A 71,601-nucleotide genomic window follows, 5' to 3' on the forward strand; every position below is an offset into this window, starting at 1 on the left:
GGGGCTCCTCCTCGTCGTCCTCGTCGCCGCCCCCCTCGTCCTCTCCCTCCCCGACCACATCGATGTCTGCCTCTTCGGCCAAGGCGGAGGAGGCGGCGGCGGCGGACATCTCCGCGCTCAGAGTCATCGCTTGGCGCAGCCGGACATGGGCGCAGCGGGCGGGAGGCGGCGGGCAACTGCCCGCGGGAAGCGTCGGTCCCGGTCAGGGACCCCCTCCCCCCCGGACGGCCGCGCGCGGGTTCGGGCCCCGCGCTCCTCCACCAGCCGGAGTTGGCTTGCCGGGCTGCTGGGCTGACTTCTCCGGCGGATGGGCGGGCCGGGAGCTTGCTCCCTTCCGTCGTTCCCCTCAGTCAGGAATGAACCCTGCGGGGGGGAAGCCGCCGCGACCCTTCTCGGGGAGGCTGGCAAAAGCAGCGGAGCCCGCGGAGGCGCTCGGCCAGGCTGAGGCCGTGCCCAAAGGGGATGGCCTTTTCTCCTCCCGCGGGCGGGGCGGGGAGCGGAGCGGAGAGTCACATGGCGCCAAACGTCAGCGCCACAACCGGGAAAAGATTCCTGAAAAAGAGCGGAGGGATGGGGGTTGGGGGCGGGGAGCGCGATCCGAGCCAGAAAGAAGAGACCGGGGGGGATGGCAAAACCGGAGCCTCATTCCGGGCATAAAAAGCCCCGCTGGGCACCTTGGGGTGGAGGGGGGGTCGGGTGCCCTCAGGAACCCCACTTCCTCTGCCCGCCCCCGCCAACCGGACTGTCCGGGCTGCTTCCCCGCTTCAGACTCTCCTTCGCCTTCCCCCTCCCCCTTGGACTGGGGGGGGGAGAATTATTTTTCCCCCCCTCCCTTCTTAAACCGGAGGGCGCGAGAGAAAGCGCTTGGTGAATAAAAGCAGAGATCCGAACTTCAGCGTTGCCGCCGGCAGGTCCCCAAGTGGGAGAAAAGTCTGCAAGCGCTGCACGGAATCGAGCCAAAGAGGAACGGAGAGGGGGAGGGTCGCGCCATTGCGGGGCGGGGTGGGGGGGGGGAAACACACGGGGGGGACCCGAAGGAATTCCCGCCAATCTTTTAGGCGCTGGGAAGCAGAGCGATGAAAGCGGCTCGGGGTTTCGCCCGGCAAGGTCTGCAGAAGGCGGGTTGGTTGGGTAAACCTACCCAGCCGAGATTTAGTGAACTGTAATCCCGAAGTTTGTCAACCGGGAGCCGGTCCCCTTGTGCTCCGCGGGGCCTGCTTCGGTCGGGGACGTAGTAGGGTCTCTTTAAGGCAGCGTTTCCCAACCTTAGGAACTTGAAGATGCGTGGACTTCAACTCCCAGAATTCCCCAGCCAGCTATGCTGGCTGGGGAATTCTGGGAGTTGAAGTCCACGCATCTTCAAGTTCCTAAGGTTGGGAAACGCTGCTTTAAGGTTTACTTTTGCTCTCCAGCCTGGACCTTTTCCCAGGACTATCTCAGCTCAGACCACCCGAGGACACGATCCCTCGTGGGGACAAGCGGGCTGTCCTCGAAGCCCGGCTCCGTCGTTGGCAGCGCAGTAAATACGCCGAGCCTTTCCCGCTTCGTCCAGATTAAAACAGGGAACTTTTTCATTGAAAGGCGAAGTGATTGAAAAACAGAACATGCCTGAAGCCGGTGGAGGTTTTTTGTTTTGTTTTTCTTTTTTTAAAAAAAATGATCGGGTAATGATCATTTAAATAGAGATGAGCCAACTTCTAAACTGTCCCGACCTTTGTTTCTGCTTTATTCCTCCCTTTTCCCCGCCCCAAACCTTCCGTTGGGAACAAATTAATTGGATAAAAGGAGGAAAGGGCTGCGCATTTCCAATCCTAAACAGCCCAGCGCGCTTACTCTCCTCAGAAGTGAGGTTTTATCCCCAGGTAAGAGAGCCCGAATCCTTCGGCAGTTTGACGCTCCGCGGCTGAAGACGGTCGCCGGGATGTCTGAAAGGCGAGGAGAAGGCCGGGGCTTCTGTGTTGCTGTCGCCAAGGCGCCGCCAGGCGGAGCGACCTACTTGCCGATCTCCACTGTCTCTTCGCTGACCCGTATTGTGTTAACGCCCTTTCGCTGGGACTGGGGGCCGGGAGGCTGCTTTGCTTCTTGCTCTCTCAGTGAATGGGTAGTTTATCAAATGGACATACTTAAAAAGCGCCCGGATTATTTAGGCGGTGAATTAAAAATGTGTGGAACGTGTAGAACTCTCTCTCTCTCTCCCTCTGTGTGTGTGTGTGTGTGTGTGTGAGAGAGAGAGAGAGAGAGAGAGAGAGACCTAATAAAGGCCAAAGGAGGCCAAAACATTTTTCTTTTTGTTCGTTATTATAGCGTGTGTGTTTGTGTGTGTGTGTATGGGTGGATGGGTGTAGAGCCTGTCTGTGTGTAATTAATGACACTCAACCAGGTCCAGAGCAAATTTATTTGGAAATTATTTCATGCTTTACAACTTCTCTTTCCCATTTCTCCTGTATATGTACTCACACATCTATGAAATCATTTACATGCAGCTCATTAAATAAAAATCAGCAGCATTTAAGACTGGGTGACTGGAGAAATCACTCTGCCATTTTAAAAAGAAAAATAAATCCCATTTTCTCTAATAGTTTTCTAAATAAGAATTTCCCTGATGAAATTACACCAATAAGATCCCTTCCAGTATAATTGCCCTGCTTCTTACAGTATAGACAAGGGTTTCGAAATTAAGAAACATGCAACTCTTATGCTTTGATCTTAAATATATTAGAAAGAAAATTCTAATTCTAATAATATATTTTAATTATATATTTAATACTTTATTTAACTCAATTTAGTCCAATTGGCAAATAAAAATCAATCTGATTCATAGACATAATAATTATATTAATTAACTATATCCATTAATATGCCTAAAATAAGGCAACTTGCACATTAATAATGCTTCTTTATCCCATCTGTTTGGAAGTCAAATTTATTTTCTTGGGATTTACTGCCAAATAGATGTATAAAAAATTGCAGCCTAAAGGTAATTCCATTTAGTTCAATATATTTCTAAATTGCTCTAGTAAACTATACTACCATGAATTTATTTTTTTATCTAGCCAAGCCTTAAAGATTAACAAAAAGCAAGTGATCTTGTTAAAAACCAGTGGGCACACAAATTCCCTCCATAGTTTCTCCATAGATAGCAAGTTCTATCACTTAACTTTTGAACAAGGAACCTATCCTCCCAGGAACCACAGTTACGACCAAAAATGAATAAGGATTTGAAAAAAATTGTTAGAAATCAGAAAACTACTTTGATTTAGTGCTTATTTAAATTTTTGAAGTTTTTGATAATGCCAGATGCATGTGCACTGTTTTAATTATATTTATTTCAATTTTCTTCTATTTCAGAAAATTTCAGCTGGCATATTTTCCCAGAAATAAGACTTAATTTCTAAGGAATTGCATATATCTTTTTCCCCCCTGAAGAATATGCCTAAATGGGGGAAATTTCCAGAGGGATAAGGTATTTAGTTGGCTTTGGGAAAGAGAGAGGGGGCAGATATAGAAAGGATACAACATTTATTAAATCTACGTGGCTCAGGTGGATCACTTCCATCAGATGCACAGCGGACTGGAGGTGTCAGACCTGTTAATTCTGACTGGGAAGCGCTGTTCCTAGGTTGAGGTCACCCAGAAAGGACCAGAAATGTAACTAATCACCGCTTGTATTCGCTAACGAGAGAAACGGAGATCCTGTGAGACGCCGGAAGAATGGATTCGTTAAGAGTTTATATATAGCCGTCCAACATTCCCGTTTCAGTCCGTTTCCATTCCGCTCTTCGACGGTTTGGGGTGGGGAGTTAATGCCTGAGTGTTCTGGTCACAAAAGAAGACTTTATTTAAGTGGAACCCGTGGAAAAGGAAGAAGCGGGAGAAGCGATCGACTCTGAATGAATGTATTGGAGTGACTCGCGTGTTAGAAAGCCAGATAATCTTCTGACCCGGACGCCGGCTTTCTCCCAGGCTGCGGCAGTAAAAGAGAAGAAGCGCCTCAGGAGAGCCACGACTGAAAAGTTCCCCGGCCGTCGTCGGTCCAACCGTGGGAGACAGAAGGGACTGCTTAGGTCAGACACGAAACAGTTGCCCAAGTCGGCTATCTGCAGATCTAGGAAGGTTAACTGCCCCTTCCTCCGGACAGCTGTGAATCGCCCTGCGGGACGAACAGAAGCTCCCAAGCTGCGTCCCCCCCCCCCGGCAATGGAGAGGAAGGATCCCTTCTCTCTCCCCAGTGAACGACGGCCGCATTCTTCAGACTCTCACCGCGGAAAAGCGGGGCACTCTTAGTCCCGTAGTCTGGCGAGGGAAAGGTAGCAGTGGAGCAATATGTTCTGGTGTCGTGCACGCCTCCGCTCGTCTTCGGGCAGCAAACATCTTCAACCAGGCCGGTCGAATGACTGTGCTCACTGGGCATTGTGCGGGCTGCAATCTAGCTTTCTGGAGGGCGCCAGGTTGCAGAAGGCCGTCGAGGTGGCTGCCTCCTAGGCAGCTTCTTCCTCCTCAGTCCCGGAGAGTCGCCGGAGTGACTTCGTAGAGGAATGACGCCACCTAGCGGCCACCCGATCAGAAGCTTGTAGCGCTTCAGAGACTATTTTAAGCTGGCTGGATGTGTTGTTCTTCGCGCCGACGGAATGCCGTTGCCCCCCCCCGCGCCCCTAGCTTGATTGATTGATTTATATACTGCCCTTCTCCCGAGGGACTCAGGGGGGTGTACAGGGCAATTAAAATATAACATACAAAAGTTAAAAATAGATTAAATTAAATTTAGCCCCAAACAAAATAAATTAAATTATGAAATTTAAAACCCCAATCCCTCAGTCCAGGCTGGCAAGCTCGAATAACCAGGTTTTCAGGTCACGGCGAAAAGAGCGAAGGTCGGGAGCCATCCGGAGCTCTGGGGTTGCAAAGACTGCTTCTTCTTCAAGGTAAACTAGGCTTTCCCCAATCACCTGCCCCATCGAGTTGGAGAAAAGTTTGCAGACTCATTGTGCTCCGGCTTTGGATCCCAACTCTTGTCATTCCCATCGTTCAGCACGATCAGGATCGTCCTACTAGGTGCATTTTTAAAACGGACAAACTCAGAGGAAGCAAGTTTCAGAAAAGTAGAGAGTTACGACTCGTGAGACGGTTGGGAGGATCGTTTCAACCATAGGCTGGGTTTTAGTAATGTATTTTGTTCTTCTGCTGGAGATAGTGGTATTATTCAAAGGTTGAAATAGCTTGACCAAGCCTTCGTTGCTGGGCACTTATGAAAGAGGTTCCCCAAGCAACTCAAGATTAATTGTAGCTGTCTTTTTTTGCAATGAGCTATAATATGTTGGGCCATCTTACTAGGGCTGTTCTTCATTGCTGTTGAAGCACTATCTACAGGAGACGCTACATTGGGATCCTGGCAAAGGATCTGTATACATATACTGCAGACAGGTGCTACTTGCATGTCCCCAAAACATTTTGGACATTAACTTTAAAGCCCAACACAGCTGTATGGTCTGCCCATCTACAAAACTTTATAAGCCTGAAATGTTCTCCTTAGTGCTACTCTCCATTTTCCTCTGTTTCAGGTCATTATAGTCACCTGACCTCCCTTCATAAACATCTGATAGGTGTTTGGGTTTTTTTACATCATGAAGTTGCTTTGGATACACTGGAATAAGGAGGAGAGTACTTGTGTTAATTCTGGAATACAAAGGAAATTCAGTCTGTCTCACTCATGTCTGGAGACAAGATTATGGCAAGTTCATCAGAACACAGCAGGAGAAAAAGGCTGCTTACGCTGATATTTTCAGTTTTAGAGAAAGTCTTTGACAATTTGAATTGGATTTGTTTGTTTACAGTTCTGAAATATATAAACCTTGGCTATAAATTTATTAAATGGGCAAGTTCAATTTATATTTCTCAGGAAAAACAAATAATTGTTAATGGAGAACTAACCAATCCTTGTATGATTTCAAAAGGGACAAGACAAGGATGTCCTGTATTTCCACTTTTGCTTATTTTAGTTCTTGAAGTACTAAATAGAGACATAAGATGAAAGAGTTATGGGAGTTAAGTTTTAAAAAAAACTTATAAGAGCATTTGTGGATGTTAATTCTGAAAGATCCATTAGAGGGAGTAGAAACATAAATGGGAAAATTAAAGGACTTTGGTTTTAAGATTTATAATCAGAAAACAAGGATGATAACAAAAATATGAAAATAGAAAACCAAATAGATTGATGAGGCAAAGTGATTTTAAGATTGAGGAAAAAAGTAAAATGCGTGGGTATTACTATGACAAATATGAATTGGATGTTATTTCAAAATATATTAAGATATGAAATAAAATTAAGAAATACATGTTGAGATGGGAAGAATTAAAATTATTGGTGTTGGCGGGGATCTTTGTCATAAAAATGAATGTTTTGCCAAAAATGGTGTTTTTGTTTCAGACAGTGCCTGTTCTGACAACTGATGTTCCATTCAAACAATGGCAAAAAGATATATCTCAATTTATAAGGCAAGGAAAAAAACATGAGTTAAATATAAAGTGTAAAAAGATTCAAAGGAAAGAGAAGAACTGAGTTTACTGGATTTGAAATTGTATTTTGCTGCTTGTTGTTTGGTTTGGATGAACGACTGAATGTTGCTGAGAAGCAAGAGATTTTTTTACAGTTAGAACACCACGAGTGGCATGTATATTTATGGTACAATAAGGTTAAAATTAATGTGGACTTTAAAATCATTTTTACATGTGCCGTGTTGAGAATATGGAGTAGATATAAACCTGACTCATGCTCAAAAAATGGTTTACGGATCTCAGTTCAAGTAGTTTTTCACAGAAGATAAACAGACAAGGACAAATGGTTGGAGTACTGGGAATTATTGGAAAACCACGAAGGGGAATTTAAAATCAAAAGAGCAATTAACAGCAGAAGAATATAGTTTTCATTGGTTTTCCCATGTAGTTATCAGATTGATTCAAAATGGACAGAATGACCCATGGCATGGAGCAACATAAGACAGAATGTGAAGTACAGTTGTATACTGATAATGAACGTGCAATTGCTAAAATGTATACACTTTTGCTGAAATTTGAAACAGAGGAAAAACAGATTAAAGAATGTATGATAAAGTGGGCTAAGGATTTTGGTTATAATATATAGATGGATCAATGTGAAAATCTGTGATTAAAAGGGTTGAAAGTTACGTGTTATGATCCCAAACAGAATTTTTATAAAATAATGTATTGTTGATACATGATGCCAGAGAAGTTATTTAAAGTGTATAAAAACACTTTAAATGTATGTTAGAAACATGAACAAGAAGAAGGGACAATTCATCATGTTTGGTGGACATGTAAAAAAAGATTTAAAAATTGGTTTCAAAAATATAGTTTGATGCAGACGATTTTAAAGATTCAATTGAAGTGAAAGTTTTCCCTTTTAGAACTACAGTAAACAGTTAGAAAAATGCCATTGTGATTTAGGGCTTGGATGATTAGACAGGACAAATTATAGAACAAATAGTATTATGAAGGGACTTTAGAGAGAGAGAGACATTAAAATAATTGTGAATTATTAATATTGATATCGCACAGTCAGCCAGATGTTCAGACTGGGTTTGGCATTTTTGTCTACTTATCGCACCTGGGATAGGCAGTTGTGGATGTTTGATGGTGTTACAGATATCATGGCGATATGGAAGCTTTTCCCAGTAAAGCCGCTTTTCGCAATTGACTGATGGTGAATTTCTCAATGCCAATGGTGTTCAAGTGGTGCTCAAGTTGTTTTGGGATTGCACTCAAGGTGCCTGTTACTATTGGTACAACCTTTGCTTATTTTTGCCACAGTTTTTCAATTCCTATTTATAGGTCTTTGTATTTTGCTATCTTCTTGAGTTCTTTCTCTTCTCTTCTGCTAACTCCAGGCACTGCCACATCCACTATCCAGACTTGTCTTTCTTATTGACAATTGTTAACATTAAGAAAACCAAGATCATGGCATCCGGCCTCTCAATTCCTGGCAAATAGATGGGGAAGAAATGGAGGTAGTGACAGATTTTATTTTCCTGGGCTCCAACATCACTGCAGATGGGGACTGTAGCCAAGAAATTAAAAGACGCTTGCTCCTGGGGAGGAAAGCAATGGCAAATCTAGACAGCAGACTAAAAAGCAGAGATATCACCCTGTCAACAAAAGTGCATATAGTCAAGGCTATGGTCTTCCCAGTTGCAATGTATGGCAGTGAAAGTTGGACCATATGAAAGGCTGAGCGCCAAAGAATTGAGGCCTTTGAACTCTGGTGCTGGAGAAGACTCCTGCGAGTCCCTTGGACTGCAAGGCGATCAAACCGGTCAGTCCTAGAGGAGATCAACCCTGACTGCTCTTTAGAAGGCCAGATCCTGAAGTTCAAACTCAAATACTTTGGCCACCTAATGAGAAGGAAGGACTCACTGGAGAAGAGCCTAATGCTGGGAAAGATTGAGGGCAATAGAAGAAGGGGACGACAGAGAATGAGGTGGCTGGATGGAGTTACTGAAGCAGTAGGCGTGAACTTAAATGGACTCCAGAAGATGGTAGAGGACAGGAAGGCCTGGAGGAACATTGTCCATGGGGTCGCGATGGGTCGGACATGACTTCACAGCTAACAACAACAACAGGTGCCTGTCTGTTTGAATTCTAAAGTCTCAGAGCAATTTAATGTCTTCATTTTCTATTACTTTCTCTATTTTTATTATTGTTATTAACGTAAGGCATTACATTGGCCAGGAGACTACAATGCAATTGCATGGTAGTAGTTTGGATGCCTGTTTACCAGCTCTGTCAGGTACACCCTTGTGCACTTCCCATGGTGCACCACAACAAGACAAGTTGGTTTCACACCAGAAAGAAAAACAAGTGGCTCTTCCTGCAGCATCATCCAAGGCCCCTCCCTTCCTGGAGCTGTCTCGCAAACAGCCGTCACAACCAGGAAGGTTCAGAGGACAGGAATCTGACTACTGGCACAGAACACCAGCTTGCCTCCTCATTAAATGGTACCTATTCATCTACTTGCATAGATCATGCTTTCGAACTGTTAGGTGGACAGAAGTGAGTGATGGGAGCTGCTAGGACCTGAACCCCTGGAGCAGAAACCATCTCCAGTATCCTACTTTTTCTTACTTTTCTGTTGTTTTGAAAACTTTTTTTCCTTCCCTTTCTTGCTTTCTGTTTGCTGTTTCTTTTTCTTTTCCCTCTCTTAACTTTATATTAGTTTGTATTAGCTTTTATCTTCTTTTTTTAAAGGCTTCAATAAAAATCATGTTTAAAAAAGGAATTGTAATGATGACTGATGCTAATGTTTATGATGATCATGTGAAAATATTCTCCAAGATATTTGCAAAAGTTATCTTTAAATGTGAAATCTAGGCAGCTCTTTGCAGATAAGATTACCTTTAGGATTCTAGTAGTTTACCATAAGCGTAAACCATAGCTTTACTGCCTATGATGGGGTCCAGAAATACACTGACCTGAAATAAATATTCTGCCTCAATCTCAATTTTGAAGGGGTTCTTGAGACAGATTTCTCTGCCTTAGCTGTACGAAATCAAAAACCTGTCCAAAGTGAAAATGGGAAGCTATTTACTGTGTTGCAATAATTTTTTCCCCAAATCCCAATTTAAAGCAATAAAGCCAAACAGTGAAACAACAATGCTTTGAAGTTTTATTGGTTTGTGACCGTGTGTTCTTAAGAAGACAAAATTTATATGCAAATAAGCATTTTTATTAAACTATTTACATACATCACCTTTCTGCTTACCTTATTAGGAACCACACATAATTATTTCTGCGTGTTTGCTTCTATCTCTAAAAACACTTATTTTAAAAATCAAGAGATTTGTTTTTAATGTGTATATAGCCTGTGCTTCATATCACTTATTTTCTTTCCCACAAGTACCTTTTCTGCTTAACAATTGCTACTAGCTTATTCAGTGGAGCACCTTAAATATGGCTTTGGTTATGGTTGCTAATGTTTTCCGATACAGGGTTCTGCAACATTCATTCCCATTGAAATTATCCTCCTTCCATCCTCTGGATTTTACCTTTCTTCTTGTGCAGAAATGGATGGGTGTGTGTGTCTATTTCAGAAGGTCTACTCCTTATTACTTGCTCTTATGCATCAAGACTTCCTTGAAACAGTGGGTGGGCAAATCATTTATTAAAAGTATTTTTTAAGTTAGGGTCACTTTTGTATCATTGAAGCTTACAACTCACTCTATTTCTATATTGTCCCAATCTCACCCTGCCTGTGGAAATCCACTTTGTTAATTCACCTGGCTGTCAGCAGCTTGTGGCATTTTGGTGCTAGCCATATATATGTTTAAATTAATTTTGACTCTTGCTAGATTCTTGTGCATTCACTGTGCTCACCTGAAATGTGATTCTGATTTTACAGTAACTGATGTTTATGCTACTGATGGTTGCAAACTTCTTCAGTTGGGTTGTTCGGACAATAATATCACCATTACTGGATTGTTGGATGAGCAGGCACAAAAACAGCCAGGGAAATGATTGAAACCTGGGAAACAGGCCCCTTGTCAGTCAGCAGGAGTGCTGATTTACCACCAGCCTATCAAGGCAAGGATTGGGCAGCACAAGCAAATGACAACTAATGACTTAAAAGCCAGCCATCAACACACCCCAATCAACATCTAAAAAGCCACTTACAACAGGCATTATAAATAGCACACACAGAACAGCACACACTCTGCTAGAGATGAATTCACTGAAGATAGGCTCCAGCATGAGTCCAAAAGCTCAGAAAACAAAACCTCTGGTTCCAGTGACCGATCCAGCAACAGTATCCTGGGACACCTATATTCACTTCATTCATGAATAATATCACAATCACCACCAAACCAATAACATACCCATTTTCAGCAGCCAGCATGGCCATTTATAAAAGCCTCATTTCCATCTTAGTCGGCAACAGAGCAAAAGAATTCTCAGTCCTCAGTTCTCCAGCCATCACTCCTCTTCTGGAAAAATTGAAAAGAAAACCAGGGAGTTACACTTGACTTAACTTCCTTATTTACTGGACCATCTGGATTCAGAATTTATACTTGTGTTAAGACAGCTACTGTGATTTATTCAGCAAATCAAGGTTCAAGCAGATCATGACTTAACATAATGCATTTGCTCAATCAGTCATGTTTGTTATCTTTCTGTTTGTCCCTCACACACAAATACATTGTACCCCCAGTATGGGCACACAGAGTTCCAGAATGTATTAATTGCTCCTCTCTTAGTACATCAGATCAAAAACGTTCTTTCTATTTGCCACTTCAGTTTAGCTTTAAGTACTCATCCCTATTTAAATTGCATTCCTTCCATTTCAATTGGTATTTCAATAGGATTGGAAAAGAAAGGCTGATGCAAGCAAGGCTGCGATGCCACATCATTTAAGTGCTGGACAGACAATGTGCTTAGTGCAGGTCAGCTGGAAGGAATGACAGTGATTTAGCCTTTGGGCATCCATTTCAGAATGGAGGAAATTGAAATCCTACTGGTGGAAAATATTTGACAGTGGTCATACCAGGGGAGGATTTCTAGGCATAGTCATAGTACTGACTGGATAACTGCATTGCTAGAGCTGTAATATCTGGATTGTAAAAATCCAAACACCCCACTAGACTAGATGCTAGCAAAGAAAGATGGAAAATTCTAATATTTTGCTGCCATCTTGTGGCTCTTTAGAGTTTTGCAGCTTAGACATAGGATGGGCCAGAAAGAATACTGTAGCTCAGGGGTGTCAAACTCAATTTCATTGAGGGCCGCATCAGCATTGCGGTTGCCCTCAAGGGGCCGGGTGGGTATGGCCAGGGTGGGCGTGGCTAGAGTGGGTATGGCCACTGGGTGGGCGTGGCCAGCTCTACATCCTTCGCATCAAGGGTGCCTATGGGGGCCTGGGCAGGAGTGGGACAGATCTGAGGGTCTCTGGCAGAAGGAGGGTCTCTGGGCCAGGGCCAAGGCAGTGGGGGCCGTTCCCTCACTGTTTCCAGGATGGCTTCGCGGGCCACATGAAACCACTTCGCAGGCCGGATCCGGCCCCCGGGCCTTGTGTTTGACATGTCTGCGTAGCTTGAAGCTGTCACAATGGAGTCTAAAAATGCAGCTTTCCCCCTCTATCTTTCAGTCTCAAATTGCAGTTTCTTGGTTTTCTTTCACACAGATTGAAATCGCACTCCATGCTGAGAGGCAAGAATTCAGTTGCCTTCTCATTGGTTTTCTTATTCAGAATATTCCCTAATGATCTTGAATAAATGGTCCTTGGGGTTGCAAATAACTTAAAAGGGTTATTCTGCAATAACCCAATTAAGCTTGCAAAAGGGGAGCACTGTCAAAATTTGCTCAGGACTTTGTACCTCAGCTTGCTTCCATAAGTCCATGGTGGGCAACTGAAACCTAAGAAATTTGTGATACACAAATTAGATTTTTCAAAATAAGTATAGCAAATGGCATGCTGAACCAGTGAAATTATTGTTTCTATGTCGGAAGCTGGTAGATGGAAGTATAGGCATTTGTAACTATAGTGATGCCAAACATGATTAGTGGCATCAAGATGCAAAGTCTGCCCTGCCATACTTGTATTACTGATGTCACAATTATATATGGAAGGAACAGACTGTGTATTGCAACGTATATTCTGTCACTTTCTCCCCATGTAGATACCTTTTGGGGGATCATACGTTGTTGTATTTTTATTTTTTAAAAATTACTTTTCTTTTTACTTTTTTTTGTTTACTTTTGATTTTTGCCCTATCTTTATTTACTTTTCTGTTTGGGTTATTTCTTAGTGATAGCTTTTCCCCCCAAATTCTCACTGAAGTTTCTCCAAAGTAGAATACATCTGCAGATGTAGGCAGTTGCCCTGTGATGTACTGAAAAATGCTTATCATTCACTTACCTGTTGGTCTGGGGCCCCAATGGGGGAACAGCACAGTGGAGGTGGTGATCCAATAACAACAGATCCCACCTGCCTTCCTTTCCACCCCCCCACCCCAGTTGTTTTTAGATTTTAATCTTTGGTTTTAATTTGTTTTAATGCAGACATATTTTTAATCACTGTAAGCCTCCCAGTTACCTTATGGTAAGATGGGTAGTCAGTACATTTTATAAATAATAATAAATGTTTTATTGGTTTTAGTGGGACTTTGACATAATTTAATTCTTTTTTAATATTTGTACTTATTTGTATTTTATTGTTGTTAGCCGCCCTGAGTCCTTAGGGAGATAGGGCGGCATACAAGTCTCATAATTAATATATATATATATCATCTGATAGGTTTTTTGGCTCAGATGTAGAACTTGACTGGCCTAAAGTATTATATACCTAAAGTCACCAAGTTGGAAAAACACTGGTGTATAGTGAACAAAGGGGGACGCGGTGGCTCAGTGGGTTAGGACGCTGAGCTTGTCGATCGGAAGGTCGGCAGTTTGGCAGGTCGAATCCCGAGTGCCGCGTAACAGAGTGAGCGCCTGTTACTCGCCCCAGCTTCTGCCAACCTAGCAGTTCGAAAGCATGTCAAAATGCAAGTAGAAAGATAGGGACCACTACGGTGGGAAGGTAACAGCGTTCCGTGCGCCTTTGGCGTCTAGTCATGCCGGCCACATGACCACGGAGACGTCCTTGGACAAGCGCTGGCTCTTCGGCTTTGAAACGGAGATGAGTATCGGCCCCTAGAGCCGGAAACGACTAGCACGCATGTGCGGGGGAACCTTTACCTTTACCTATAGTGAACAAAAGGGACTCCACCTGTTATTCCAGTCAGACATTAGATCAGCATGTAGATTCAGAACAATGTTGGAAAAAACAACTTGTTAACTTTAAGATGTGTGAACCTGTCCTGGCTGAAGGAAAGTGATTGCTGGATTTCACTTGAAACAGGCAGAATTAACTCCACAGATGAATCATAAAAATTACTTTATTCAACAGGCATTCTCAAGTCAATAACTTACAGTTATAGCAGAGGTTCTTCTGGAATGCAGATTGTAATTGGGAGCCATCACGTAGGTAAAAGGATAATAGATTTCTCCATTATAAGTGAGCTCCCAAGAAGACTGGGCACCTAAACAGGATATCCCATAATAAAAATACAAGTCCCTCCCAGTGGCTAGTTAAGACACAGATCTGACCAACAACTAAACTACATTTCCCAAAAGGCCATCTCTTAAGGAGACAACTTTTTAACCCATAAAATACTACTTGCTCTAACAGCACAGAACCCATGCTGGCTGGGGAATTCTGGGAGTTGAAAAAACACTGGTGTACAGTGACTGCGATAGCTGATTGTGCTCAATCTCACTCCACACAAAGCTTTATTATGTTTCAGCAAGTGCAGGATCTGCTTTTTTTTCGGATCAACCAAATCTCTAAGGAAGGACTAGTCTCTTGGTTCCTAGCTCGGTGCCTTAACCACTAAACCAGGGGTAGGCAACCTCGGCTCTTTTATGACTCATGGACTTCAACTCCCAGAATTCCTGAGCCAGCATAGCTGGCTCAGGAATTCTGGGAGTTGAAGTCCATGAGTCATAAAAGAGCCGAGGTTGCCTACCCCTGCACTAAACCAAACTGGCTCTTACCCTGCACAATGCTTACACCTCGGATCAAAACGAGACCCCTCTAAGAGGATCAGCAACTGGAATTATCCTTCCACCTGCAAGCACGCTACAACTCCCAGCCAGCGGCGGAAGCGTAATGGCATAGAAGACTGGGCCGCAGTCTCCACACGCGCCAGAATCCAGCGGTGAAATGGAATGGGAGCTGCAAAGGTAGGGGCTTAGTACGCATGCGCAGAGTCCGGGTTGTGTTTCTGTCGCTGCCGCTGCCTGTTTTCTTTTCCGGCCGCCATCTTGGTCTCCTCCGCGTGCGGCTCCCGGGGTCGGCGCTTCCCTCCTGCGGCTTTTCCTGCTCGCCTGTCGGGATCCGGCCGTTTCGTCCCGCAAAGGTACGGCAAGACCCCAGGGGAAAAGCGGGAGGGGGGGGCCAAAAGCCGCCGGTGGCAGTCGAGATCCGTTTCGGGGACACCTTCCCCCCCCCCCGCTTTGGGCCTCTTCAGTCGGGAAGCCGCCTCCGGTCTGAGCGCCGAGTGAATCCCGGTGCAGCCTCCCGGAAGTGGCCGCCTGATTTGCTGCAGTTTCTCGTGGGCCGAGCCGAGCCGAGCCGAGCGGGGCCGGGCTGGTTTGAGCGTCCTCTTTAATCCCGCCAGCACCGAAGCGGTGCGGCTCTCTCTGCCCGTCTAATCCTCCCCTTTGCCTTTTTCCTCCCCTTAGATGAAAGAAACGATCATGAATCAAGAAAAATTAGCTAAACTCCAGGCCCAAGTGCGCATCGGCGGGAAGGTAAGGCAAAGGCGGGCTACTTCTTCCTATTCCTCGCCCCTCTCTTAACCTCGCGTGGAACTGCCGGCCTTGGGTAGCCATGTTGTGGGCTTGCCGTGCCGGCTTGGCCCGTAAAGGCCTCTTCTGGCTTTCATCTTGCTCTCACGATTTAAATCTTTTCCATTAATTGTTCGTATAAGTCAGGGGTCGGCAACCTCGGCTCTTTTATGACTCGTGGACTTCAACTCCCAGAATTCCTGAGCCAGCGTAGCTGGCTCAGGAATTCTGGGAGTTGAAGTCCACGAGTCATAAAAGAGCCGAGGTTGCCGACCCCTGGTATAAGTCATGGCTTTGTAACTGGTCTGGAGGGGTGAGTTGCAAGTTGGAATATTATGTGGGTCAACCTATTTGCAGGAGGTGCTTTAGATAAGCCTGATTTTTATGTGATTAAATTGTTATATAGGTGAACGAATCATGGGAGATGAGAAGGGAGTGTTCAAACTGACAGTGAGACCATACGTGAATTTTAGAAAGCTAAGTGAGATTAAATCTGGTTAATACTTGAGTGTTAAGACTACCAGAAAACAGCAGAGTTGAAGGCTGGGCTATAAAGTTGAAAAAATATGCCAGCCCACCATTTTCACATTGTTGTACTAAAACTCTAATTATAAAGAGTCATATTTGAGTTGAGGAACCACGTTTGAGGGCTGTTCTTTTAACTTGCATAGCCATTAAATTCATTGGATAATAAAAAGGGAAAGGAACTAAGGGCCCTTTCTGTTTTGGAGAAAAGCTATGTACAGTTGGAAACAATGGAATGTGCTTATATCTTCATTGATTTAACAAATAATCAGATTTGCTAATTGTTCTGTTCTAAAAATTGTTACATTCTCCATACTGTATTTAAACTTTGCATGTTTTAAACTATGCATGCGGATAAAAAGGGATGGTTGGCCAGAGAATGCTGCCCTTTTTCTTTCATGTTTGAAAACATAACCACAATAATTAGTATCTGATAAGTATGCTTTTAGGGACGCGGTGGCTCAGTGGGTTAGGACGCTGAGCTTGTCGATCAGAAGGTCAGCAGTTTGGCGGGTCGAATCCCAAGTGCCGCGTAACAGAGTGAGCGCCTGTTATTCATCCCAGCTTCTGCCAACCTAGCAGTTCGAAAGCACGTAAAAATGCAAGTAGAAAAATAGGGACCACTCCGGTGGGAAGGTAACAGCATTCCGTGCGCCTTTGGCGTCTAGTCATGCTGGCCACATGACCACGGAGACGTCCTGGGACAAGCGCTGGCTCTTTGGCTTTGAAACGGGGATGAGCACTGGCCCCTAGAGTCGGAAACGACTAGCACGCGTGTGCGGGGGAACCTTTACCTTTACCTAAGTATGCTTTTATTCTAGCAATTTATGAAAATAACATGATAAAGATAATTTGCTAACAATAAATCATGCTAAACATATATATTGAAAGTTGATAAATTAAGCAGACTTAGACTTAAGCGGAAGTTCCAGTGGAAGTTCCCTGACATACTAGGGCTGTAGGATGAAAAGTATAGAAACATCTTGGAAGAAGGCAGTAATGCACCACATACAATTACCAAGAAAATATTTTGGATATTTTTTGAGGACATCAAGAGTTGGATTTTAGTTAACAGAGGCTTGACCTTTTTATGCTACATGTTCCTAAATTAAAGATTCAACAAATTCATTAGGACTTAACTTTTCCATTAGGCTGATTGCTATAATGGAATGTAGTCCTGTGGCCACTTATTTATAAGAAAGCCTTTAAATTATATAGTACTCTTGCATATGGGATTCTGTCAAAGATTAAACATGGCCTGTTTAATGTATATTTAAGGTATATTGTACCTTTCTGATATGGACAGTATTAGATTCAGTTTGCATAAGAAATGTATCCTTAATTAAGGGTGGAGTCTGGAATTTCAGGTCCCAGCTTGTTTACAGCTGGAACATATAATTTTCATCATATACGCTAAATAGTTATTAAGTAGCATAAAGCAGTATAGGTTTTAGACTGAAAATAATGACTAAGATGTCTTAGCCTGTGAATTTAGTTGATTTAATTAACTTTTTCATACATTTTCAGAATATGATATGGAACTTAAGGTGTTGGGTTCATACTGTTAGCCATGAAAGTTAATTGAGTAGCGTTCCAGTCATTATCTTTCAGTCCAGTTTATCCCTCATGGTCATTACTGTGCATAAAATTAGAGGATAAATTGCTACATTTGTCACTTTATCCTGGTTGATTAATGGGTGCCCCCATTTGTTCAGCACTTCAGAATTGCTTAGCTACAATTATCTTTACTGCATATACAAGCAGTTATGCACAAACAAATATGTGGAAATCCATTTCCATGAAGAAAAACTAGTATGATTCAAAAAGAGGACTGTCTTAAAACATAGAGTCATTATTTTACAGTCATTTAGACCCACTGACTTAAAATACAGTTCTAATAAGTTTTATATTTTTTCTCATTTTTGTTCATTCCTCATTACTTGTGGCTCTTACCATGATTTCTGGAACATCTTGAACTCACCACATTTCGCTCACAATTCTCTCTTCCAAAGAAAGAGAACTGTGCAAATGGGCTTTTTTTTGTTTGCTTTATTGTAATATTAAATAAGTCACACCTGCTAGTAATAAAAGACTGATGGGTGCTTTCATATCTGCTTTCATTTTCTTCACAGATGCTTTGTATGTTTGTCCATGAAAATTGAATTACTTAGATTTAAGAAAACAGGGTATAAAGCCCCAAAAAGTATTGTAACAATGTTTCAAATCTACCAGAAGTTATTGGGCTCTTTAGGTAAATATATATGTGCTGCTAATGTTTGCGTTAATTCTCTGAAAAATATATTTTCAGCATTTGAAATAGCTTATTTGGCTAATATATATGTCTGTTTTAGCTAATTTTTGTTGAACTTGCTTCATTCCTGTTTATCAGTGGAGTTGCTTAGCTTTTGCAGAAAGAAAATTGTGCTTAATGCATCCAGAGAGAGAATTAGGCTGCCTGACCTGCATAAGTGTTTAAAGACAACATTTTGAAGAGATTTTAAAATGTACTCTTTCTCTGTAGGGTACTGCTCGTAGAAAGAAGAAGGTAGTTCACAGAACAGCTACAGCAGATGACAAGAAACTTCAGTTTTCCTTAAAGAAATTGGGTGTAAATAACATATCTGGGATTGAAGAGGTAACATCTTTTTCTTTCAGTGTTTGACAAAATGCTGCTTTTAAGAAAATGGGAGTTAGTAGGAAATGGGTGAAATAGAGCTCACTCATATAAAAAAATTATTAGTATATTTAATAGAATTTTTTCTTGTATTGTAGGTCAACATGTTCACCAACCAAGGCACTGTAATTCACTTCAACAACCCTAAAGTTCAAGCTTCACTAGCTGCTAACACTTTTACAATCACAGGCCATGCTGAGACAAAGCAGCTGACTGAAATGTTGCCTAGTATCCTAAATCAGCTTGGCGCTGATAGTCTGACAAGTTTAAGGAGACTGGCAGAAGCTCTACCAAAACAATGTAAGTAAAAGCCCACTAATATTTAAGAATGAAAATTCTGGGAAGGGTTTTAAAGCGTTTCTATTAAGTATCTAGATAGGCTTGCAGTCTTTCTGAAAAAGCTGCTAAATTTGGGATTCCATTGGAATGCATTCTTAATTAGAACTTAATATATTGTTCATGATTTTCACTTAATGTCCACATAGAACAGGGTGGTGTGATAAATAGAAATTCTTTTTGACAAATGTATAAAAGATCTGTGTTAAAACTATATTCCGGATTATGAGTTGTGGAGAGAAGACTTGAGACCAGTTTTTTTATATAATTATAATAGATCAGGCTGGGGCCACAAAGACGTCACAATAGGTGTAGAGTTAGTGCTGCAGGAATTATGGTAGCATAAGAACTGATAAAAATCAGGTTTTTGTTTGGAGGAATTGGGCTTTTAAAAATAAAAGATGCATCAATTCTAGTAGATAATAGGATTATTATTTTTCTTATTCCACTAAAAGAAAACCTTATTGTGTGATATAAATCAAAGCAAGAGGGTACAAATAAGCTGGAGGTTCATATTCCCCACAAGTGTAAACTGCATCTTCATGCTTGTAATAGGCAAAAATTGTTTTGTGGTGGCTTAGTAATTAGGCCTGGAGGAACGTTGTCCATGGGGTCGCGATGGGTCGGACATGACTTCGCAGCAAACAACAACAACAAAGTAATTAGAAAAATGATTCAGTGTGTCATGCAAAAATATTGCTGGAATTTAGGTAATTCAGATGTTTTTCATGTCCTCTTCCAAAGGGTGGAATCAGGAAGAGGGCTGATAGCTCTGTTCCTCTATTGCAGACATGTCAAAATCTGTGATGTCACGTGACGTCGCACAACATATTGGAGCTTTTTCCCCCATTGCCGGCAGTTTCCTAGTGACACATCTGGCCTGTGGGCCGGCAGTTTGACACCCCTGCTCTATTGATAAGATTTTTTTTTAATGAATTGAGAAAAGTGCAAGTACATTTTTTCTTAGTTCCTGAACAAAAGAGAGGAACCTAACATGTTCCCTTGACTTAATTAGTATGAATAGCCAGATTTTTCGGCATACAAAGAAACTGGTTAAATAAGTATATCTGGTCTACCTTTCCAAGTCTGGAAGAACAAGATAGAAATTGATTGAATAATATTACAAGTTACTCTCTCAAATACAACATTGAATTCAGAAGTGCTTTTGTATTTTACCTTGAGAGCAGTCTGAATATTTTTTTTTCTAGTTTGAAATAAATGTTGGACTGATTCTTATTTTATTACATGCAATTTTGGGCTCATTCTTGCCTAAAAGCAAACTATATACGTGTGAAATCTGACTATTTTGGACAATAGCAGACAATAAAATTCTAGATATACTTTGCGTGGACTATTCCTGTATTAAATATATTACATTCACAAATTCTATGTATCTGGAAGTGCCATTGAGTTCAGTAGGACTTATTCCAAAGTAAGTGAATAAGAGACATTGTGATGGCAGGTTAAAATATTAGACAAGGGATGCTTCATCCATGTCTTAATATGTGATTTCAGCTGTGGATGGAAAAGCACCTCTTGCTACTGGAGAAGATGATGATGATGAAGTTCCAGGTAAGAGTTGTTAGCCTCATTTCTTATTTTTAAGGACAGGATTTGAACAAATTTGAAAATGTTGTGTTCTTGCCGTTTTAGACGGCAGTATTTTTTTTGGCCCATTTTTTATTATGTCCAGAAAAGGGGAATATGGATTAGACCTCTGGTGTATACAGATAACCCTCATCTTACAACAGAAGTTGAGACCACAATTTTCACTGCCAAATGATGCAGTTGCAAAGTGCAAAGTCCCCTGTCTTGTGATTCTTAGGCACAACAGTTCTAGCATTTCTGGTTGCTGCTGTTAAGGGTATCGTCATGGCTTGTCAAGCAAGGACATCACACTTCCTGTCAGCTTTCCCATTGACTTCGCTTGTTGGAAACTGGCAAAGGAAGTCACAGATGGCAACCACATGATCATGGAACTCTGTGACACAATGGTGAACAAGCAGTGAATGCTTGGTTGAAGTTGCATGATTGTGGAGACATTGCAACAGCTGAAACTTAAGGACAGGCCCCTTGTTCAGTGCCGTTAAAACTTTGAACGGTCACCGAATGAATGGACTGAAGGACTGTAATTGGTTAAAAATTGTTGCATTACAATGCATTGCTTTTCTAAGATTGAGTAAATATATGAGGTATAGTTGTATAGTTATGCATGAAGCTTTAATACTTAATGCCCCTTGACAGATATACAATTCTAAAATGTTTTAGATGTTAGCATAAGCATTGAAAATAACACTGGACTTTTTTTCCACTGAAAAAAAAACTTATTCCATTTTTTTTTCTTTGCAGATCTCGTGGAGAACTTTGATGAGGCTTCCAAAAATGAAGCAAATTGAATTGTCATGTTCAGTAAAACTTGAAAATTATATGGAGCTGCTATTTTATACTGTGACTTTTATTTGTAATATTTTGTACTGATCTTAGTCTTAAGATCTGTAATATTTGGAAACTTGGTTCAATGCAGCTCTCTTCAGTTATTGTTAATGCACAGTGCAAATGGGCTGGAAGTACACAAAATGGAAAAGTACTAAGTCCAAAAGCTAATAAAGACTAAACCTTTAGGCAAATACTTTATTGGTATTTTTTGTATATAATTAAGAAGTTACTTGTGATAATGGTGGGAAATGAAGGTTCTTGGCTTTAAATCTTACTTTGATAAGATCTTCCAGAGCTACTTTTTTTTGCATTACCTATTATAATGATTTATGCCAACTAGTACCATTAGAAGCTGTTCTGGTTTCCACTTTGCTTTTACTTTTAAGACAGCAGTTTGTTAACAAAGCACCAAATGAGTATATGTTGTCTTGAATAATTAGATCATTAGCAGCAGAATTGTGTTATTTCCGTCTTGATGCAAAGAATACTGAATTTGAAACAATTATTTAGACATTACTATCTCACTAAAAGTACAGTAGACATAAACACAATGTTCATACGTGAACAGTTCAGGACTGGAAGTTGTCTCTTGGTTGAATGAATCTTGATTTTTAGATAAAATAACAGTTGTAATTCATCAGCTGTACTGGTGCTTGGACAAAAGATTGGTGTAGGAATCTGTATTTCAGTCCTTAGAGCAGAGAAGGGCTTTTGTTATAAGTTACCTATTTAAAAAAGGTAGGCACAGGCAAGATGAATCATTTGACATCTGTGCTATGCTCTAAAATGACATGTAAATAAGCGTTCTTTTTTAGAGATAGTAATTAGTCCATGGCTACGTAGTCCACCTTAGATACTATTTGTATGAAAGATCACCAGGAAAACCCAGAACTTGGAGGCTGCATGGAAAAGTTGAAACAATTTCCTGGAAGGTCATGGCAAAATAGTTTCATATTGCCAGTAATGAAGTAATGGACCAATCCTTCTATTTACCTTAATTATAATGCAAAAAAGCAATTAATGCATGTAGTATAGAGCAGAGGCCCCCAACCTTTGGACACCAGGGACCGGTTCCGTGGAGAGGTTCTTCTGTGGACCAGAAGGGGTTGGTTTCATGTGCATCCTGCAGATGGGGCTTTGCTTGTTTGCACGGACCGGTGCTGGTCCATGAACCAGGGGTTGGGTACCCCTGGAAAAGAGCATCCCCCATTTTTAACAAGAATATGCTTCTTAAAAATTGACTACTGTAGATAAATTCTTAAGATTGCAGTCTAACTGGGAAGTTTTTACAATAGGAAAGCATCCAACAGTGCCATTTACTAATTACTACAAATATGAATAGTGGCAGGAATTGCATCTATTTTACCAAATAGCTGTAACTGTTGGTGCTGTCTAGCTGCTTTCAGTAAAACTCCCAGGGCCAGAACTGCAGTTTTCAACACGCTATTGCAGAAGACAAATTATCAACATGACTCATTTATGTATTTTTATTTACATGGTAATGAATACTGTGTGCAAATGGTTTGCCGACATCTTTAACAATTTCAGTGATCTACAGGAAAAAACTGATAACTTCTATACTATTTAATGGTGAAATTGAAGTATGGAATAACAGCAACATGTAGCTTGCTGCTAGTTATAAATACTGAGGTAAAGCTCTTTCTAAAAATACAATACAAGACAGATTTTAAAAGATCATGATAGACAACAGTTCAAAAACACAATTTGTACTTTATATAAAACAACACTCCCAAAACAGTTTAAAATGTAAATTTCCTTTCAAGTCACAATTCTATAAAATCAAAACAGTATTTTATCTCAAAAGGCTTGAGAATATAATAACACATAGCATATTAAATACACATTGAGAGGTACACACATTTTGAGCTACCTAAAAATAATTAGCAGAATCTAAAGGATTCTCTTTGGCTAGTAAGATTCTCATAGTAGGCGAATCTGTCATATATTAAGTATTGCACAATTTCCCCACAGCAGTTTAGAGGCATATGCCTGTATTTTCAATGGAACATGTTTACCTCATACTTTTTAGAGTTTTTATGTGAGAAGTAACAATTCCATATAATATGAAATTAAAATAATCTGGATAGTATCAATGCATGGATGGCAAATTTGTTATAATCCAGAGTAATTTCATTTAGTGGTCAGTATTTTTATAACATTTCTAAAACAGAAGACTTTGAACAAGCACTACAATAAGATACATTTATTTTAGGTGGCTCTTAATTAAAACACCAATATTTTTAATTGTAATAGTGTGTTAATGTTAACAATTTTTTCAGTCATTCCAGGTTATAGCTTTAGCCAGCTATATTTTTGTTTTTGTGTATATATTATTTCTCTATCCAGTTCAAATACTTAATCCACATTAGAAAATCATGTTAAACCAGTATATTAAAATAGCGGCAATGAAATAAAACAAGCTATTTGCATAAAAAGTCTGTTCTAAGATTTTAGAAGTCAGTTGTAAACATAAAAAACCCCACCTATTTTAAACAGCAAAGAACTGACTGTTGTCTACACATGAAAATAAATAGCTACATGAACTACACATAGTTGGCACCAACTGAATCAAAATATATTGGATTAATACAGTCTGAAAAACTATCTTGCTATCAACTTGAAATGTATAAAATAAATCATACATCAGCATGGGATATAATTTTGTATATTGTCATAATTTCTTTTTTCAAGTGCATACATGAAATAGAAAAAAGGATAAGTGAATTTTAAACATCTATGAACATCACTCAAATGAAAATGGTTCACCTAAAATATTACTCAAAAGAAAAAAAAACCAATGGCTTGAATAAATCCCAGAAAATTTTCCTGAACTCAGCTTTCAAGTGCTGTCATTATTACCCATTCTTTTATCTAAACAATGAAACAGAAATTCTAATGTCATCGACCGTACTATGAAATAATGGAACAATAAACCAGCACTATGGTACAGGAAAAATTTGCTGGGACAAAAGGCAGTCTCTTCTACTTACAATCAACTGCTAAATATGCATGCCACTAACCATTTCAAGCACATTTGGTAAGTAGTAAGAATGAAGAATAGACTTAAGTTACCAATCAAAAAATACTTTTATACTGATCAGTATTCAAATGAAGTCCATTTCTTCTTTTATTCCACAGCTATATTATTCCTTGATATTTTGAAGGAGTGTTAATAAATGAGTTTCGATAACCTGTTGAACTGAAATAGAGGAAGACATCGTTAGTATTCAATCTTTAAACTGGGGACTCTTCTAAAAGCACTGAAAGATGTGAGGACTACAGTGAGATTTTGTAATAAGTTATGTATGCATTATGCACACACCTGTCAGTTTCCAATAACGATTGACTACACTTGTGAAGAAAAAGAACCAAGTTATACCCAGTAATACACTTAATTCTGAGTGGCTATGTTTAGCGATGTTGGGGGGAAAAGTTTAGAATCCCTGATGCAACAAGATACCAGATTTACTATCCTTCACCTCTATATGGGAAAAATAAGGATTGCTGTTTGGGTGCATTGTTAGGACTAATGATTGTTCCCAAGCCAATGCATTGATGACATAGCTATAAGCAGATTCACGTGTGCCTTATGCAGTCACACATCTGATGGGCTTTTTAGATTAAGCAAGTTCCACTTGTGTCATCTCTTGAACATGCTGTACTACAGACATGTCAAACACAAGGACCGGGGGCCGGATCCGGGCCGTGAAGTGGTTCCATGTGGCCCGCGAAGCCATCCTGGAAACAGTGAGGGAACAGCCCCCACTGCCTTGGCCCTGGCCCAGAGACCCTCCTTCTGCCAGAGACCCTCAGATCTGTCCCACTCCTGCCCAGGCCCCCATAGGCACCCTTGATGCGAACGACGTAGAGCTGGCCATGCCCACCCAGTAGGCCATACGCACTCTAGCCACGCCCACCCAGTAGGCCACGCCCACCCTGGCCATACCCACCCGGCCCCCTGAGGGCAACCGCAATGCTGATGCGGCCCTCAATGAAATTGAGTTTGACACCCCTGCTGTACTACAACCAGGTATAGGTGAAAAGTTTAGTTCTCATTGTCCTCCCCCTCCCTTTTTCTTTTCTTTTTTACAAACAAAACAGCAATTTACAACATTTGGAAACAAAAAGATTTTTATCTTGACATTAAAAGGGAATTGAGGCACATAATATTTATCTTTGCTTAGCTATGTAAATAGTGAAGAATGTTGTTCTTTAGAGAAGCAGCAAGAAACACTTGGGAGGGCTTCTGATTTAACCAGGTCATGGTTCTAAAATGCCTACTCCAGGGGTAGGCAACCTCGTCTCTTTTATGACTCATGGACTTCAACTCCCAGAATTCCTGAGTCAGCTATTCAAGTGCTATTTGAAGTCCATGAGTCATAAAAGAGCCGAGGTTGCCTACCCCTGCTCTAGCCTATTCACATACCGATGACAAAACCTATTAAGTGGTTCAACTAGAGTCCGAAGTCAATGCCTTTTGTTTCTTCCCCTCACTTTCATCACATTTTTTTTGTTTTCAATTTTTCTACTCATCCCATACTATGTGTGTTTTCACATTTTATGTTATAAATGAATAAAACTAATTAATAATAATAATAATAATAATAATAATAATAATAATAATAATAATAATAATGTGGTTAAACTAATCAATTGACAGTAAAAAGGATTGCAACAGCATGTTAAAAAGTGCTTGAATTCTCACCACTACGATGGCCCAAGGCTACAGCAAGATCCATAGAATTATATCCAGAATCGGTTTCTACAGTTGGATCAGCACCATGTTCTATTTAAAATAAAATGACATTTAGGAGTATCTGCATGCACTGTTAATCTCATTGGTTAATCTAAAAGTTCCCAAACTTTCTTGCTCCACAATGTTCCTATGTTGTTCCAGTGAGGAACACACTAACAGTTCCATTTATTTAGCAAAATACCCCATACTATCCCTGTGAGTTCACTGCCACAGCACACAGTCTGAGCACTAAAGGTTTTATTTGTATTTATAATAATTACCTAAGAGTATTTTGACACATTTCACATGATTCCCATGAACAGCATAGAGCAAGGGTGTACCACCATTCTGAGGGGAAAAAAAATATTATTTTTGCACAGCTCAATGATAAAAACATTAGCCCCAAAACTTTAGTTTATTAGCAAAGCGTATCATATAGGCCCAATTAATCCTTTTTTTAATCAAATCATGTCTATAAAGCAACAGAAAGATATTTCTTTGTGTGACATAGACTTTAGCTTGCACTCGCTAGTTACGTGGCTTTCCTGTAACTGGGCTGCAACTCGGCCTGTTGACCAGAATACTGCAGGAAGCATTTGGGTGTCATGGCCACAAGGAGTAGGGAAGGAACTACAAGCCACAAGGAGTTGCCCTCAGGTCCCGGGACAATAACAAGAGGAAAGTGCTTGGGAATCAACCCTGAATAATACAGTCAAAGAAAATAAAAGTCAAATATGTTTATACAATGCAATTTACCATATCAGCTATTCACAAAACAAAGAGTATCATATAAAGATCAGAAACTGAAACAAGGACAGTCATCCTTTATGCTCTACTAGGGGCTTATCTAGTGCTGTGATATGTTCCCAAGCCTCCGTCTGTGAGAGAGACGGAGTTTTAAAATATGATAATAAGAGATAGATAGATAGGTAGATAGATAGACAGAATAAGTTCACAATGTTATATATGGGACCTGCACTCCCACAGAGAAACTTACCCAGTCATATTCATTTACGTCAACTCCACAATCCAGTAGCATCTTCACAATGTCTGTATATCCTTTACTACATGCTAATGACAGTGCACTCTCTCGACCTTTCCCCAAGATTTGTGGGTCTGCACCCTGTCAGGAAAAACAGCACTGGTTTCATTTACCAGATCATTCATGTGTGCAACCCCTGGGTTAATCAAATGGTCTCCTAAGTCCAAGGATCAAACCCCCATTATAACACATAGCCATTTGCTACTTTAAAATGAGTACAACATCTCTAAACAGCCAAGGAATAATTTGCTTGAATGAGCCACCCTTTCTTCTTATGCATAACTCTTCCTCTGTTGCAGTTTAAAGTAATTGCTTCTTAAATCTGGCTCTTCAGACAATTTTTATTTATAATAACCTTTATGTTCCTAAAGAATAATCACATATCTTCACTTATTATTATTTCCCACTATCCCTCTTTTAGAACAGGAATGCAAAACAATATTTTAAGTACCGATGAATCTATCATTTAGTATGATTCTGGGTAAAAGGTTCTTTATTGCTCATATGAAAGTATAGGACGTATAGAAATAGAGAAACGGACAATTAACAAACTGGACATGAAATTATTTTAATAAATGGAAAAATACTTAACAGGAGACTAATGCAGTACCATTTATAACTGCAAATTAAAACATTTTAAGGTCTACTGATGTTACCTACTTACCTTAAAGAGATTGACCCCCACAAAAGGCTGAAGGTCCTAAATCTTTGCTTCCCAGATGGCCTCTAAGTCTTTACACTGTTATACCACCATCTGTTTTGGAGCAGCAGTTTGACAGTTTCTGCTGCCACCATCTATCGTGGTAAGAACAGCTCTGGCCATGATAACAAACAGCTTGCAAATTATTTCATTCAAAAGAAAATCTACCATTGTGGACAGGTAACAAAGCATTCCTACAAGTTAAGTATCCTCTGCCCAAACTATTACAGACCAGAAGGAGAGGGTTGAAAATATTACAGATCATCAGAAAATTCTAAAGGAAAAAAATCCATCTTTATATGTATAGCCTAATATATGGATGAACACTGAAATTAAACATTATATTATATAATTTGCACCAAAATATAAAGAAATATAGAATACAAAAAGTAATTTTTAAAGAATCCCTAATTCAAATCCCTAGTTATATGTTTTACATATGTCTATAGCAAGCAAAAGTTTTCTGAATGAAATGGTCCTCTTATTCAATTTCCTGCACTTCTCCAGCTGCTTGGAGATCCAAAAATTGATCATAGGATGCTGAGGAAGATAGAAATGCTATTTTACACCCAGCTTATTTCTATAAACTTCTTTTTGGCTTCAGAAAAAGCTAAACATTTACTATACCCAGTAGAAGAAGCTAGAAAACCTTGCTCTATACTAGACAAGGAGACCATTTTCTCTCATAAGGATGTGGCTTGTGAATCTGAAGTCTGGCACGCAGGCTATATTCCCAACACCTGCATACTCATTTCTCAGTTTTTATATTTTCTGTTAGTACTGATACAACTTCTTTAAACTTTATTTAACAATTTATGTTCAAGATGGAAAGAAACATACCTGTTTGTAGCATCACTAGACATGTATAAAATACAATACAGTTTCACTTACATTTTGGAGTAGAAATTCTACTACTGCGATTTGCCCATGAGCTGCAGCCCACATTAGAGGAGTAAAACCTTCTTCATCCATATGATTGATAACATTTTCTGTTTGACAAAACACACAGGTCAACTATCTTTCCACTTATTCTGCCCCCAAATTACCCAAACTGCTGCCAAAACCTGCATCCCGTTCATTGTATTTTGGGGGGTTGCAATATACACTCGCCAGCTACATTTGGCCCATGATTCAACGACGTCTAAGGTACATAATCAGTTTGACATGTTAAAAACAGCTTTTTCTGTTTTTCTTTTTAGTTTAAATAAATTATGAATTAGATAAAAATCTTTTCTTATATATTCCTACAGTAGTTCTATACCACAAAAAAAATTCTTGGTGAAATTAAAAATATAAACATTCTAAAACAGGGGTGTCAAACTGCCGGCCCACAGGCCGGAGCGTCACGGCGAAACCGCGCCCATCCCATTTTCGGCAATGGGAAAAAGTTCCGATACGTCGCGCAATGTCACATGACATCGCGAGTTTGACATGCCTGTTCTAAAACATTATTAGTTGTTTACATTCACCAAATGGTCATCAGAAAAATGCACAGATTGATTTTAAAGATAAGAAACAATTATTGATGACAACACTGTAATTTAAGCAATGTTATAGAACTGTGGTGGCGAAGCTATGGCACACATGCCACAGGTGGCATGCAGAGCCCCGTGGGCACATGCGCCGTCGCCCCTGTCGTAGGCCTTCACCTGGGTTTTATAAAACCTTTTCGCTTTAGGCCTCTGCCGCCATGGGCAAAAAAAAAAGTTTCAATCAATCAATTTCAACTTCTCGCGGGGGAAAAAAAAGGATCTCACAAAGTTGGAATTGATTGATTGAACTTTTTAGTCCCACCCAGTCTGCCGTTACCATCACAGCTATGTCCACCCAATGGGCCATGCCCACCCAATGGGCCACACCCACCCAGCACCCGACAATACATAAGTGGGTTTTGGGTTGCAGTTTGGGCACTCAGTTTCTAAAAGGTTTGCCATCACTGTTATAGAAAATACTGTCAGAACTGAACAATAATGCCATGAGAAGAAGCTTGTACAATACAGGCAAAACTCTTTTATTAGGAGCATGTTCTCTTGCTCATGTCATATGATTCATCAAAATTACAGGATACCTTGGATAATAATTTCATAGTATTACAGAAAAGGTTTGCTAATAAATACATTTTTCCCAAAGAAAAAATGTAGAAGCCCCATAACCCTAGTCTATCTACTGCTTTTAAGTCTTTTGCTTTTGCAATACTGACACGTAATTATAAGTACGTATCAGTATTTGTACCAATGCTGATATAAAATGATTTGACACGATTAATTGAATGAAAAATGACTTCAAACTTATTTCAAAGTAACTGGAGAAAAAGAATGGGTGCAAGGAAGAAATGGAAACTTTCTTTAAAAAAGAGCCCCAGCACAGACCCCATCTAGCACCATATTATCTCTGCCAAAAGACCCACAAAACTCCAGAGATCAATTCTTACCTTGTTCTATGCGTGTAGCTAAGTACAACATTTCCCCCTGAGCTGCCAGCTGGTGAACAGACAGAGCTGCAAAGACAACAACAGAAAACGATATAACAATTCAGTGAATAAATCAAATTCTGTGGATAACCAGGAATCATACCAAGGCCACATAAATTAGGTTTATACTACATACTGTACCAAAATATGGTTTGTCTTTACCTACATCTATTATACAAATCACTCAGGTTTACACACTGAATTATAACCAAGCCTCACCAATTCACATGTTGGTCTGGTTATGAAGCCAGCCACAGGGGTTGGGTACTGGCAGAAGGACATGTATTAAGGAAGTGAGAGCTTCACTTCAACGATCTTTCAGTTATAAAGCAATATGGCTGTATCTTTCATAATTAAAGCACTTGTGTGGAATTCTTGATACCCTCCAAGTTTGGTTGTTTGCTTGCAGATATATCATTATCTAACTAGATAGCATCAATGCTAGTGGGGTGGGGTTTCCATTTATAGACAGTAGTTTGCACTGCCACTGTTGATGAAGATATAATCTTCCTGGTAGTTGGTTAATTACGGTTTTGTTTTCTGCTTGTCTGGAATTAATCCCTACTTATCTGAGTGTTGGCTACTAAACAGGATATTTCTGGTCTTTTTGTTTCCTTCTTAGCTTTTTTCTTTTCTCTTTTGAATGGTCTGTAAATGTGATTTATCTTTACAGATAGTCCTCAGTTTATTACTGTAATGGAGCCTGCCCATTATGGTCATAAGTTGTGATGATTATAAAATGACTTAATCACATGACCAACCTGATTTTACAGCCTTTTTGCTGCAGTTGTTAAGTTAAACAATGGTTCACTATTGCTTGGTTTTGCCAAAACCTGGAAGTGCTAGTTTTTGGCAAAACTAAAATGTGGTCATATGAATGTGGGGAGCTGCAAATGGCCACAAATGCAGCCACATTGCCAAATGCCTGAAATTCTGTCACATGACTGCTCTGTGTGTGTGTGTGTGTGTGAGAGAGAGAGAGAGAGAGACAACTGGAATTTTGAACATAGATTACGAATACCATGATTTCCTGAAAATAAGCCCTAGATTTTTACACATGTGCCCAATATAAGTCCTACCACAAAAATAAACCCTACTTAAGACCCCACCCACTCCATTGCACGTGGTTGCACGAGGTGGGGTGAGGCAAACGGGTAAAAATCAAACTAGGGCGGGGATGGGGTGGTGGTGGAGCTGCCCCACATGTCCTGCACCCACTTAGGACAGTTGCAGCCATGCCTCCCATGCCTTGACATCTGCCTTACCTCGCTGGCCCACTTCTTTTGCAGCCGCTCACTACCGCTCGCTTGCATCACACCAGCCTCCGTTTCGCCATCAGAGGCCTTCAGGAAAAGACTGTGCAGCCGAGAAATGAGTTTTGGAAGGGCCTCTGACAGCAAAATAGAAGCTGGGGGGCATCGTGCATGTCAATCCAGAGCTTGTTTCTCGGCTGTAGAGGGCTTTCCTGAAGGCCTATGATGGTGAAAAGGAAGCCGGGGGCAACACACGTGAGAGGCCACAAAAGAAGTGGGCCGGCGAGGAAGGTGTTGGGGCATGGGAAACCTGGCTGCAACTATCCTTAGGTAAGTGGGTAGGACATCCCTGGTGCCTTTTTTGGAGGCAAAAAGAAGACCGGGTCTCATTTTGGGGGAAACATCGTATTCCCAAGATAGGTCCATCATAACCAAACAGTCACTAAGCAACTAGTTGTAAGGTGAGGACTACCTGCCAGTTGTCTTCCGGGTAAGGTTCAAGGTTCAAGGTGTTGGTTATGATCTTTAAGTCCCTACATGGCATGGGTCCGCGATACCTCGAGGACCACCTGCTGCCGGCATCGATTCCCCTCCGCCCTGTGCGCGCCCAGAGAGGGCCTCCTCAGGGTGCCTCCTGTCAAGGAATGTTGACTGGTGGCCCCCAGGGGGAGGGCCTTCTCTGTGGGTGCTCCGGCGTTATGGAACCAACTGCCGGTAGAGCTCCGGATGGCATCAGACCTCCGATCCTTCCATCGCGGGTTGAAGACCCATTTATTTGAACTAGCGGGTCTGGCCTGATGGGGGTACATGGGTTTTTTATATAGGCTTGTTTTATTATTGGTTTTAACTTGGGCATTGATTTAATTGTTTTTTAATGTTTGTATTGTTATTTATATTTATGCCCTGTGAACCGCCCTGAGTCCCCTTGGGAGAAGGGCGGTATAAAAATCTCAATAAATTAAATTAAATTAAATTACCTATATGGGTCTACTGATGCCTGATTGTCTGAATGTCAGTTTAAAGGAATTTCCTAGTGATTTTGAATTTAGCTTGGTTTAGGATGCTCAGTTTCTCAGTTAAAACTATGGTCAAGTCTGTTCATGCATTGGAGATAAAATTTATACTTAGATGGTAGCAATGGATATCCTCTGCCAGTCTTCTGCTTACTTGTCCTGTATAATGCTAGTTACAGTTCTTACACTGTATGTTGTAGGACTTCTGTTTTTCTTCCTTGGGCTACTCGGTCTTTTGGTTTACTTAAGATGTTTTAAAGGCTTACATATATTCTCTTCAATTGGTAAAGCACTTCTCTGGATCTGTGGTACAAAACAGCCATAGCAGCTTGAAGGCTCTTGAGGACTTCTGTATCAATATGAATTTCTGGGACTGTTCCCAAACTTATTCTTTCTACAGAGAAACACGTACAGTTTACAAGCAAAGGTGTTGTAGAGACTTCATTTCCTCTGTGTTTGTTAGTTAAGGTAGTTGACTGCTTGATAGGTGAAAAATGCTTAGTAGTTGATGGAGTATAGACGTGCCTCACTTGAATCCCAGGAGAAGGAGAAGTGCGGATATTGCATTCAGCTAGATAAAAAATAAATAAAGCAATCATACAACAATATTTTATTGTACAAAAGAATGTAGTTGTTTTATGCTTTATTAAGATAACATCAGTTCTTAAGAAACAGCATCAAAAGACAGAGCTTATCCTGTGCTCAACATTTGCGGTTAGGAGGAATCATGTAAAATGCTAAATAAATCACAGATTCACCCAGCTGAATGCAAAAGAGAGTATTTAGGCAATATTCCTAACCTGCTAAAATATTTTTGGATGCTGGCTTGCCACGATATTCTAAATACCTGACTGAAGGGAACATTTAGTCAGGATTCTGGCCAGAGTATGGGACAAAGACGGCATTGATCACATTCTTGGATGACTTATAGTGTGAGTGGGATGGGGGCAGACCATCCATCCTTAACCTTTCAGCTGTTTTCAGTAGTACCAGTCATGGTCTTCTTCTTGACCTGCTCTGGGAATTAGGGGCGGGTGGCATTGTGCTGGGTTGGTTCCCGTCCTTCCTCAGGGGTAGGTTTCAGTTGTTGTTAATAAGAAGGGAGAGGGCCAACCCTCAGTCTCTTCTTCTGAGATGCTTCAGGGCTTGGATCTTTCTAATCTCTTGTTTATAACGTACATGAAACCACTGGGATGAAATGGTTTCATCCGACAGTTTGGGATGAAATATGACCAGTATGACTGGGACCGCAAGTGTATATAGGGACCTGTTTTGTAGCTAATGTAATCATTATAATAATCCTTTATTCTCAGCTGCCATGCATTACTTTCATTGTTTTTATTTAAATTTTGTTTCCCCACCCAGAGCGAGATGGACAACCATATGAAATAAATATTACTCTATGTAGTATTTTGATTGGACTGATCCAATCATAATAGAAAATAAAAGGACCTTTTATTTTTATACCTGAGTTATTGTTTATATGTCTGAGACCAAATATTAAGTAAATCCATAAACATGGAAATTTCAGTCCACTTTACATATAAGAATGGTGGAACAATGACAAATTTTCCACAAAAGTGGAAAATAGGAGGAAGAAGTACTAGATATAATTGCTGTCTTGAGTTTATAAAAAGTTTTAATTACTGGTATGTGTACATTTATTTATATGAGATAAATACATACCAGTAATGAAAACAGAAAAAAATGTTGGGTTACATAAGATGGAATTTCAAACCAAATTTAAGTCTATTCTTTATAAGAAAAATGTACAGTGATCAAATGCACCCATCTATTCATTTGCTTTGGTAACATTATCCTTGAAGAAAAAATTAAAAACTGACCTTTAAATAATACTGAAGCGACTTCAAGATCAGAGTTCACTTGATCTTGAATATTTTTGCTATCCTCTTCATTCAATGACTTGACAAATCGAGAACACACATTCATATCAAACCTATTGGGCAAAATGAATTTCATTCCCATGGCAACACTCTGAGGCGCTCCTTCTTCCACACTGGACTCAAGGTGATGTTCAACTTTAATATCTGGCATATGAGACAGGCTAAAGGTGCCAGCACAATCTTCCACAATTAGCTGGGTATCAGCATCTAGATTGGTTGAGGACTCCATGATCTGAATTTCAATTATGTAATTTGTTTCTCAAGGTATTTGATGTATTCTCTTTTTCAGTATCAAGTGTTTGTGATTTCTAATAATCTATAGTTGGAAACAAAATATCAGCAAATTAAAACATTGTGACACTAACTCAGTTTACAGTGCAAAAAGTAGCAATCATCGCTATAGACAACTAATTAATTCTGAATAGTGCAGAAAATCCCAAAATAGGCTCTAAAATTTCTATACTAAGCTCTACTCAAATCAGATTTCTACTATGTTACAGGGGAATCAGCCCCAGATAGGAGGTCTTAAAAATTGAGAAGGACCTCTTTTCATAAACAGTGACTGATGATCTCACATAAGAGTTTCCAACATATTAAACATCGGTGGCAGAGGTGACTTCTCTTTGCCAGCGTCACTGCTGTAGCATTACAGGTTTCACCAAATGCAGGGCTAATGGGTTAACGCCTCCCAAACATGACACTTATTTCAATAAAAAGTAAATTTAAATTCCATCTTTTTACAAAAAAAAAACATATAAACGAAGGCAGCTTATAGAACATACATTTCATAACAGCACTTAAGACTTACATACCGCTTCACAGTGCTTTCCAGACCTCTCTAAGCGGTTTTACAGAGTCAGCCGATTGTCCCCAAAGGTCTGGGTCCTCATCTTATCTCACTCTATTTTCCTTTATTCAGGAAGACTCCTTATACCAGGGGTAGGCAACCTCGGCTCTTTTATGACTCATGGACTTCAACTCCCAGAATTCCTGAGCCAGCTAAGCTGGCTCAGGAATTCTGAGAATTGAAGTCCATGAGTCATAAAAGAGCCGAGGTTGCCTACCCCTGCCCTATACACTGAAACGCGAAACCACCATTTCTTGCCATCGGACACCGCTAACCTAGTTTGTCGCCGCATGATGCGGCAATGTCAACCAATTTAAATAGCTTAAATATGATCCAAGTTCATAGAAGCCAACCTGGCGCCTCCGTAAGGAGACCTCACCTTTCAGAACCAGCATCCAGCGGGCTGACAGAAGGAGCGATCTCAGGTTCGCAGCCCCGGGTCTCTCCGACCTCAATCTCGCCACTAGGCTCCTCTACGGCGCAGACGCTTCTGTTCATCACCTCTCCGGCTTCACTTCCACAGGATGCCGAATTCCTCCCCTTCCACCTCGGCTTCTTTCAACTCCATTGTCCCAGTTGGTTTCTCACACCGCACGCCAAGCCGCGGCTGTTGTTATGCCGTTCCGTGACGTCACTTCCGCGGAAGCACACAGGAGACTCAGAAACCGGGGGCCGGGCTCTGCTGCTACGATTGCCTCATCTGGGCTGCAAGCCTCCCGAAGTCCACCAGAGGGCAATACGCGGCAGCAGATACTAGACCAGGGGTAGGCAACCTCGGCTCTTTTATTTACTCATGGACTCCAATTCCCAGAATTCCTGAGGCAGCTACGCTGGCTCAGGAATTCTGGGAGTTGAAGTCCATGAGTCATAAAAGAGCCGAGGTTGCCTACCCCTGTACTAGACTTAGCTGTTTCCTTGCTGCCCTCTCGTAGTTTCCCGCAGGGTTGAAGCTCAGAAACAGTTCGAGAGCCCCGGGACAAGTGCTTAGTCTGCTTAGTCTCCACCACCTCTTCTTCTATCCCAGGGGTCTTCAAACCTGGCCCTTTTATGACTTGTGGACTTCAACTCCCAGAAACCTTCAGCCAGCGTGCCTGGCTGAGGAATTCTGGGATTTGTAGTCCACAGGTGATAAAAGGGCCAAGTTTGAAGACCCCTGTTCTATCCCCTGCTCCCTTGTATACGCATTGGAATAAGACTGGAGAAAATTTAAAGCAATGCTACGCAAAGATTGGTCGACAACGGGCAGGAATTGCGAAGAACTTCTCTCCGGCTTACTCTGCCCTCTTCCGGCGGAATCAAAAAGGAAGCAGAAAGGGCGAGAGCCGACGCGAATGAGAAAAGCGGCCGCCCTCTCTCCGGGCCGCCGCAGAAGTTAGAGACGAGGCGCGGTATGATGACGTAGTTGCCGCGCCGCAACACTGTGCTGCGATGGCGGCTCCCTGCGCGGCAGCGTGAGCGTGAGGAACCGGAGATCCCGGTAACTGCGGGCTGATTGTGTGTGTGTGTGTGTGGGGGAATTCCCAGGGATGCGAAAACTCCCCAGCCTCGAAACAAAATGGTTTCCTTCTCCTGGTTTAGCGTTTCCTTTTTTAGCCTCAATTCATCCTCTTTTCTCTAGTAACGGTAGGTAGACTGTAGCATTTTAACGGCAGGAAGGCAAACCAGGAAGAGCCGCTTCTTTCCTCACCTTGTTGTCTCCCTCCCAGAAAATGCTGCGGGAGTATTAGATTAGAAGGGGTCTTCAAACTTGGCCCTTTTATGACTTGTGAACTTCAACTCCCAGAATTCCTCAGCCAGCTTTGCTGGCTGAGGAATTCTGGGAGTTGAAGTCCACAAGTCATAAAAGGGCCAAGTTTGAAGACCCCTGGATTAGATTAACGCTTTCTTGCCTGCCTGCATTGTTAACAGCAGGCAGGTGGCCCTGGAAAGCCTCCAAGTGAAGTCTTGAAAGCAGCGTTTGCAATCATTGGTATTCGGGGCAATGTTGCTTCCGGAAAAAGTTTTTTGGGGCAGTCGTCCACTGGCATTCCTGCTATCAATGAGTTTTAAAAGTAATTGCAGTAAGAAAAAGTGCTCCATTTTATCTGTTACCAATCTGATTTGTTTTTAAATTGAAAACCAGGTGGCCAGAATTGGGCATAACCTGTATTGTCATAAACACAGTTTATGAAGTCTGACTGTATCGGCTATAAATTATCAATTGCAATTTACTAGGTGTGGACATTAATAGCTGATAGTCAATTAATAGTTGACATTAATTGAGACTTTTTCTCACATCCCTCTTCAGAGCTTGTAACTACTGACTTCAAGGAAACATAAATCTTACCTTGGCTGAGGAGAGTTTGAGCAGATTTTCTAGTTAGATTTTAAAAAATTGAATGGAAAAGAGTAACAGGATAACAGTTGGAAGGTACCTTGGAGGTCTTGTAATCTAACACCCTGTTCAAGCAGGAAACCCTATCTCATTTCAGACAAATGGCTGTCCAATCTCTTCTTACAAATAGAATTCTTGTTTAAGATGGAATAACAAATATATTGCAGATTATTGTAGAATTTTACCACCTCCCATTTCAAAATGAGTGAAACAGCCTAGTCCTCAACAGTAATTTGAATTCTAAGATTTATTCTACGCATTCATATTTTAGATAAAAGAAGATGGGAGAATTGTATCCTTACTTATTTTGCTATTTTAAACAACCTGTTTGCTTTTTATTTTAAAAGGTTGCATCTAGAAAATTCTAGCCTTATGAAGTTTACAGGTGGAAGATTACTTTCTGCTTCTGGAGAAATTTCATTTAAGAAACAATGGCAAATTACAAGCCTGTAATAGTTCAGACATTTCCAAAGCTTGGAGAAAAAATTACAAAGGATACTTTGTATTGGAAGAATTATAAGGTAATAAAATACACTGTAGCTAATTTTAAGAATTGAAACTGATATAGTCAGTTCTTTGTAACTATTACCTGATTTGATTTTTTTTATTGAAAAAAGAAAAATGCAAAATTTGTCTGCACTCTCCCATTCCTGAGTGAATCCTGATTTAACAAATCCTCAGTTTAGCTGACTTTAGAATCTGTGGACCAGATTTCATCCAAACATTTCCCACAAGTGCCAGACAAGTTGGTTGCATTAGAGTAGTTTGGACAAGATAGTTGAACTTATGGTAATTTAGCCTACTTTTTACAAAACTACAGCAATTGTGCAAATTACGTTAATATAAAATTAATTTTTGACAGCCAGTTCGGTCTAGTGGTTAAGGAAACAGGTTAGAAATCAGGAGAGTGTGAATTCCAATCCTGCCATAGGCATGAAAACTAGTTGGGTGACTTTGAAACAATCACTCTCTTTCAGCCCACAAGGTCAGCCTTGGCTGTCAGTGCTTGTTTCAACCAATAGATTACTATTCAGTTGATCTGAAAAAAGTGGACCCAGCATTTGCAGGAAAATGACAGGAAGAAAAATAAATAAATTTGCAAAATGAAAGTACTACACAAATGAAGTAAATTATCATGAGTGTCTATTTTCTTATTTTATGAAATTTGGGAGTAATTGACATTCCCTCCCCCCAAATGAGCTATTAAAATGAAGTTTCACTGTATGTGAATGCATATGATGTTGCAATGCTGTGAATAAAAATATTTCATTTTTAAACTTAAAAGATCGTCACTTTTTTCTTTCAGTCTTTTATAGATATTTTTCTAATAACATTGCCTTAAAAAAGGATAATAATGTTTAACATTGTCCTACCTTTGTTCAGACTCCCATTCAGATAAAGGAATTTGGTGCAGTGAATAAAATAGACTTTTCTCCAGTTCCTCCGTATAATTATGCTGTCACAGCCTCATCAAGGGTAAGATTTAAGTTAATTTTTTTCTTTAAAATATCCACATTTTCTCACACTCGAATTTCTGCAAATTAATTGCTGTGCCATCCTATGTTTACTGTAGTAGAACAAATGTGTCCATTTGCTGAAACAGGCGAAACAATGCATAGGAAATTCAGTTCTGAAATATGGAAAGGTCTTTTATAATTCTATAGGTTTTTTTTCCTGGTGCATATTTTTACTTAGGTTGCTCCTTTCACTTACTTTAGTAGCAAGAGCAAAGAATTTGTTTTGTAGCCTGTAGGTTGCCTCATAGAACTACCTCCAAATTGTTTGATTCTTCCCTCTGATACACAGGTTGATGCACCAGCTCCCAGCTTATCTTGATTTTCTGCTCTTTTTATCTTTATTTCTCATTGAAAATTTTTCATTGATTGCCAGGTCCCCTGAAGGTTTCGGAAGCCCCTCATTCTTCTTGGCTGCTTCACAATAGTTATCAGAAAGTTGGAACCACCATTTTGAGAATTTAATCTTTCAAGCGGCTGCCTCACCAGAAGCATGACTGTCTCTTCACACACACACACACACACACACACTGCATATCTTTCCCTTCCCTAGGATAATTTTCAACAGCTGCAGTGGGGACAGCAAATGTTCGCTCAATTGATTTACTCCTCAGAGGAGGTAAAATCATTCTCAGCCCTTTTGAGGAGCTCAGAGATCCACAGATAGAATAAGAGAACAATAGTTTCCTTCCCCTCAAGGGACTAACCATCATCCTTCACCACAATAATAATTAGCTGCAAGAGCCTTAAGCTCATTAGTCCTCTTTTCATTCTAGCAGAACCATTTTAAAACTCTAAATTGGTTAATCTTACTGAAATTTTGTTCTAGGGAAAAGTTTTGTAGCCAGTAGTGGAAATCTGAATTAGTGGTTAGCATTGGATTCATAAGTTATACTAGTTTGGTCCAGAAGAAAAAGAAAGATTTGGTTTTGTTACCTAGGAGAAGGAAAATGTACCATTCAGGATCCCTATGCTTATACTTGTGATACCAAACAATGGTTTATCAATAAATGTGAGTCTCTAGATATACCTGAAAGAGAACTGGTTCTTCAGAGAAGAGGTATTCTATAGGTCAATGGTCTCAAACTCGAAATCGTCATAATGACTGATGACAAGTTTATTAGTCCAAAGGCTGGAATAAGGAACCCTTTTCATATTTTTCTGCAAGTGTATTGTGCACCAAAAATGAAGAAAGTAAAGGGGATCATAGCAAGTTGTTAAGCACATTTATTAAAGAAAGAAAACATTGCTGCAAATCAGAGTTACCTTTTGGCCATTTCAGAGGCCACAGTAATGTCTATGCAATCAAGGTCAAAGTTATTGACTTTGATGTAGGGCATGTGGAGAATGATTCGTGCATCAGCTGTGGCCATAAGCAGCAAGCTTTTGGCTTTTCCAGTATCATTCTGAATGAAAATTTGTGCATTATATGTTGTTTTAGATCCACATATATGGACGATATTCACAAGAGCCAATCAAAACATTTTCTCGCTTCAAAGATGTAGCTTATTGTGCCACCTATCGAGAGGATGGACAGCTGCTTGTTGCTGGCAGTGAAGAGGGGAGCGTTCGAATCTTTGACATTGGTGGGAGAGCACCATTAAGGCAGTTTGAAGGCCACACCAAGTAAGTACAGGAACATGACTATACTTGATGCATTGACTTAATTACTTCAATCTACAAGTGTACTTTGGAGTAATTGCAATTTCAGATGTGAGAAAATATAATATTTACAAGTAATAAGTTGCCATTGTTTTACCAACTGATGAGTCTATATTAATGTCATTAGGCACAGTGCATTGATTTTAAAAATTCTTTGTGTGCAATTGTGATGTAAAATGCAGACTTTTGGCATACATTTTGCACATAATTATGCTCACCTTTGCTCCCACAGATCTGATATGTTTAATTGTGCTAGAAAACTTCATTATTAATTTTGGTTTTAATTAATATACTGGAAACATTTGATTATTGATCCAAGTAGAGTTTTCATAATTGTAGGTTTTAAAAATATGACTAGAGTTTGTTTTTATGCATAATACAGAATTTTAAAATATGAATTGTTGAATACATTTAATTTACTAATTAAAGTTTAATTGGTATTTTAGTTGTTTATTTCAGATCTTATAGGATGCACAGATCCAAACTAATTCTGAGTGGCCTATAAGATGCATATAATATCCTGGCTTAGCATATCATGCCTTAACCCAGAATAACTGGATCATTATTGTTTCCTTGATGGGTGAACCCAGCCATTTTATTTGTAATCACTGTGTGAATTAATGGACAGCTTTCCCCCTATTTATAAAGATTATTTTCTTAGATCTTTAATATATTGTTCTCAACTATTTTTTAAAATGACAGAGATGATTTCAGATTCCCTTTAAGTATCTCAGATAATCTTCAAGTAATTCAGAAAACAGTGCTAATCAGTACTCTGAAATAGTAGAATACACAGACCCTTTGAAGGGTTTGTATTGGCTATAGCAAAAATGAGATGGCTTTATATTTGTTTTTTGTTGTTATGATTTATAGAGCAGTACGTGTTGTAGGATTTCTGTCTGATAAGTATCGAATAATGTCTGGAGCAGATGATTATACATCACGTGTTTGGGATGTTTCAACCTCATCTGAAATAGCATGCTATAAGGAGCACACAGATTATGTAAGATGTGGCTGTACTAGTAAACTGAATGCAGATCTTTTTGTAACAGGTTCGTGATTTACCTTACATTTACTGGTGACAAAATGACTTCCTGAATGATTTTTTTCTTCATTTCTCTACTATTACAATATTTTCCTAATTATAAATTTCCTAGTTATTTATGTTCAAATAGATTGATTTTCCTGAGTCAGCTTGGTTTTCTGCTCTATGTTTCATTTTTTTGTTAGAATAATTTAATAATGATAGGTAGCTAATTTTAAAATTCTGACATTTTGGAATCAGAACATGAAATCCTTAGATGGCATATTTGACCTTAGATTATAAGACAATTTACGTTGAAAACTTGGTTATTGTTGAGTTTGTTTTATTCTTACAAATGTTGGTAAGACATTAGACGTTGTAAGACGGCCAATACAGATAATTCTTGACTTACAATCTTTCTTTTAGTGACTAGTGACAACAACACTGAAAAAAGTGATTTTCACACTACTGTTGCAGCATCCCTATGGTCACGTGATCATTCAGATGCTTGGCATTATTTATGACGGTTGCATTGTCTCAGGATCATGTGATCACCATTTGTAACCTGCCCAGCCAGCTTTCTGACAAGCAGAGACAAGGGGGAAGCCAGATTCTCTTAACAACAGCCTGATTCACTTAACTGGCAAAAAGTCATAAAATGAGGTGCAACTCAATAACCGGCCTGGTCTGATGGGTTCAGGGGTATTTTATAGTTTTGTATTAATTTATTGAATAGGGCTGTAGTATTTAATATTTTTTTTAATTTTTGTACATTGTATTTTATTGTATTGCCCTGTACACCACCCTGAGTCCTTCGGGAGAAGGGCGGTATATAAATAAAATAAAATAATAAAATAAAATAAAATAAAATAAAATAAAATAAAATAAAATAAATAAATTGCCTCGCTTAACAACATAAATGTTGGACTTAATTGTTGTAATCAGCTTGTCACTTTTCCAAATTGGCAGTTAGAAACAGGCACCTAAACTACAATGACCCTGATCAAGACAAGTAGGACAAGCTGCCACATAAAAAGCCAACAAACCTCACTCCTTTGTGTTAAAGCACTAATAAAGTTAGATTATGTTTTAGGTCTGAAGAAAAGCACAGTTATGTGCTGTTCCTTCTCGTTGTGAAGCATTAAATCCTTTCTTCTCCTGGGATATATTCTAGGTTCCTACGACCATACGGTGAAAGTATATGATACACGGACAGACAAAAGCATTCTGAGGATAGAACATGGGCAGCCAGTAGAGAGTGTTAATCTCTTTCCTTCTGAAGGTCTTCTTGTGACAGCAGGTATTTCTTTCAATTAGCAGTTTTTTTCCACCGCTCTTTGCCATCTTTATTTTAAGCAAAACATCCTGTTTTTACTTCCATATGCAAAAATGCCCTTGCCCAGTTTCTTTTTCTTTTAAATTTGCATTACGTAAGCATGGGCTCAAGTCTTAGTAAGCTGTGATTAGTGACCTGCAGTTGTTTAATGCACAATGGGATTTGCAAGCCTTTTCTAAGTTATAGTCTAGCTTCTTTTGCTCGACTCCAAGTGAAAGTCTGAATCTATGATAAAAGGGGGTGATTAATAGACTGGGAAGGGAAGTAAACTATGGAGATTGCCTTCCAAAAATGTATGTATAAAATACTATTTTTTAAAACTTTGCAGGTGGTCGCTACATTAAAATCTGGGATATCCTTAAAGGAGGCCAGTTGTTAGTTTCTTTGAGAAATCACCATAAAACTGTAACCTGTTTGTGTTTGAGTAGCTCTGGAGAGAGGCTGCTCTCAGGCTCCCTAGATCGGTTTGTATTTTTCAGCTTTTTCTATCAAGCCGCTTATGCTGTGCTAATTAATAGTTCTGGGCAACGAATGCATATTCAACTGCAAAACTGAAAACTGGACAGATAATTTAAATACTGTGATGCACTTCTTCCATTTTCTGAAGACAAAGGTGAGACTTGCAAGCTTGCTGAATCTCAGAATCAGGGCTAGAGGTCTGCTGATGTGGTTTTGGTGCCATCAATAGATTGCTATCTTTCCATTAGCTGAAAGGAAATGTGACCATTTTATTCATATATATCAACAAAGCAACTCATTCTCAGGAAATGGTGCACAGAGCTACAACCATACACAGAGATGTTTGTACGGCAATGACATATATAAGTAATGGGGATCACTTTTACAATTTAAGGTAACTTTGAAATTATTCTTCATCCAAATTCCTGAAGGGCTGATAATGTCACGGCATGATGTAAAAAGCCTGGGGATATTCTTCAGTGTTTGGCTGGGAAGATTGGATACTTTGGTGTGTGGGGAGGTTGTTTCAGGTATATTCAATCTTTCAAAGAAAAAAATATATGATCTTGCCTGCTGGAGCAGTAGGAAAAGTAACCCTTCAGTTGAGGATATCAAATGATAGGATATCAGCAACATTGTGTAATGCAATCCATTTTATTAAATACAGGTAGTCCTCGACTTACAATCACAACTGAGCCCAAAATTTCCATTGCTAAGCAACAGTTAAGAGAGTTTTGCCTCATTTTGCAACCTTTCTTGCCACAGTTGTTAAGTGAATTGCTACATTGTTAAGTTGGTAACATGGTTGTTAAGTGAATCTGGCTTCCCCACTGACTTTGCTTGTCAGAAGTTTACAAATGGTGACCACATGACACTGCAGCCGCCACGAATACCTGCCAGTTGCCAAGAGGCCAAGTTTTGATCAGGTGCTATGGGGGGGGGGGACTGCAATGGTTATGAATGTGAAAAACATGACTTTTATCAATGCCATTGTAACTTTGGTCACGAAATGAATGGTTGTAAGTCGAGAACTACCTATACTGCTGAAATTACAGCAGAGGGCTGACTGGTACGGGCATTTTATTTTTTAGGCATGTGAAGATTTACAGTACATCTTCCTACAAAGTAGTGCACAGCTTTAACTATGAAGCATCAATTCTCAGTCTTGCATTAGCAGTAAGTAATATAATCTGGTGGGTATACAGATAACGGACATTTGTATCTGTGTATTGTTCTAAGCCAAATGTGTTTGGTTTGCTTTTTGTTTAACATAATGTGTGATCCCTGCCATTCTTTTATTTTGTAGGCCTTCAGATTTTTGTCAGTAAAAATGCTTATCAGTCTAAATTTTTGAATATAAGGTACTGGATATAAAGACATTTATAAAAATCAATTTATTTCTATAAAAATAAAAGGCAGTTGTGCATGTGCTATGCTTTTCAACTATATTCTTTAAATTTACTTGGCTGCCCATGCAAATCACATACCTGGCTGGCTAATAAAAAAGTAGAAGCAAAAATTTGCATATAAAATAACAAGACACTAGCTAAAAGTACAGAACTTCCCAGTCATTTCAACATAAAATCTGCAGTCCAGGCACCACTGATATGCTGACCCTAAAGCCTGAGAAATGAGCCATATTTTTAAGGCCTCCTGAAAGGCCAACAGCTGAAAGCCTCAGCGCTATAACTTGGGTGTCAAACAATTGTTGACCTGGTAATAGCCAAATAATGTTGCTTGGAATATGTGTTCTCTGGGTTGACGTTTGAGTACTTCTGGCCACCTAGATCTTCTTTAGGCAGATTAAGTCTGCTTTAAAAAACATAGCTTTATCTCATGAAATATACTGTTACTACATCCTGTTGGACTGTGTACTAACATAGTCTTCCTCAACATGATGCCTCCAAATGTATTAGACTATAGCTCTTGAATTCTGGATAATATAGTCGACACGCAAGCTGCTAGGAGTTCGGTAATGTACAGCATATCTGGAGGGTAAAAAGGTAAAGGTTCCCCCCGCACGTGCATGCTAGTCATTTCCAACTCTAGGGGCCGGTGCTCATCTACGTTTCAAAGCCAAAGAGCCAGCGCTTGTCCGAGGACATGTCCGTGGTCATGTGGCCGGCATGACTAGATGCCAAAGGCGCATGGAATGCTGTTACCTTCCCACCGTAGTGGTCCCTATTTTTCTACTTGCATTTTTACGTACTTTCGAACTGCTAGGTTGGCAGAAGCTGGGACGAGTAACAGGCGCTCACTCTGCTACATGGCACTTGGGGGTTCGACCCGCCAAACTGCCGACCATCTGATCGACAAGCTCAGCATCCTAACCCACTGAGCCACCACGTCCCTATCTGGAGGGTATCAGTTAGGAAACATAACAACACAATTGTAAAGTCTTTACATTAGTTTGTTGGTACATAAGGACATGAATGTTTTAGAAAAGGGCTCTATCAAGAGTGTTACCTCATTGTTTATTAATTAAAATTTAGGGCCAAAGATAAGGGATTCAATGCATATTTGAGATTAAGAAGTTAGCTACCTTGGATTGACTTCATTTTAAATATAGGCACAAATAACTGAACAAAGCAAATGAAAGTTTTACTGGCAGTATAAGCTCCCTTGAACACAATGGAATACATGGATAGAATAGTTGGGCTAAAAAACTTGATTGGGTTTAACCTCATAAGCCTGGTAATTTAATATAGTTGTATTTGATTAAAATATTTCAGTCTTTGTAGAATGCCTCTTCATATATAATATTAGGAGTTAGTCTCTGTTTTTACAAAATTAATACCGTTGAACTAAATATATGGATTAAACCAACTTTGTTTTCCTTTATAGCCTGAGGATGAAGCTTTGGTTGTAGGCATGACAAATGGCATATTGAATGTTAAACATCGGAAGCATGAAGGAGAAAAAGAGGTTTTGCATCGGAGAAGACCTGCATACAGAACCTTTGTGAAAGGAAAAAATTACCTACCAAAGCAGGTATGCAGAAAAAAGTGCTCAGAGAAAACCCTATTTTTTGTTAGTGCATGGCATGAAGAACTAAAAATATGAGGGGTAAAATTAGGTTACATTTCACCAGATATTAACACACAAAGGGGACCAGGGTAAGTAGATTAAAGAACAAAAACAAATATGCTGCTGGTTAACTGGATACTAAACCTTCAGCATTTAAAATACAAAAGTGGCAGGTGGCAAACTTGATGATAAAAGAAATCAAGTTGTAACCATATTTGTTCAAAGCTAAGTGAACAAAGTTTGTCAGGTCCATAGAACAGTCTGTTGTCTCACTGAATGAATTGGATCTGCTTTATCATGTAAAAGGATCTGTTTTATTTATATAATAATTATCCTGCGTGGCCTTGTAATGCATAGATGGCAGTTTAAATCAGTGAAGAATTAAAATATAAAACTGACAGAAAGGCATGGATATTTGAAATACTTAACAAAGGTTTGTGGTGGTGTTTACACCAGGGAAGGTGCCAAGGTGGGAATTTCAAAGTTTACTTACGTTCAGTAAGGGTACCTTTTCTCTTGACTTCCTCAAATGAGCTCTACCAATTGCTGGGACACAGACGAACAGTTCTCCTTGTTTGTTATGGGCTGGGCAGGGAGCTTTGGGAATAGTACAAAAGCTATTTGGATTGCAGTGATACTGTTTAAGATCATTGCCTAAAATTACCTAGTCAGGTGAGAACCCAGAAATCAGTACCCCCTTTTTTCCATGACGTGAGCACAAAGCAGTGGACTGTGTAAACGAGAATCTTGCGAGAACAAACTGTGTCTCTTATAGATTCCTTTTAGAAGAGGAGATTAATTAAAACAAGAAATAAATGAAACCAAAATGATTTTTTTACCACTTATGTTATTGACTGTCCTCTGACTCTTTCCCTGTCACTAGGAAGATTTATTTGTCAGCAAGCCTGTGAAGAACTATTTGAAGAAATATGACAGGTTCCTGCGAACTTTTCAGGTTTCCAAGGCTCTGGATGCAGTACTTCAAGTAAGATGATATTACTTGAACCATCTGCAGTGGATCTGATCAATATTTTCATAAATATAAGCCTTCTGCTATATATGCAATAACACTGGTACTGTTGTTAACACTGGGAAATACCAAATATAATGTTAAAAATTATTGGAGAAATTCTCTGTAGGTTTTATGTGAAGAAATATGAAGGATTAGGAAAACAAAGGGATCACCTTATTTTGAGTATTGCTTGTTTAACTAGAATCTCTTTATATTTTAGTAGAATTTTACAAAGCTCTGATCACACTGTAAGTTGCAGTATTTCAGGATTACAGATGGTCCCAAGGTTCACAAATATCCTCTTACGGCTGTTTTACACTTTAATTCCTAAAGTAGCAAAGTGGTTTTAGTTTGGTAAAAGATACTGCTAAAAGCATTTCAGGTTTTCAAATTTGTTTTATGTCTTCTAAAGGAAAATAGATGTTTTTTCCTCTGTAATTAATATTTCCGGAAAATTTCCATCTTTAACCAGACCAAGCCTTTAATCCACATTATGGGGAACTGAGCCTGGCCTGGGGACTGGACTTAGTTGCCCATTGCTCTTGCAGAGTGAAAGGTAACAGGTTAAGTTCTCCCTCCAAAGGACCATTATAGACAGTATCACTTTGGCCTGTGAAAGGAGATGAGGGCCATTGCTTTCCATCTCTTGCATGGATAAAGGCTGTTGTTGGAGAGCCATCTTTTCCTACCTTTCACTGCATGGAAGGCTTTTGACTGCAGGAGGAGACAAAATGGTGAAAGATGGACATGGTTCTCACCTCATGTCTTTCCTTCCCGAGAACAGTGATGAGTGGCTAAAACAGAGCTGTGTTTGAAGGCAAATCACACAATTATGCCAGAGAGGAGAAGGTTGGTTGAGGAAAGTACTGAGACTTTCTTGAGGCCATGTAGGCCAGATTAGATTTGGTTGGAGCCAGGCAGTTAAGTGGTCTTCCCACTCAGGTTGGCAAGTGCTCTGTAGGATTCCATTTTGCTGCCTTTCCTTCTTGGAGAAGCCACATTTTGAATTAGGTACCATTTGCATGCAAATCATGTACTGTGTCGCTGACCTGGAACCTCTCCCCACTTCAGGTTCTTGTATCAGCATATACAGTGGGACAAAAAAGTATTTAGCCAGCCACCAATTGTGCAGGTTCTCCCACTTAAAAAGATGAGAGAGACCTGTAATTTTCATCATAAGTATACCTCAACTATGAGAGACAAAATGGGGGGAAAGAATCCAGGAAATCACATTGTAGGATTTCTAATGAATTAATTCGTACATTCCTCGGTAAAATTAAGTATTTGGTCATCTACAAACAAGCAAGATTTCTGGCTCTCACAGACCTGTAACAACTTCTTTAAGAGGCTCCTCTGTCCTCCACTGGTTACCTGTACTGTATGAATGGCACCTGGTTGAACTTGTTATCAGTATAAAAGACACCAGTCCACAACCTCAAACAGTCACACTCCAAACTCCACTATGGCCAAGACCAAAGAGCTGTCGAAGGACACCAGAAACAAAATTGTATACCTGCACCATGCTGGGAAGACTGAATTTGCAATAGGCAAGCAGCTTGGTGTGAAGATATCAACTGTGGGAGCAATTATTAGAAAATGGAAGACATACAATACTACTGATAATTTTCCTCGTTCTGGGGCTCCACGCAAGATCTCACCCCGTGGGGTCAAAATGATCATAAGAACGGTGAGCAAAAATCCCAGAACCACACGGGGGTACCTAGTGAATGACCTGCAGAGAGCTGGGACCAAAGTAACAAAGGCTACCATCAGTAACACACTACATCGCCAGGGACTCAAATTCTGCAGTGCCAGACGTGTCCCCCTGCTTAAGCCAGTACATGTCCCGGCCCGTCTGAAATTTGCTAGAGAGCATTTGGATGATCCAGAACAGGATTGGGAGAATGTCATATGGTCAGATGAAACCAAAGTAGAACTTTTTGGTAAAAACTCAACTCATCGTGTTTGGAGGAGAAAGAATGCTGAGTTGCATCCAAAGAACACCATACCTACTGTGAAGCATGGGGGTGGAAACATCATGCTTTGGGGCTGTTTTTCTGCAAAGGGACCAGGACGACTGATCCGTGTAAAGGAAAGAATGAATGGGGCCATGTATCGTGAGATTTTGAGTGAAAACCTCCTTCCATCAGCAAGGGCATTGAAGATGAAACGTGGCTGGGTCTTTCAGCATGACAATGATCCCAAACACACCGCCCGGGCAACGAAGGAGTGGCTTCGTAAGAAGCATTTCAAGGTCCTGGAGTGGCCTAGCCAGTCTCCAGATCTCAACCCCATAGAAAACCTTTGGAGGGAGTTGAAAGTCCGTGTTGCCCAGCGACAGCCCCAAAACATCACTGCTCTAGAGGAGATCTGCATGGAGGAATGGGCCAAAATACCAGCAACAGTGTGTGCAAACCTTGTGAAGACTTACAGAAAACGTTTGACCTCTGTCATTGCCAACAAAGGGTATATAACAAAGTATTGAGATGGACTTTTGTTATTGACCAAATATTTATTTTCCACCATAATTTGCAAATAAATTCGTTAGAAATCCTACAATGTGATTTCCTGGATTCTTTCCCCCCCATTTTGTCTCTCATAGTTGAGGTATACCTATGATGAAAATTACAGGCCTCTCTCATCTTTTTAAGTGGGAGAACTTGCACAATTGGTGGCTGACTAATACCTTTTTGTCCCACTGTATTTTTTTTAGGGAAAAGTGGAACTAAAATATTTTTGCATACTTTTTATATTTAGTTCCTAAAGTTTAGTTTTATATTTAGTCATAGGAAATGTTTACCTGGTTTTCATCATTAAATGTGAAAGTGGGATGAGCCATTTTTAAAATATAATTTATTCATATAAGAAAGCAAAATATATGATTACCTTGGCCTAGAAATAACTGTAAATTCAATTATGTTGGTTTGGAAAACAAAAAAGGTGTTTCATTAATGATCCTTGAACAGCTGCTTGCAATCAAGACCCTTAACAGATGTGTCCTTGGCACAGCATTTAGACAAGATTGCAACAAGCTGCTCTGTGAATGGCTCTGAAAAATAAACTTACATTCTGAATTAACTCATTTTTCTTTAGGAATTAGAATACGTTTGGGTTGCTGAAATGCTTGAGAACATTTCATTGTAAAACACTTTATTCTTGAATACTTTCCACTACTAGGGGCCTGAAAAAAAGAATCCACCTGAAGTTACAGTTGCTGTCATGCAAGAATTAAACCGCAGAGGAACCCTGAAAAATGCACTTGCTGGGCGGGATGAAAAGCAGCTCAGTGTCCTACTTTCTTTCTTAATAAGGTAATTACCAGGTTAGTTGTCAAAGGCAACTAAATTGCAGGCAATTCTACTTTTAGAATGATGGGGTTTTCAAATTCTTTTTTAAAAGTTTGGATGAGTTTTATTGGATCAAAGGGGATGGAGAAATATCAGAATGTGAAAGAACTTAATACAATAATGCACTACAGTCTGATTCAAAACCAAGATTCCTTTCTTTCTCCAGTAGGTCATTAAAAGTGAAAAAAAATTGAGTGCGATAGGAAGTTTAACATCTGGCTATTAATTAAATTTGCAGGAATGTGACTGATGCAAGATATGCTCCTGTACTGATAAATGTTGCAGAAATGATTATAGGTACGTTCATATATCAAATAACATGAATAAAGTTGACATGTACCCAGATATTTCATAACAGCATGCATTTTGTTGCTCATGAAAGAATACAATCCACAAATAAGCAGAGGGGTAGTAGCTAGAGTCCAATGGGAAATTGAATGCTTGCTTATAAGAAGGTTCCAGATTCAGTTACTGGATCTCCATAAGGCTAGGAAAGCCTTACCATGTAGTTAATTGTTTCTCAACCGTGGCAGCTTGAAGATGTGTGGACTTCTACTCCTAGAATTCTCCAGCCAGCACTTAATTCCATTCACCCACTTATCTCCCCCCATCTGCCCTGCGCTCTGCTGCCACCTACCCCTGCCGCCCCTAGGTAGCCTTTGCTGTTTTCCTGCTGTTGAGGTGTGCCTGGCTGATGGTGATTTATTTTATTTATTTTATTTTAATTCCATTTATATCCCTCCCTTCTCCGAAGACTCAGGGCGGCTTACAAGCTTAGCAGTAGCCTTCATTCTATGTATATGCCTGCTTATTAGGGCTTTCACACACACACCCCCAAGCGGCATTATTACAAAGTCAGCTTAATTGCCCCCAACAATCTGGGTCCTCATTTTACCTACCTGGGAAGGATGGAAGGCTGAGTCAACCTTGAGCCTGGTGGGATGTGAACCTGCACTAATTGCAGGCAGCTGGTGTTACTTAAGGAGGCATCAGCCCACTGCTCCACCAAGGCTCTTATGGCAGCAGAATGCAGGGTGGCCAAAAGAGCAGAATTGAAGAAAAGACTGGCATGGCCAGGCAAGTGAAGCATGAATTCCTTGCCCAACAGCTGCAACCAGGACTACTGGAACTGTTGTTGCTAAGGACTGCTTTACTTACTAATGGAAATTGTGATCCCATTGAGGGTCATTAAGTGAGGACTACCTGTTCCTTTCTATTTGTCATGTAAAACTATTGAGTATAGAGACCTGAGAGCCAATTTGGTGTAGAGGTTAAGGCTAGAAACTGGGAGACCCTGAGTCACAAAGTCTACCGGGTGACCTTGGGCCAGTCATTTTTTTTCTCAACCTGGGGAAAAAAGGCAATGGCAAAGCACTTCTGAAAAACCTTTCCAAGAAAACTGCAGGGACTTGTCCCCAGCAGTCTCTGAGAATCAGGCATGATTGAATAGAAGAAAAAAGAAACTTGAATAAGAAGTATGTTTACAGAGTGAGTGAGCGCTTCAGTGCATATAATTGTACATAGATACTCTCGCTCACTCACTCTGTAAACAGACTTTTCTGCTTTTTAAAAAATTGAATCTCTGTGATCAGAAATACTTAATTCTGCAACTTCCTGAATTTATGTTCCCCCCCCCAAAAAAAAAAATCCTGGAAAAAAAGCTATGGCAAATCACTTCCATATTGTTACAAAGGAAATTGCGTAATCAGATCCATGAAGTCACTAGGGGTTGAACTTGAAGGCGTCTTGACTTTTTAGGATCCAAGATAGGAATGATGAATCAAGAAGGCTCATGGATAACTTTGTGCCTCTTCGTTGTCTCGTTTCTCGTTTCTCAGATTGGTATTGGTGTTTTCCCAGCTATTATTTTCAGTTAGTGAACTGGCAAAATGGAATTTCATCGTGTGCTCCAACTGCTCCATCCTCTTCTATAGTAACAAGATTTTGGCTACCAAATCCTGCTTAAAATTGTTCTAGAAAAGAGGCAGTTGGGACTTCTTAGTATGTCTTTATTCTCATTAAGCACATAAATTCCATTAACGTGTATCTTTTATTTTTCAGATATATATATGCCTGTGATTGGGCAATCCTCCGTTATTGATAAGCAGTTTCTGAAACTTCAAAATCTTGTAGAGAAAGAGATTGATTATCAAGAGGAATTGCTAGAAGTTTTGGGAATGATGGATGCACTGTTTGCTACCATGACAAGAAAAAAATACAGTCCCATGGATGAGAAAAAAACTGTTGAGCTATAGAAAGTACTGGATCTGTGCTGAGAAATTTCACCAGTGAAATCTTTGCATTTAGCTCTTATTTGCACCCAAAAATAAACATTACTTTTGACTGGAGAGTGACACATCTTCTGAAATATTTTAATGCAGCCAGGGTGGATTTTTAAATTCCAATGCTATTTAATTATCCTTTTATTTATGCAAATTCATTAGGCTTTCTCCTTTAGATTATTCAAATATTTTTCTAATCATTAAATTGTCAGCTGCTAAGGTAGAAATAAATGCCAGAACTTGAAGAAAACTGTATAATATCTTATTTACAAGCTCTCTCATGGGACCATCTGTATTTAACCAGGTCTGCTTTCATTTGGGAAAACCAAGTCTTTGGAGATCTTTCTGTGCCAACTTTCAACAAAATTATTTCTATAAAAATATTCTGTATATGTAAAGTATCTAAGGATGCTTATGCTAAATATTTTAACATTTTAAATTCTAAGAATTTATCATAAACATGTACTTTCTGTTGGTATTTCAGCAGATGAAAATAAATAACAGTTGGCTAAGTAGTATCTTTTTCCTCCTTCACATAATATGAATAAGAGCATATTGACAGCCAACAACTAGGATTATTTAGAAATCTAATTCAAGTAGCAAATTATTCTTGGACAGTGTGGGATTGTCTGATTACTTCTAATTGCCAAGAATGCATGTTTAAACTACCACTGATAGACTATGTGTCATCAAGTAGTGTTATCTCTTAGTGATCATATGTTTCCAGCCTAGTTGTTCTAAGATGATGGCGCCTGGATCGGCTACAGCTGCATTGGCTCTCAGGTGAAAATTTTTGGGAGGAATATAAGGGATATAGGCCACATGATCAGAAAGGTTTTAATGTGTTTGAGCAACCTGGTGGAACTAAGGTAACATACAACCAACAATCTTTGCTGGCACGGTGAGTTTCTAGCTGTTTCGAAACTGTTGGTGAGACCATTAAAAGTCGGCACTGTTTGAAATTGTTCTGCTGGCAGCAAGATCTGACTGCTGGCCTAGCGATGGATTCTATTGCAAATAAGAGCTGTTTCCAAAGGAGGCAGAGGAGGAGAGGTTCCAGGGTTTATGGAGCGAAGGAACTAGCTGAGGCTGTCAGCAGGACCAGAGGACGAGAGAGAGGCTTTTGGAGGAGTTAGTGGTGGCGGCAGCATGCTCCAGGGGTGAAAAGAAATGAGGCCTCTTTAAGGAAAAGGTGGAAGAGACAGGATCAGAAAAAGGAAAGGAGGCAAGGTTGTCGTGCAGGAATACAAGCTAATTTGAGGGCTAATCCACATGGAGCTCCATTTCCATCTCTCTTGTTTGCCATCGTTCGCTCCCAAGAGACTAAAATAAGACGATCTGAAACTTGAGCTGGCCATGAACAAGGAGTGTATATTGGAGGTGGTGACCCTTTGAGAGCTGTATGCAACGAAATTTCATTTTGATGTATGCCGATTGGTGTACGTTCAAAGTGACAATAAAGTTGTAGTAGTGGTACTTCAAGCCTTCCAATGGTGCACTCATTGCTACTATGATTGAGTCCGTCCATTCTGCTGCTGGTCATCCTGTTATTTTTTTCTTCTTCCATCTTTCCCAGCTTTATATACTTCTCAAGAAAGCTAAGCCTTAGTATAATGATAATATGAGCCTGAACATTTTGTGCTTCAAGTGAAAACTGGATTAATTTGTTGAATAATCCATTTGTATTCTTGGCTATACATGGTATTTTCAGGAGTCTTCCCCTGATGTCAAAGTTGAAAATCATCAATATGCTTTCCATTTTGCTTCTTAAAAGTACAACTTTTCCCTTCTATAAATTCTCACAATAAAACCACTGTTTGCAATTATGATCTTTGTAGACACAAAAATATAGCACTGAATATCTTCCAAGGCCTACTTAACCAATTGCTAGTTGTAGTATACTATTTCAGAGGTCCCCAACCTTTTGGGCACCAGGGACCTGTTACGTGGAGAGAGTTTTCCGTGGACCAGAGTGGGCGTGGTTTTGTGTCTGTGCGGACCGATTGCTGGCATGCCGCAGCCCGGTACTGGTCCACAGGTTGGGGACCTCTGTACTACTTGACTACTGGTTGTTTTACTGTTGATAACTGATCTTTAAAAACAAGCTCTTATCTCTTTAGTATCAACAATTAAAATGTTCTTGCTATCATTAGCATGGCCTTTTTTAGTATTAGTCCCATTTTTTTCATTGTGTTTCTTGACTTTACATTGTGTTTCATTTACATTTTCAATTATCAGAGAAGCCTTACCAGCATGTCATAGGTTAGTTGTTCTTTTCTGTTTTAAAACCATACTCATCTTTCAATCCAGTTTCCTTCAATATACATCCATTATATACATTAAATAACTAAGGGAAAAGCTTTGTCTCATAGAATCATAGGGTTGAAAGAGGTCTTGTAGTCCAACCCCTATCCAACCTTTTCCTGAAAGCGAGCAATGGAGCACCCACAATTCTGGGAGGCAAACTGTTCCCTTGCTTAATAGTTCTCATTACTAGGAATTCTTTTATTTCCAAGTTAGATCTCCCTCTGACAAGCTTCCATCCATTGTTTTTATCCTGCCATCAAATGCTATGGAAAATAAACACCGTCTTCCCTGTGGCAGCCCTTTAAGTATTGGCAAACTGCATTATATGTCCCTTCAATCTTTGTTAAGCTAAACAAACCTAGTTCCTTTAGTCTCACTCCTTTGGTGACTTGTTTCACTATATTTCATCCATATTGTGTTGTTTTTTTTAACCGAGTATAGGTTTTCCATGAAAACAAGATATTCTAGGATTCTCATTTCTCTAAAGACACTTTATAGTTTGACATGGTTGAATAGTTGAACACCTTTCTGTAATCAATGAAGCGCATACTGATTTTTTAATATTCTTTGTGTTTTTTTAATTTATCCAGTATATTTCAATATAATGTTTCTTATTCTTCAGCTTTTCTAAAGCCATCTTGAAGATTTAGCATCTCCTTTTCCACGTAGGGCTCTAATTTGTGTTAGATGATCCTAAACATTATTTGCCTATCATTGTAATTTAAGGATATTGTGCAACAGTTTGCATATTCTGTTAACTCTTTTTTATTGGTATGATATTCAATATTGATATATGTCTCTCAAACTACTGACTAATGCATCATTCTCTAGCTTCATTAGCATAGTTTGGTTAGAACCTTTACAAATTTTTCTTTTGCTGCTTGACAGATTTCTGGACATATTCCATCTATTCCTGTAGCTTTTTGATATAGTAATGAGAGATAATTGAACTTTATCTTCTAATGGTAGAGGATCTTGTAAGGTACAGTATATCTTCCAAGGGATCCTACTGTACATAATTTTAATAGGATTGATTCAAAGAACATCAAATAAATATGTTCAACGGTATCATTTAGTAAAGAGATTGAGGTTGGAACATTTTTAGGGGCTCAGAGAGGTTGCCTTGATGTTCTTATCTTTGGTGTTTACAGATATCATACTACTACTTGTCTCTTTTAACAGCGCTCTGAAATTTTCTGTTACGTTTCTTCTGGAGATGTTTGTCTTTCTTGGCTTTGACTTTTCTTAGCAATTTCCACCAATTGTTATGACACACAGTTTGCTTTCTTCTGGGTTTTTTTTCTTTTTGTCTGGCAGTGTCCTTTCAAATTCACTCATAACAATATAATTGATTCATTGCAGAGTTTTTTTGTTTCCCTATCAATAATGTTAAAGACTTTACTGCAGTTCTTGATGTTCCCCTTGAAAATGGTGGTATGTGTTCAAGATCATACTATAGAAATTGGTTGAGCAATCTCTAACCATATCTTGCTTGTATGCTCTATTTCAGATTAAATACGATCATAAAATTCATAAAGTTAATTAATTCTGCATCACAGTACAAGTGGTCGGAACACAAACTTGGATAATCTGTGAAGTCTAATTGATATTCACTATTGTATTCATATACTGTTCTTGCTGTATCTTTTATCTTCCTTGATTATGAAAGCAATTTCTTTGAGCTTTGCATAGGAAACAGTATAATATTCTGACTGCATATGTTCAGTTGTGCATTTCAATTCACTTATGCTGATATGTCAACATGGGCTCAATTTATGTAATCTTTTATGGTTTCATTTCTCTTCACTTTTTATAGTCCATCTACTTACTCTAATTCTATCTTACTATCTTCAGATTTTCTTTTTCGGTTAAGGCAACATTAGCAAGTAGTTGTGTTATACACTTTAATCATGTGCTAAATCATTATTAGTAATCTTAAATATCATCAGCAATTCCTCAATACCATGTTGGGTACCTTCTGACCTGACAGGTTCAGCATTATGTCATCAGTTATTTTATACTGACTACTTATCACTCTTGATAGAATTATAGGGAGTCCTCTATTTACAACAGTTCATTTAGTGACATTTTGAAGTTACAATGACACTGAAAAATGTGACTTATTACTGTTTTTCATAGTTCCCCATGATCATGTGATTAAAATTCAGATGCTTGGCAACTGGTTCATAGTTATGACCACTTCTCTATCCCAAGGTCATGTGATCTTTTGCGACTTGACAAGCAAAGTCAATAAGGAAGCCAAATTCACTTAACAACCATGTTACTAACTTATCAACAGCATTGATTCACTTAACAACTGTGGTAAGAAAAGTCATAAAATGGGGCAAAACTCACTTAACAAATGTCTCACTTAGAAACAGAAATTTTGGGGTCAACTGTGGTCGTATGTTGAGTATTACCTGTACCAGAGTGGTTTACCATTGACATCTCCCATGCGGTATGAAATTAGGCTTTTGCCATTTACATTAAAATAATAATCTGCCTCAAAGATCTTTTTATATCATTCTTGCCCAATATAGGTGCCTGCTGAGGAGACCATAATGCCTAAGGTGACCCTGTGGGGATTATATAATCTCAGCATCCTTTGGTCGTCCTTTCCAGGAACATAGCACCACCATAATGAGACAGCCCAGCAGGATTTGAGGGGACCCACTCTTATATTGCGCTTCAAATTAGTATCTTTAGAATTATAGGGCTGGAGATACTTGTTTAGTAAATAAGAATACTTACTAGGTCAGAATGCTGAGTATCTGTTAATTGAATTTCTAAAATTCTAAAATTGCAGACCATCTTTCATGAACTTGGTCATTTGCAGACATGTTGGTCATAATGGCTCTGACTAATGAGAACTGTTGCCCAAAATATTTATTATGTACCAGTTTATTATCCAGATTAAGCTATTCTGTATACTGTGATCTAGTAATTCTACTAAAAACATTTTAAGATGTGCTATATTTTAAATTGACAAAAAACAAAACACAATCCTCAACAGATAATACAGAGGTACATTTATATAGATGTAGTGGTCAGTACATAATTTGAGCAGGATAAAGGGCCAAATGTAATACAGCTCAATGTCCGAAGGATTTTGCTTATTTGCTACCATCCTTGTCAATGGAAAAAATGAAGTTTACACCCTTATAGACAAGAATTTCTGCTGTAACAGAATATTCACAGCTAAGTATGCAGTGGTGTTTTCTACTGCCAGTAACCTGATGACAGCTACTGCAATGATAAATTCCATTTTAAGATGAGTTTGTGTTTGGCTCTATCCTGTTACAACTCCAACAGCAACCGTACGATATTTATTTTCATTGAATTTATTGAATGTTACATTTATTCAATATTAACTCACAAAATCTTCCCTTGCATTAAAATATGAAAAGGAATGTCAGGAGATTGGTTAGTCTTTTTCTTTTTTTTCCCCCTTCTCCCCCTGCATTGCAGAGTCACACAGACATGGTCATGAAACACAACCCACACAGTTTCAGTGAAAGATAAGAAATACAAGATCCCTCCAGGGTCACTGGGAATGCTGGCTGGCCCAGTGCTGCAGCTTCGGAATGAAATAAGCAAACAAAAGTTTTGCAATTTACCTGTACACTTTCTTGCTCTGAGTAGCTGTTTGGATAAGTTAGATATATTTTGCTGAAATATTTTTAGTTGTTGAACAAATATTATGACTCACAAGGTTTATTGCTTTCCTCATGAGACAATATTGTTGGTGGACAGAGAGTCCACCTGACAAAAACAGGACGCTGAATACCCTGAAACTAGAAACTGACCAAAAAAATGTTACAATAGCCTTATTTCTTAACAAAGTCATTCCACTACTTCCAGTATCTTAAACAGACATCTGTTGTTTAACTTTGCTGGTATTCATACTGACTTATTTAAATGCAATTAATGTTTTTTACTATAGTCCAAGGACTGGTGACTGAATTAATTTTGAGTGAGATCTGCTATTCTTTCACCCTTCTTTATGATACCTTTAACAAGCTAAAGTTATATACATAATGGCTCAACTAATCTAAAAAGGTGTATAATTTAAGATCTGCTCCCCCACCCTGTTACCTTCTTGAAAGCAATCTTCATATACAGTGAATAGGTTTTGGAAATGTAAAAAATCACAAGATAAAGCACTTCAGAATTTTTCCATTATTAATACAAGATATAAACCGTATAGTTCAATTGAAAAACAAAATCTTTTAGGGGTAAAAATAACAATAAAAAGTACAGAAATATGCATAAGTGTGTATAGATTAAACTAATATTTCATTGAAGCACCTTTTGATTTTATGACAGCATTCAATCTTTTGGTATAGGAGGCTATCAGCATGACACATTTTGCCCCGGGAATCTTTGCCCATTCTTCCTTGCCAAAGTGATCCAAATATATCAAACAGTCTACTGTGTACTCTTTAGGTCACTCCATAGATTTTCAATTGAATTCAGGTCTGGGCTACGGCTGAGCCATTCCAAAACTTTGATCTTCTGAGCCTTGGTGGAGCAGTGGGCTAATGCCTCCTTAAGTAACACCAGCTGCCTGCAATTATTGCAGGTTCGCATCCCACCAGGCTCAAGGTTGACTCAGCCTTCCATCCTTCCGAGGTAGGTAAAATGAGGACCCAGATTGTTGGGGGCAATTAAGCTGACTTTGTAATAATGCCGCTTGGGGGGTGTATGAAAGCCCTAATAAGCAGGCATATACATAGAATGAAGGCTACTGCTAAGCTTGTAAGCCGCCCTGAGTCTTCGGAGAAGGGCGGGATATAAATGGAATTAAAATAAAATAAAATAAAAACTCATTCTTTTATTGATTTGCTTTGGATCATAGTCATGATGAAAGTAAATTCCTAATATATGTTATATTAAAGGCGGAAAACATTATGAAGTGCTTTATCTTGGTCTGATTTTTTTATATCTCAAAAGCCTGTCATTTTAATGGGGGGAGTGTATAGATTTTTTATTTCCATTGTACATATTACATGCTTTGCTAACAGCTTAGTTAGAAAATGCCTTTTCTCTAAATGAATGCAACATTTAAATGATGTAAACATAAATAAATAAGAGCAGCATACTGCATTGTTTTGAGATTGGTATCTTTCTTGTTGCCCCAGTTTTGAGGGCTTAGGAAGCCATCATTCCTGGCTGCCAAGATGGTTCTGCAGTGTTTTCTCCAGAGCTGCAATGGAAACTGGTATAAACTCCTGTCTTGTTCAGCCTCTTGTTCTACCTGCCAGATGGCAAAAATGATAGCTATTATCTTTTGCTACCATTGTCCCCATTTGTTTAAAGAGGCAGTTTGGCTATCCCTCTCAGCAGTGTGTCTGGTCAGATTTTTAAACACATTTATTGCAAAAAGGAATAACATGAAAAAAACAAGTGAGAAGTTTTCCTAGCTGCCATTTTAGTATTCCGCCATTTGCCTAATGGAGGGACTAGATCAGGGGTAGGCAACCTCGGCTCTTTTATGACTCATGGACTTCAACTCCCAGAATTCCTGAGCCAGCTGGCTCAGGAATTCTGGGAGTTGAAGTCCATGAGTCATAAAAGAGCCGAGGTTGCCTACCCCTGGACTAGATCAACGTTTCCCAACTTTAGGAACTTGAAGATGCGTGGACTTCAACTCCCAGAATTCTGGGAGTTGAAGTCCACGCATCTTCAAGTTCCTAAAAGTTGGGAAACGCTGGACTAGATGATAAAGCAAGAAGGAAACTTTCTGAGTTTTGTGAAAGTGCCATTTATGGTTGAAGCTGGTGAAGTTTGTCAGCACATGAAAGGGATGTTAGGTGGTAGAGGAGAAAGCAAATAATCTACTTGATTTTAAGTACATGGAAATAAAGGTCAAATTCTCTTATTGTTTCTCAAAGCATCAGGTGAGTAAATTAGGCTATTGTGATAGTGATTCCTATTGCATAGTTGTTTTTTATCCAGGAAAGTTTTAATAACATCTTTTAATACAGATGATAGTTTGAATAGACAATTGAACTGCTCAATGCCACTTAACTCAAGAAAAGAAATAGAATTTTTGGAACTTTGTGAACTTTTTTAGGGAGACTAGGAAGTTAATTAACATCCCTACTGGGGAAAAAACCCTGTAATCTTGTTTCAAGGCTACAGCTGATAACATTTAACTTCTCCATTGCTCTGTAAATTCAGTTGTAGTATGCTAAAAAAAAATCCTTCCACATTCTTTCAAGAACAACATTCTTAGTATCAGTATTTATTATTATTTAATCTATTTGATTTTGGCACCGACTCCAGCCCAACTCAGTTAACAATGTACAGCAGGGCTTTTCAACCTTTTCACATTGTACCACTTTTAGGATAAGGCAATGTCCAAGTACCACCAGTCACCCAGCAAGGTGTCAAAAACGTGACCAAAAAATAAAAATAAAAATTCACTTAGTGACTGTTCAAAGTTACGATGGCACTGGAAAAAGTGACTTATGACCATTTTTCACACCTATTGACTGTCGCAGCATCCCCAGGGTCACGTGATTTACATTCAGATGCTTGGCAACCAATTCATATTTATAATGGTCACATTGTTCCAGGGTCATGTGATCGCCTTTTGCAACCTTGTAATAAGCACTTAACCACCATGTTACTAATTTAATCTCTCTCCCCCTCTCTTTCTCTCTCTCTCCCTTTCTTTCTCTCTCTCTTCCTGCTTCTCCCTCTTTCTCTCTTTTTCTCTCTCCCTCCCTTTCTTTCTCTCTCCTTCTCTCCCTCCATTTCTCTCTCTCTTTCTCTCCCTCTCTCCCATTGTCCCTTCCTTCCTTCTTTTCTTCCTTTGTTCTTACCCTCCCTCTTTGTCCTTTCCTCCTCCCCTCCCTCCCATTGTCCCTTCCTTCCTTCCTTCCTTCCTTCCTTCCTTCCTTCCTTCCTTCCTTCCTTCCTTCCTTCCTTCTCCATTTTTACCAAGAAACCTGATGCCCACTTAACTCTTTATGAAGCACTCGAGGAAAGTTAGGGAAGATCTATCAACAATACTTGGAGGTTGCTAGCTCATTTAGTAAGCTTTATTCCAGCAACAGAAACACCTCGCATTCGCTCACAGTTGATCCATGCATGCCAACAATGCTGCTGTGAACCGCGGGGCAGGAAGGCGCCCTTCACATGGGATGGATGGAAGACACGCCAAAGAACCCTTTGTCCCGCTGCCTTCTGCAGATGCAGCCAGAGTCCCGGATGGGGGGGAGATACGGGGCTGAGGCACACTCGGGGAAGCACACGGCAGCAAATCACAATCAGCTACTCTTGGGGGACAGAGGCACAAAGCCAGCCAAACAGGGCTCAGAGTGGTTGACTGTCCTGGACCACAACTGCGCTTCCACCTTTCCCAAGGCAGCCCCCACAGACAGAGCACAGTGCAGGGAAGATGCACCAAAGCTTGTTCCGGAGCCTTCCACTGCTGGAAGCCTGTGGTGGCGGCATAACAGGGCTTGCAAAAAGCGGGGCAGGCAGCGGCGGCTGCTCACGGCACCGCCCAAAAGCAAACAGAGCAAAAGCAAGCAGGCGGAGCCTCCCGCTGCTGGAAGCCTGCTTGCAAAAAGTGGGGTGGGCGGCAGCAGCTGCTCATGGCACCACCCAAAAGTAAGCAAGGCAAGGCCGCTATCAAGCCCCTGGCACGACAAATCAACCGTGTGTGTGTGGGGAATCCATGCAACAACCCGGCTACCTGGCCTGCCAGCAGCTCGTTGCTCCGCCGATCAGCTGGGAGGCTGAGACTCCGGATTTGAGCCACCGACAGAGCGCAGCACAGGGAAGATGCGCCAAAGCTCGTCCCGGAGCCTCCGCTGCCAGAAGCCTGCAACGGCGACATAGCGGGGCTTGCAAAAAATGGGGCGGGCAGCGGCAGCTGCTCACGGCGCTGGCCAAAAGCAAGCAGGGCAAGGCCGTTATCAAGCCCCAGGCTCGACAATCAACTTGATGGGTGAGGGGGCAAGGAATCTGTGCAGCAAACCAGCTGATCGGCAGAGCAATGAGAGGCTGGCTTTGGTGCATCTTCCCTGCGCTGCGCTCTGTCAGCAGCTCAAATCCGGAGTCTCAGCCTCCCAGCTGATCGGTGGAGCAAGGAGCGGTTGGCAGGCCAGGTAGCTGGGTTGCTGCACGGATTCCCCCCCCATCCAGTTGATTGTCGAGCCCAGGGCTCGACAGCCACTTCTGCTCAAAAGGCGCTCATGTGGGGCTCTCCTGGGGGTGGTGGGCCAAACGGGGACCAGCCTCACCCTCTCTGCACTACAGCAGCACCCGCAGAGGCGGCCAAGGGCAAGGCCACTCCTGCTCGAAAGGCAGGATTCGGCGGCTGGAGAGGGACTCACACGGGGCTCTCCCAGGGCTGGCAGGCGATGGGGGAGGAGCAGGCTGATCGCCTTACCGGTACCTGGGACTCCGACGTGCCTTCCCGGCCATGTGTGCCCCGAAGAAGCACCAATCAGAAGTCAATCCAGTTGCTTCACAAGTCCCTGGGGAGGACGGGGTCTCACTCTGCGCCTGCGGGCGCCCTCTGTAGGGTTCCTGCAGGCCGCTGCCAAGCAGCATGCTTCTGGCAGCAAGTGAGCTGGGAAGGAGTGGAGCACGGGGGTGGGGGTGGGGAGGAGGCGGCAGGGGGAGGCAGGTGACGCCGCATACCACCAGCCAGGTGCTTGCGTACCACTAGTGGTACGCGTACCACCAGTCGAAAAGCCATGATGTACAGTATTCATAATGTTTTTGCTATCAGTGATTTAGCTATGTCACTAATTGTTTTACATGAAATTAACCTTCACACAAATATTACAATATACATCTTTGGGGTATTTCTTTTATATATCTCTTTGGCTAGGTTTTAAATTATTAATTAATTTTAGTAGCAGCATATATTTGTCAATATTTTGTATTATATTTTCTAATTTGTACTAGCTGGCATGCTCACAGTTGTATTCTGCATTCCTCATCCAATTGGAGTGAGATTTTGATTTGACTCATAAAGCTCAAATCAGGTTTATTACACTGATGTTTGGTAATGCCCAGGGGTGTCAAACTCGCAATGTCACATGATGTGTCACAACATATCGTGACTTTTTTGCCTTTGTCTTGGGCGCTGTTTCACTATGATGCATCCAGCTCGCGGGCTAGCAGTTTGACACCCCAGCCTTAGCCAATAAGTGGAAGGACTGCCCATTAAATTTGCAAATAGCACACATTACACTGGTGATACATCTTTATGAACGGAAGATTTTACAAACACGCTTTGGATGAACACATGTCCATCATCTGACAAAATTTTAAAAAATCAAATAAAAAAATCTCAAAGGGCAGATTCGATGGATCACTAGGTTTTTTTCTGCCATCAGTTTTCTGTGTTTCTATAATATTCAGAACTGAGCACAGTAATCACGGTGAGATCTGACCAAAGCAGAATAAAAAGGAACAATAACTTTGATGCAGCTAGAAATTGCATTTGTCTTTTGTGAAGCTACATATACTATTGACTCATATTCAGTTTGCAATATACTACTATTCCATGATATTCTGTTCAGGTATTATTACCAAGGCAGGTTCCCTGACCCTGTGCCTTCTGATTTGATTTTTTTTCCTAAAAAGTGATCACAGCACATGTTTCTGCTACATTTCATTTTGTAACTTTCAGCCAATTAATCTATTCAGATAATTTTTAATTTCAGAAAAAATGTCCTATCAGTTCAACAATAGAACTAATTACCCAAAGAGAGATGCTAAATTTTATTTCAGAGAGTTTGCTTAAGCAGAGGCTAAACAACCAACAACTATGGTGCTGGAGAAGACTCCTGCGAGTCCCTTGGACTGCAAGGCGATCAAACCGGTCAGTCCTAGAGGAGATCAACCCTGACTGCTCTTTAGAAGGCCAGATCCTGAAGCTAAAACTCAAATACTTTGGCCACCTGATGAGAAGGAAGGACTCACTGGAGAAGAGCCTAATGCTGGGAAAGATTGAGGGCAATAGAAGAAGGGGACGACAGAGAATGAGGTGGCTGGATGGAGTCACTGAAGCAGTAGGCATGAGCTTAAATGGACTCCAGAAGATGGTAGAGGACAGGAAGGCCTGGAGGAGCATTGTCCATAGGGTCGCGATGGGTCGGACACGACTTCACAACTAACAACAACAACAAAACAACCATCTTTTTGAGATGCTTTAATTTCAACGTTTGCACTGAATGAAGAGTTGGATTTGATGATCTAAACTGCCCCTTCCAATAATATGGTTCCAACTTATTAATGCCTTGAGTGCCCATCTCAGCAGTAAATCAAATTATAAAACTATTCAGTTAAACTAAAAAGAAATAATGTGTTTTTCTTACTGTAGCCAAGAGTACATTTGGCTGCCAGTTTACAGTATCATTCTCTTATGGACTAGAGGCTAAAACACATGGAGCATTTTAGCCATTGTGGACTGGAGGCTAAAATATATAAAAAGTTGCAGGAATTAAGTATGTCTAGTTTAATGAAAAGAAGAACTAGGGATGACATGACAGCAGTATTCCAATATCTAAGGGGTTGCCATAAAGAAAAGGGGGTCAATCTGTTCTCCATAGCACCTGAAGGCAGAACAAGAAACAATGGATGGAGATTAATCAAGGAGAGAATCCAACCTAGAACTAAGGAGAAATTTCCTGACAGTTAAAACAATCAGTGGAACAATTTGCCTCCAGAAGCTGTGGGTACTCCATCACTGGAGGTTTTTAAGAAGAGTCTGGACAACCATTTGTTTGAAATATATAAGGCTTCCTGCTTGGGCAGAGGATGAGACTAGATGACCTCCAAGATACCTTTAAACTCTGTTATTCTGTCTTTGTATGAAATATATATAAAATGAATTGTTTAGGGTGTCATAAGATTTTTGCTAGGTTTGCCTAACTTGAATCTCCTTCCAAGTCTAATTTATATTATTTCATTAGCAGCTCTGATCAGAATTGCTAAATCAACAGTAAGCAGCCAAGGCAGGTATTTTCATAATGAAGATCTTTAAACACATTGTTGTGACTAAGTGGTTTAATAGAAAAAGTCTAATAAGTCTCTTAATTCATAAATTATTTTGATAGCCAATTGGGGGAGGGGGTTCAAACAGTATTTTGTCAAAATATGTTATCCGTTATAGAAATCTTGTATAAGCGATACACTAGAATTGTCATAAAGCTTTATTTATCATGAAAACTTTTGCATACTATGCAATCTGTGTTTAGATGGAATTCCAAGAAAGAACTATTTTTGCATATTATGTTGCTTTGGAATTATTTGGCAGCAGTATCTGCCTCAGTCAACAGAAGAATTCAGAAACTATTTAGGAGTTACTCTTTTGGTTTGAACACTGTTTTGAGCACTAAGAGGCAAGAAAACAACCAAGCTCAGAGAGCACCAAGGACTCCACAGTCTTGATAATCTTCTAATATAGAGAACTTCAATTGGGGAATGTTTGTATTTATACTTCAAATTTATTATCTGCATAATGACATTGTGACTTTCTCTCCCACCCTTCCTAAAATATAAACATCTTTCTGTCCTAAGCATGTTATTGAGTATTTAGGAGATATGGAGTCAAGTCAGATTTTTTCAGATTCTTTTCTGGCATGGCATTTCCCCCTATTTTGTGTAACAAGTCTGAGGCAGTGTAGCTAATTCAAGACAAATCCTTGGTGGCTGATGCAGAAGTTTTAAAGCTGCATACTACAGTTAAAAGACTAATTTATTCAGAACCTTGTCCTAAAGCAGACATGTCAAACTTGCGATGTCATGTGACGTCATGCAACGTATCGGAGCCTTTTTGCCATTGCCGGCAATGGGGTGGGCGTGGCTTCCGGATGATGCGTCCCGCCTGCGGGCCAGCAGTTTGACACCTGTCCTAAAGCCTTGAAACTCGTTTATTAGTTTTTGAGTACAGATAATCCTCAACTTACAACAGTTCATTTAGTGACTATTCAAAGTTACAGTGGCACTGAAAAAAGTGACTTATGACTGTTTTTCATACTTACAAGCACTGCAGCATCTCCATGGTCATTTGATCAAAATTCAGACCTTTGGCAACTGACCTATATGGTTACAGTGTCCTGAAGTCACGTGACCTTTTGTAAACTCCTGACAATTCAATGGCGAGGTCAGATTCACTTAACAACCATGTTAACTAACTTAACAATTTCAGTGACTTACTTGACAACTGTGGGAAGAAAGGTAGCAAAATGGGCAAAACTCACTTAACAAATGTCTCACTTAGCAACAGAAAATGTTGGGTTCCATTGTGGCCTTAAGCCCAGAACCACCTGCAGTTATTTCATCTCTGCTTTGCTTTTTGTATCTTTATTCTTGTGCAATTCTGATGAAATAATCTATCAAAAGCTGTATTTTTTTTTAAAAAAAAGGAAAGATAAAAAAGGCGCTGTTCATTGCTATAATTACAGCTGTTGACTTCCTGCTTACTTGTTACATCCGGGATATCCTTTAATTTAGTTCTTTTTTTGTTCACTAAGTGAGGAATGGGGGGGGGGGGAAATGCAGCTCTTTTGATATAGTGGTACAGTCCCTATGGTGCAGTAGGGACTTAAAACTTGGGGTCTTGCTGATACAGTGCAAATCTAATTCCTTGCTCATGTAACACTTCTACATTTTAACTGATTCGTTTTATTTTTTGAACGAGAAATATGACCACTACAAGTTGGCCGTTATACAAAACATGTTAGCTCTTAAGCCGGGGGTCTTCAAACTTGGCCCTTTTATGACTTGTGGACTTCAACTCCCAGAATTCCTCAGCCAGCTTTGCTGGCTGAGGAATTCTGGGAGTTGAAGTCCACAAGTCATAAAAGGGCCAAGTTTGAAGACCCCCGGCTTAAGCCCACTTATTGAGTCAGTCTAACGAGCTGAATTCATGCAACCCCCGCGTGACATAAACTAGTCCTTCTGCATCAGGCTCTGGATGCTGCTTCCTCCGTCTGAATAGGGCCTAGGAAAAACGTCTCCATTCCCTTTCCCCCCCCATCTTTTCGACCACAATCTTAAGACTAGCGCGACCTCGACCGAGGGTGGCTCCCAGCGGAGCACATCCGCGTTTGGCCCCCTTCATACCCGCCGGGATCCGCTGGGGGTCGCTCGCTCCTTCTCCGGCGAAGCCTCCACGAAACGCCGGCTCCCCGTGGAGAAGCCCGGGCTCTTTTTTCACACGCCAGAGACCGAGCGGGCGAGTCGTCAAAGGAGCGGCCTTGCCCAGCCACTCCTTTCCACCGCTTGGGGCGGCTTTGCCTGAGCTCAGTAGCAACAAGTCTCTCAGTGGGAAGCTCCGCCCCCCCGCCCGCCAGGCACCCGGGAGCCCCCGAGGTTGGCGAGAGCAGCAGCCGGCAACAGAGCGAGGCAAGCCGGGGACTCCGAAGGCGCGCGCTGCTTGCTTTTGCGGGGCTGGCGAAGTGCTGCGGCCCCGGCTTCTCACCGGGGGCCGCTTCGGGACTGTCCCGGTGGAGGGAATGACAGGTAACGTCGTCGGTGCGGGGAAATGTGGGTCCGCTTTCCCGGAGAACTAGGAATCGTGTTTTTTTTTGGGGGGGAGGGGGGAGAGGATCGTTGGGATACAGGAAAGCTTGCTTTCTTTCTTTCTTTCTTTCTTTCTTTCTTTCTTTCTTTCTTTCTTTCTTTCTTTCTTTCTTTCTTTCTTATTCTTTCTTTCTTTCTTTCTTATTCTTTCTTTCTTTCTTTCTTTCTTTCTTATTCTTTCTTTCTTTCTTTCTTTCTTTCTTTCTAATTCTTTCTTTCTAATTCTTTCTTTCTAATTCTTTTTCTTTCTTTCTTTCTCTTTCTTTCTTTCTTTCTTTCTTTCTTTCTTTCTTTCTTATTCTTTCTTTCTTTCTTTCTTATTCTTTCTTTCTTTCTTTCTTTCTTTCTTTCTTATTCTTTCTTTCTTTCTTTCTAATTCTTTCTTTCTAATTCTTTCTTTCTAATTCTTTCTTTCTAATTCTTTCTTTCTAATTCTTTTTCTTTCTTTCTTTCTCTTTCTTTCTTTCTTTCTTTCTTTTTCTTTCTCTTTCTTTCTTTCTTTCTTTCTTTCTTTCTTTCTTTCTTTCTTTCTTTCTTTCTTTCTTTCTTTCTTTCTTTCTTTCTTTCTTTCTTTCTTTCTTTCTTTCTTTCTTTCTTTCTTTCTTTCTTTCTTTCTTTCTTTCTTTCTTTCTCCGATGGACGATTTATCCAGATTCCGCCTTGCTGCCTTCTTCCTCCCTTTCTTTGGTAAAAAGTTGCTTTGCTTCGAATACCACTGACCCAGCAGGTGCAGTTCTGGCTATTGTGAGACAGCGCTTCTAAAAAGGCTCACCTGGCGTCTTTGAGGGGGGGTGGGTCTTCCCACAGTTAGACAAGGGGCTTAGTTGCCTGCTCTGACTTCGTGCGGTCTTAAGAGTGGGTACCATATTGAACGTGGAAACCCGGGGCAAAGGAACAAAAGCTCTTTTATCAAGTTTAGACCGACCGTATTGTTGTAGGCTAGCGGGGATTTGCATTTACGAACAGGTTTTCTGTGTGGCCTGAAAAAATATTACTTTTCCATTTTTGTCATAATGAAAAGTTTCGTGCAAGTTCAAGTCTTAAATGAATTTATATAAGAGTCCGGTCTCATAAAGTTATCCATCTCGAGCAGATGTGGTATTGTTATTATTTAAACCACACCGGGCAACAATGTTTACTTTTCCATATTTCCCAGTAAGGAGTTCTGTGTGACTCAGAGGCTTGTGTTACAGCAGCCATTTTCTACCTTTAGCACAAGTGCAGCTCCTTAATTGAAATGTAGTAGAATAGGTCTGATTTAGGACTTGTCTGCACTGGTGCCATAAAACACGTTAAACTTGATTTCATAGTGAAATTCATGCCTGTTTCACCTATGCTATCTGCCTTAGGCATACCTGAAAATCAGTTCATGTTTAGAAACAGCTGACTTAAAAAAAAGGACCAAGGTAGATTTCAATTATTTTTATAGTGCAACCCAGTTGAAATATAAGCAAACTTTTTAAGAAGACAAAAGGGAACTATATATTGTAAGGCAATTCTCTATCTCTCTGCTGCATTGTGCCATATTTGTTAGAAAATCAGAACTGATTCCTTTTTTTCACGTCCTCCTTGATTTCTAATGTCATTTATCATGAGGACTTCAGCCCTGTAGGATGCAGTTTTCATTTGTCAACCAGGATTGTGGGGAAAATAAAATGCTTAATTTTGTTAAATATATTTTATAATTTTTAAAGCATAATTTACTACCTTTTCTTGTTACCTTAACATATTAATATAAAAGATTTTGCATTGTGTGCCAGTATAAAAATGCAACAAATAAACAAAATACTGTAAAACAGTTCTAAGCTGCAGCATTTTTGCCATATCCTCATGGCTGACCTTCAAGTTGTTTGTTGTAAAGAAAATAAAAACTAACTTAAAAGGAAGCTGTACATTTTATCCCTTGTTGTAGTTAGTTCTCTTATCTAGTCTGGCAGGGTGATTGCTACTGCTGCTTCTTTGTATCAGGTGTGAGTAAGTGATCCATTATCTTGATGCAAAAACAGAGGTGTTTCAGTTCCCCAGAAGAAGGCTTACCTACTGCAACCCCATATGAGTCACTGCTATGGGCTTGCACCTTGCTGATTAGCATATGCTTTGTTTCACCTATGTATTATGTGTGGTTGCATCATTTAATTGCCCTGATGAAGAAGCACAGAAAAATCACCTGTTTTCAGGAAGCCTCATATTGCATTTGGATTTGCTCTCGTGCGCCAGTTTGGAGGATGCAGCAATTTCATTTCCACATCACGTAAGAATTAAGCAATCAATATAGAAATTCAGTAGAGAAGGAGATTGCTGGTACAACTCTGTGTGAGTGACCAAGTGGCCTTGTTTTTTTTCCAGTTAAA

The 71,601-nt window shown here is 40.0% G+C and overlaps 4 protein-coding genes across 4 annotated transcripts in view; 2 read left to right on the forward strand and 2 right to left on the reverse strand.

The window, feature by feature from the left end:
- Positions 1-127, reverse strand: part of FOXD1 (forkhead box D1) — a gene marked incomplete at both ends in the record, with an annotated part of 1,251 nt that extends 1,124 nt beyond the window's left edge. The window contains one exon of the mRNA XM_083356911.1: positions 1-127. This exon is cut by the window's left edge and continues 1,124 nt beyond it. Within this exon, the coding sequence (XP_083213037.1) occupies positions 1-127 (127 nt within the window).
- A 14,692-nt stretch (positions 128-14,819) lies between these two features.
- Positions 14,820-21,572, forward strand: BTF3 (basic transcription factor 3). Its single transcript, XM_083352600.1, has 6 exons — positions 14,820-14,960; positions 15,286-15,354; positions 18,437-18,550; positions 18,688-18,889; positions 20,441-20,497; positions 21,275-21,572. Exons 2-6 carry the CDS (start codon positions 15,286-15,288, stop codon positions 21,319-21,321), a joined length of 489 nt encoding a protein of 162 aa, XP_083208726.1. The 5' UTR covers positions 14,820-14,960; the 3' UTR covers positions 21,322-21,572.
- Positions 21,573-24,029: 2,457 nt separating this feature from the next.
- Positions 24,030-36,041, reverse strand: ANKRA2 (ankyrin repeat family A member 2). The gene is made up of 9 exons (XM_083352579.1): positions 35,726-36,041; positions 34,440-34,815; positions 33,008-33,166; positions 30,291-30,356; positions 28,751-28,848; positions 27,115-27,240; positions 26,399-26,465; positions 26,088-26,168; positions 24,030-24,581 (listed from the first exon to the last, which is right to left on the reverse strand). The coding sequence occupies exons 2-9, from the start codon at positions 34,726-34,728 to the stop codon at positions 24,526-24,528; spliced, it is 942 nt and encodes a 313-aa protein (XP_083208705.1). The 5' UTR covers positions 34,729-34,815; positions 35,726-36,041; the 3' UTR covers positions 24,030-24,525.
- A 601-nt stretch (positions 36,042-36,642) lies between these two features.
- UTP15 (UTP15 small subunit processome component) lies at positions 36,643-53,928 on the forward strand. Its single transcript, XM_083354058.1, has 13 exons — positions 36,643-36,823; positions 38,068-38,241; positions 39,104-39,196; positions 40,676-40,860; positions 41,770-41,948; positions 43,095-43,220; positions 43,585-43,720; positions 44,807-44,891; positions 46,560-46,706; positions 47,626-47,727; positions 50,932-51,065; positions 51,340-51,398; positions 53,163-53,928. The coding sequence occupies exons 2-13, from the start codon at positions 38,152-38,154 to the stop codon at positions 53,354-53,356; spliced, it is 1,530 nt and encodes a 509-aa protein (XP_083210184.1). The 5' UTR covers positions 36,643-36,823; positions 38,068-38,151; the 3' UTR covers positions 53,357-53,928.
- The last annotated feature ends 17,673 nt before the right edge of the window (positions 53,929-71,601 follow it).

Source organism: Vipera ursinii (assembly GCF_947247035.1).
Source record: "Vipera ursinii genome assembly, chromosome: 2".
NCBI classification, from domain to species: domain Eukaryota; kingdom Metazoa; phylum Chordata; class Lepidosauria; order Squamata; family Viperidae; genus Vipera; species Vipera ursinii.

Excerpts from the sequence above, each read along its gene's own strand:
- ANKRA2 (XM_083352579.1), bottom strand. The coding sequence starts at position 34,728 with ATGGAGTCCTCAACCAATCTAGATGCTGATACCCAGCTAATTGTGGAA. Across the intron at positions 30,357-33,007 it reads AACACCTTTGCTTGTAAACT|CTCTGTCTGTTCACCAGCTG; the intron begins GTACGTGTTTCT and ends TTGTCTTTGCAG. Across the intron at positions 26,169-26,398 it reads ATGTGTCAAAATACTCTTAG|AACATGGTGCTGATCCAACT; the intron begins GTAATTATTATA and ends TATTTTAAATAG.
- BTF3 (XM_083352600.1), top strand. The coding sequence starts at position 15,286 with ATGAAAGAAACGATCATGAATCAAGAAAAATTAGCTAAACTCCAGGCC. Across the intron at positions 18,551-18,687 it reads ACATATCTGGGATTGAAGAG|GTCAACATGTTCACCAACCA; the intron begins GTAACATCTTTT and ends CTTGTATTGTAG. Across the intron at positions 18,890-20,440 it reads AGAAGCTCTACCAAAACAAT|CTGTGGATGGAAAAGCACCT; the intron begins GTAAGTAAAAGC and ends ATGTGATTTCAG.
- UTP15 (XM_083354058.1), top strand. The coding sequence starts at position 38,152 with ATGGCAAATTACAAGCCTGTAATAGTTCAGACATTTCCAAAGCTTGGA. Across the intron at positions 41,949-43,094 it reads TGCAGATCTTTTTGTAACAG|GTTCCTACGACCATACGGTG; the intron begins GTTCGTGATTTA and ends GATATATTCTAG. Across the intron at positions 43,221-43,584 it reads AGGTCTTCTTGTGACAGCAG|GTGGTCGCTACATTAAAATC; the intron begins GTATTTCTTTCA and ends AAAACTTTGCAG.